A 60,948-nucleotide genomic window follows, 5' to 3' on the forward strand; every position below is an offset into this window, starting at 1 on the left:
CAGAACTGGCTGACGAAGGAACAGTCAGTTCCAAAAGCTCGTGGCATTTGCTACAATTAAACCTGTTGGACTTTAGCCTGGTATTGTGAGACTTCTTACTGGGTGTTTCAATATTACTCAGGAGTTGGATTGATTTTTTTCAGTCTGATTCTTTCAGAGTAATCCTTGGGTAAAACCATCAAAACCATCCAAAGTGAGCAATTTAAATCGCTTTGTAGGATTTTAATTGTTTTGTAGGATTTATATCGTTTTGTCCCAGCCCAGCACAATTGTCCACGGGAAGTTAGCACTTCTGGGCAATGACTGGATAAATCATTTTTGTTTTGATTTGATTTGATTTATTATTGTCACATGTATTTACAGTGAAAAGTATTGTTTCTTGTGTGCTATATAGACAAAGCATACTGTTCATAGAGAAGGAAAGGAGAGAGTGCAGAATGCAGTGTTACAGTTGGGGTGTAGAGAAAGATCAACTTAATGCAAGGTAGGTCCATTCAAAAGTCTGACAGCAGCAGGGAAGAAGCTGTTCTTGAGTCGGTTGGTACGTGACCTCAGACTTTTGTATCTTTTTTCCGAAAAATGTAGATGGAAGAGAGAATGTCTGGGCTGAGTGGGGTCCTTAATTATTGCTGGCTGTTTTGCTGTGGCAGAGGGAAGTGTAGACAGAGTCAATGGATGGGAGGCTGGTTTGCGTGTTAGATTGGGCTGCATTCACGACCTTTTGTAGTTTCTTGTGGTCTTGGCAGAGCAGGAGCCCATTCCGAGCTCTGATACAATCAGAAAGAATGCTTCCTATGGCACATCTGTGAAAGTTGGTGAGAGCCATAGCTGACATGCCAAATTTCCTTAGTCTCCTGAGAAAGTAGAGGCATTGGTGTCGGCAAGGGGGGATCATATTGGTTGGTGATCTGGACACCTAATAACTTGTAGCTTTCGACACTTTCTATTTCATCCCCATTGATGGAGACAGGGGCATGTTCTTCTCTAAGCTTCCTGAAGTTGATGACAATCTCCCTTGTTTTGTTGAAAGTGAGGGAGAGATTATTGTTGCTGCACCAGTTCACCAGATTCTGTACGATATTCCTGTGCTCTGTCCCGTCATTGTTTGACATCTGATCCACTACAGTGGTGTCGTCAGCAAACCTGAAAATCGAACTGGAATGGAATTTGGCTGCACAGTCATAGGTGTATAAGGAGTATAGTAGGGGGCTGAGAACTCTGCCTTGTGGGACACTGGTGTTGATGATGATCGTGGAGGAAGTTGCCTATCCTTACTGATTGTGGTCTGTGAATTAGGAAGTTCAGGATCTCGTCGCAGAGGGAGGTGCCGCAGCCCAGGCCATGGAATTTGGGGATGAGTTTCGTGGGAATAATAGTGTTGAAGGCTGAGCTGCAGTCAATAAATAGGAATCTGGCATAGGTGGCCCTGTTATCTAGGTGTTTAGTGCAGACCAAGGAAATGGCATCTGCTGTGGACCTGTTGCAGCAGTAGACAAACTGTAGTGGATCCAGGTAGTCCGGGAGCTGGATTTGATTCATGCCATAACTAACGTTTCGAAGCACTTCATAACGAAAGATGTTGGAGCCATCAGCCAATAGTCATTAAAGCAGGCTGCTTGGTTTTCTTAGGGACCGGGATGATGGTTGTCTTCTTGAAGCACATAGGGACCTCAGATTGTTGTAGAGAGGTTGAAGATACCTCCGCCAGCTGATCCGTGCTGGATCCGAGTGCACGTCCAGGTACCCTATCCAGGACAGTTGCTTTCAGGAAAGCTGTTTAAGTAGGAGTTTCCAAGAGGAATTGCCAGTAAAACATTGGAAAAACCCACAAATCTGACACTGGAGAACCCGGAAGTTATGGCTCAAATATAACCCGTAAAATGCATGTTTTATCCAAAATCACCTGATTGTCGCTCTGAGTAAGAAATCCTGACTCTAATTTGTACTAATGTAACAGTCCCACATTTAGCACTTCAATTTGGTCATTGAAGTTTATGACTCATTTTAATAACTAATCAGTAATTAAAGATATCCCAATACGAATGATATTTGTTTCTGCAGATTTATAAACTCAAGATGACAAATCACTGTGTAGCTACATTGTGTGTTTTTGTCACATCAGAATGAACATGTCCATTTTAGAGTCTTTTTTCCATCTCTTTTATTTTTTATCCGATTATGTAAAACTTAAAATTTAATATTTTATTCATAAATAGATTAGTAATCACGTGATTAACCCTTAAACCGCAGCCTACTTAGTTTATGGGATAATGAAGATTAAATGACAGAAGGGATGATGGAGGTGGGACAAAAGTAGAAATGAAAGATGGGTCGAGAGGAGGTGTAAATAGTTACAGAGGAAAAAGTTAATGTTTTTCGATGTGATTAAGAATGAGGAGAAATTTATGTGTATTTTTGCTACTTGACTTTCAATGCAGCAGCACTGCCCTCTCCTGGCGAACTCTGCACTGTGCACAGTTATTCATAGAGAACCAGTCATAGAGAGACTTTGCCATCTAGTGGCGAAAGCTCTGCCATGCAGCTGATCTCTATATGCAACAGTGAGGAAGACTCCAGGTTGGACCTACTCTGGCCATGTTCACATTGGGAGCTCCTACAACTGGGTGAAACTGGAGAAAAAGTCACTATCAGGGTCTGAAAAAAAAAGCAAAATACAGCGGATGTTGGAAATCTGAAATTGAAAAAGAAAATCCTGAATAAACTCAGCGAGTCTTGGCAGCATCTGTGGATAGAGAAACAGAGTTCAAATCTATCTTCACAGCACCAGGGACCCATATTCAGTTCCGGCCTCGGGTCACTATCTGTGTGGAGTCTGCACATTCTCCCTGTATCTGCGTGGGTTAGGCAGATTAACCATGCTCCTTAGCGTCAGGAGGACTAGCAGGGTACCTACATGGGGTACAGAGATAGGGCCTGGGGGGATTGTTGTCAGCGTAAGCTCGATAGGCCGAATGGCCTCCTTCTGTACAGTTGGGATTCTATCATTCTAAGACTCTTCCACAGATGATTAGAATAACATGTCTGGTTCACTAATGTCCTTTAGTGAAGAGAAGAAAACTTTGTCCTTATCCAATCTGGCCTATATGTGACTCTAGACCCATGGTAAAATGAACCTGACTCTTAATTGCCCTGTGAAATGGCCTAGCAAGCCCCTCAGTTGTAAATGGCTCATTATCTGCTCAAGAGCAATTCAGGACAGGTAATGAATGTTGGTCTTAGTAACAATGCTGATATCTCAAGAATGAATAACAAAAGTAACCCAATCCCCATGTTCCCAGATTACTCCATTCCTTCAGACAGCTAATGTAGTCCTCCAGGCTACTGGAGTTCGTTCCCACAGCCCCACAATCCTTTTTCAGCGGCCCCAAGCATGTTGGTTCCCTCTTTCTTTACGTGGCCTCATCCTTTTAAATTTTCCCATCTGGATTACTGGGAATTACTGTCACATCAGAGCTCCCTACCCCTGAGTTCATGGCCAGAGAGAACAGTCCATGGATCTCAATCAGTTGAGCTCACACACATGAGATCAGCCTTCCTTGCTGTGTATGCATCAGGCATTACGTTCCCCCATACAGGATGAGATAATCATTGACTAAAAATACATTGAATTTGCAAAAATATATTTGTCTAAAATAGAAGATTAAAAAGGCAATTATTATTAAGCTCCCTGACTGGCTGTCAGCTGATAATATTCTCATCTCTGAGTCACAAGGTTGTGTGTTCAAATCTTAATCCAGTGTTAGGGACAAGATCAAAAACTCCAAGGTATTTTATGAAATTAGTTTAGATCCCAATGTTATTTGATTTTGGCTTTTGTATGAGTATAAGATGATTCACTCAGATGTAATTCTATTGACCCATTAAGAAGTTTTTTATTAAAACAAACTTTATTTAACAATATAGTTAAAATAGAACAAAAAGACTTAACATAACTTTTACCAATTAAAATACTTAAACATGACAAAGTATTATTTTAACAGCTAACTATCTCTATAGTTCCAATCTAAGCAATATTCCCATAGACACAACATTCTTCAGAACCAATTAGCACCAAAAGCTGAGAGGCTCCGGTGGCTGCTAGGTTTCAAGCCTTTTAACCCCTATGGACTGTTATGTCTGCCGCACAGTCTGTTTTAACCCTGATACGATGGACAAAGAATTGCGAGTGGAAGTCTTTTTAGTTCAACCAACATTTATTTAAAGTACACAATCAATAATCACCCACCCAACCAACAATAAGTTATCTTATAGAAAATACTGAAGTTCAAGTTCAAAACGAGTCCTTGACTTAACTTTGTGTGACTGGTAAATACCCAAGCAGATATTGGCCTTTATCTGTGTGCTGGTCTCAGTCGTCCTCTGCGTAGTCTGGTCCTTTGGACTGGCCTGGATCTCTGGCTCTGGTCTTCCTTCCTGGGTATGGTGGCTCTCCTCGTGCTGGTTGTCGCTGGTGATGGTCACCGGTGTCGTAGCTCGTTTATGGGGTCAGAGAGAGAGAAATTCTTGGTTGCGCAGCACTCTTTATACCCGTTAGATTTTGCGCTCCTTTTGGCCAATCAATCGATCAGGACTTGATCACCCTGATTGATAAGGTCCAATCGGGTGCTGCCATACCAATCTCTGGGTGTGACCCCAAAGTAAGAAGTCTGACAACACCAGGTTAAAGTCCAATGAGTTTATTTGACAAACTTTCAGAACGCTGTTCCTTTGTCAGGTGAGTGGAAAGATCTGATCAGAAACAGGGCATATAAAGGCACACACAGTTTACAGAATACTGATTAGAATTGTGGTGTTTATAGAATCATCGAACCCTACATTGCAGAAAGAGGCCCTTCGGCCCATCGAGTCTGCACCGAACACAATCCCACCCAGGCCCTACCCCCATATCCCTATATCCCTCTAACATCTCAGGATACTAAGGGGCAATTTTAGCACGGCCAATCAACCTAATCTGCACATCTTTGGATTGTGGGAGGAAACCGGAGCACCCGGAGAAAACACGAGGAGAATGTGCAAACTCCACACAGACAGTGACCCGAGCCGGGAATCGAACCCAGGTCCCTGGAGCTGTGAAGCAGCAGTGCTAACCACTGCTACCGTGCCGCCCTATCAAATGATTACTATCAAATAAACCTGTTGGACTTTAACCTGGTGTTGCGAGACTTCTTACTGTGTTTACCCCAGTCCAACGCCGGCATCTCCACAATATGTCCCCAACAGCCATGTCTGTAGGTGCTGGGGGCATGTGGGACATACACCTCTCTCCCAAATAAGGGGTTATGGCGCCCCTATATCTGGGAAACAACCCAGTTTCACCAGGAAGTCCCTTTTGACCTGGAGATGTCTCATATCCTGTGTATTCAGTCGTCTGAGTCACAGCCTGTTTATCTCTGTCTTTTAGGTGCTGTTTTAGTTCTTGTCCAACTGTCCCAGAGTGCTTTACAAATCGCCATTTTAAGTGGCCAGTTTAGCCACAGGACATATACAGAAGGACACCAGGCTTCTGAATCCCATACAGCAGCTTCCAGAGAAACAGCAGGACTTAAAGTCTCCAAATCCAGAGAGAGAGGGGGAGGGACAGACGGAAAGCTATTTCTTCTCTCTAAAGCTCCAAAACAGCATCTGAACTGGGTTTCTCTCTCGCCCACATCATGTCACATGACTTCTGTTAAAACCCGAATCAAGCCCCACTCTGAAAAACCCGGGGGAAACACGAAAATAATAACCTTACATTGGTCCAGATTAAAACAAATATTTTAGCATTTAGGATCAATTATGCTGCTGCAGTAACAACAGGGGTTGCTGGGTACAGACAAAGCGGCACCGATAACAAAACAAACGGCAAAAACAAATCCTGCACAGAAATATGACACAAATTCATTTCTTAAAGGCACAGTATGGTCACACCAGTGATTTGAGCGCAAGAATCTGGGCTGATGCTCCAATACCGGACTCAGACTGCACTGTGCTATCGCCATCTTTTGGATGAGGTGTTAAATTGTCTTCTCAAGTCGAAGATCATGTGACACTATTTTGAAGAAGGGCAGGGGGGGTCATCGCTGATCTCTGAGCCAATATTTATCTGTCAACCAACATCACCAAAACCAGATTATCCAGTCGTGATCATATTGCTGTTTGTGGGATCTTGCTCTGTGCAAATTTACGGCCATGTTTCTCACATTATACCACAGTGACTGCACTTCAAAATATGCTTTAGGAAGTCCTGGGGTTGGGAAAGGCACTATATAAATGCAACTTCTTCTGATTGGAAGGATATTTAAGAAAGTTTGCTCATTTTGTTTTGTCTGCCCCCCCTCCTCCCCCACACCCCCCCCCCCACCGCCCCCCCTTTTCGCTGTAGGTCTAACTGTGAGGACATTACTCACTCCTCAGTCCCAGCCAGCCTTCCTACTCCCTCCCAATGAGACGGAGCTCCCACATTGCATCTTCATTCTGGTTTTGGGGATGGGAATTGTGGGAATTTCTTGCAGCTGACCCATAACTAAAAATCCAAATTCTGGGGGGGGTGGGGGGGGGGGAGGTGGGGGTGGCGGGGGGGGGGGGGGGGGGGTGGGTGGGGGAGGGGGGGGTGGGGGGTGGGGGGGGGGGGGTTTGGGGGGGGTGGGGGGGGGGGGGGGGCCAGGGGGGTGGGGGGGGGAACGTGGTGGAGGATGCGATCTTACAAGAATTAAGCAATGTGGAAAAGAGAGTGACGGTGCCAGTGTGATTTCTATCTGAATCTTAGCCTCATTAGTAAATATTTTTATGTCCATGAGAATCACGCTGCGCTCACGGTGAACTCCCTCTGATTCATCTGCCTCCTGCCACAACGTCACCGCACTAATCACTGGATCCCCACTGGAGATCTAGTAAGAAGTCTCACAACTCCAGGTTAAAGTCCACTAGCTTTCAGAGCGCTGTTCCTTCATCAGCTGAGTGGGGAGATCCACTCCCTGTTCTGATCTCCCTGTTCTCTCTGTTCCCTCAAACTGTTTGTGATCAGAACTCTCCACTCACCTGACGAAGGAACAGCGCTCCAAAAGCTTGTAGCGTTGACTACCAAGTAAACCTGTTGGTCTTTAACCTGGTGTTGTGAGACTTCTCATTGTGTTTACCCCAGTCCAACACCAACATCTCCACATCATGACCTCCAACTAAACAGCTCACCAGCACTCACTCCGTAGCGACTGTAGGGGGCAGCAGGCTCAGAGCCAGCCCCGCGATTCACAGAGGGGGCTCTGACTGGACTACTTGGTGCAGTGGCACAGAGGCGGGGAACGCTATACCCCTGCTCTAGGAGACAGCCGTCCAGCAGGGTGACCTGGGCCTGGGAGGCAGTGGCAGCCCTGGTCAGTGCAAGCTCACTATAGAAGAGAACAGAGCAGAAATGTTGAAAGGAGATGAATGACCTTCTTCACTCAGCCAGGGTTACGGAACCATCTCCAGTCTATATGGACGCCCTCACACACCCAAGCCCTTCTCACAGTCAGTCACCAACACCAGGCACCAGATCCCCTTCTCCCTCCCACTATCACCATGTTCCCCCAGTAGGTGCCGTGATCCTCACACTCCAGCTCCCACCCACACCCCATGCCTGTCACACCTCATCAACATATTAAATCTCCACAATCCCACCTACACTCTCCCTCTCTGTGTCATTTGAAGGACAAACTCAACCACAACAAGTGTGAGGGGGGCAGCCGGTTGGAGTCATGCCGGAGCTCTGAACCCTCAATCACTTTGAGGAGCAGATCTCGAGCAGGCCGGGATGAAGAGCAGTGCCTGTGCTGCTGGTGAAGTGGGGGCAGCAGAGAACCCTCCGGGCGTATGCTGTCATTCCTCGAGTCTCAGTGTGAGCAATCAATGTTCTCTCCGTATCCCCTGCAATGCACTGATACCACCTCCCTCCTCCTGCGGGCTGACCACTGAAGCAGGACAGGCCATTCTCCCATCCCCCTCCTCCAGACCCCCCTCTCTCTCCCCCCACCGCCCCAGACCCCCCCGGACACGAGCAGTTCAGAGGGGGATTTCTCCAACCCCACCATTGAAGAGGCGTCACTACTGTCACCCACACACGGCACCAACGCAGATACTCACACTGCGGTGGGATTACTAAGCAGGCTTCTGGGTCACCCACTGGTGAGCGCCTCTCAGCTGCAGGTCCACAGCAGGCAGAGGGAGGCATTTCCCAGGGAACCGGCACTCAGAGAGATGCCTGAGTCCAGGATTCTCCTGAGATCCTGGCCAATGGTGTGCTCCTGGGCCCAGTTGTTGCAGAGTTGATGGAAATAATAAGTACAGCACAGTGGCACAGTGGCATCAGGGACCCAGGTTCAATTCTGGGTGACTGTGTGAAGTCTGCACATTCTCCCCATGTCTGTGTGGGTTTCCTCCAGGTACTCCCACAGATCAAAGTTGTATGTGTCATGTGGATTGGTCATGATAAATCCACAGGATATTGGGGATAGGGTGGAGAGGAGGCTCTGGGTGGGATACTCTTTCTGACAGTCGGTGCAGACTCAATGGGCAGAATGGCCTCCTTCTGCACTCCAGGGATTCAATGGAAAAGCAGAGTATTGAGCATCAGGAAGGGATGGCAGCATCTGTCTCTGCAAGACCAACTGGAGGAGTCTCATCGTCTTCTATCTGAGGAGATGGTGGCATCACTGCAGCGCACGAGGCCAACACTGCGAGGTTGCTGTCCACTCTGAAGACCTTGGTGCCGGACATGGTGGCAATGTCCACTCCATGCTTCAGCCATGACCTCCATATCTGAGAGCGTGAGCTCCATGGTACAGGCACAGGTGACAATCCACAAGAGCACATCAGGGTGTCTGAATCTCACACCAACTGACCCTCCATCCCATGTAGGAGCACAGGCTCCCCCAGGAACCCAGAGAGTTGAGGATTGTCAGCCCAGAACCTTCCATCCCAAACACCCTGGGGGTGTCCAGCCCATCTGACTGCCCACTTCCTGGGAATAATACACCTCCTCAACACTGAGGACAGCAGCACCGCAACACCCAGGCTGCCTGAAAGCAGGGGCCAGGATCCCAGGCCCGCCAAGGTCACTGTGTATTTAGCTCTAGATATTCACTTTGTTCACCCACAGAGCCTCCAGTGTGCCATCTGATGCTGGAAATTTAGTGAACCCTGCACACACCCCGAGCTTCATCCCTGACTAGTGTGAGAATGGCTGTGCGATGTCTGCCCCATTGGCTAAGAGCAAACCAGGGGTGCAGCACCTTATCCTGTCAGCTTGGACCTAGTTTGTCTCTCTTGTGGGGACCTTGAATTGGATTCGATTTGAATTTGGTTTTTGGAAGAGGCAAGGAGATGGATTCAGGTTTGGTCGATTCTGAGCATTGAGTTTGTAACTTTCAAAATGTGAAAAAACGGAAATATAAACTATCAGTTACAGTTAGCTTCCCCCCACCCCCACTGAAACTCCGGAAACCCTTCCCATTCACTGAAGAGACTGCGTCTCCACCCCCAATCAGGGTGTAATGCTGACCCTGTGCTCCAAAGGCCGGGAGCTGTCACAGAGCTCACAGCCGTCCCACCTCGGGTGAATTGAGGAGCTGAGCCCTTACCCCAAAGGGGCTGCAGTACCTGGGGTTCTTCTTAAACCTAAAGGCCACCATAAGCCCGGTTATCGGCAGGACAACTTCAGCTCTCTGTCAGGCAGGAGTCAGACAAATGGCTGAGAATGAGAGGAGCTGCACTCTGTCCTCACAGCAAGTCATCAACACTCTCTGCAAAGTCCGGCCAATGGCTTCAGCACCCTGCTCGTGTAGAACATCATTATGGTTTGATGATGATATTTCAGCTGACACCCATGGGGGAGAGAGCGTAATGTGGGCTACTCCCACTCATCCCCAAAACAAGGTGTTATGAGGGCCACCCCTAGTCAGCGACCCATTCTGGTCCAGTCCATACCCTGGCCTTCTTCTTCCTTGTCTTCGACAAGCCCAATTCCCTCCACAAAATCCTCCTCATCCAAAGAGATCTGATGCTCGCCTCCAGGTCCAAGTGGTCTACTCTCTGAAACGCTATGTTGTGGAGAGCGCAGCAGACCATAATAATGTGGGAGACCCTCTGTGGACCTGTATTGTAGGGCACCCCTGATCAGTCCCACATCTCCAACAATCTGACCACCTGCTCCACCAGTACGTGTGTGAGCCTCATTGTATCGAGTCTCTGCTGATGTTTGTGATGTCTGCAATAGCCATCATGAGGCCACCTCCTGAGTGAGTGCCTCCTGTCCTCGAGGAGCCGTCCCTCCAGTCGGTGTTCCTAACTTCACATGTCCAAGCTTCAGTGCCAGAGAAGACAGCTGTGAACAGCCCAAGATGTAAGTGTCATGGACGCTCCCTGGGAAACGGGCACACACCTACATGACGTGCATTGTGTGGTCGCAGAAGAGTTGGACATTATGGGAGTGAAATCCCTTGTGCTTCCTGAATGGCTCCCCATGCTGCCATGCTGAGTTTAAAGCCACCTGGGTGCTGCCTATCAGACCTTGCACCTGGGGCATCTCTGCTAGGTGGGTGAAACCCCAGACATCCAGGCTCGCCTGGTCCCAGTCAAAGTCGATAAACATATCAGTCCTGGCATAAAGGGCATCTTTCACCTCCCTAATACATTGGTGTGTGGCAGACTGGGAGATGCCACCGTATCCCGGTGCTGCCCTGGAATGAACCCTTGGGATAAAGGTTCAGAGCAGCTGTCAGTTTAAGGGTCACAGGCATTGGGTGTTCTCCAGTTCCAGGGGGTGCCAGCTTGTGCAATATGTGGCAGAGGTGGTCCACTGTCCCTCAGGTCACACACAGTCTCCTCCAGGACTGCAGCTCCGACAACTGAAGATAAAAACATGTCTAAAAACACCTCTTCCTTTTTCACTCAATCTGCACAGTTTTGTTCAATATTGTGGGCGAGTGTAAAAATCTATGAGTAAAGTTCCACATCTATAACATACCAAAGAGATACTGATGCCAGTGATGTCCCTCACTCACTGTTAAACTGTTAACTTCCAGTAAATGGATCTTGTGATCTTCCTCTTTTACTCATTGCTAATTTAGTGAGAGGAAGATGGTTGGGTCAGAAACTGCAAGCCATCACTCTGACGCAAATTTAAAAGAATTCTGTCCTTGTGCCAAAGTATTTCACAAATATTTATTTCATTTATTCTCAAGCTGTGATGATGTGGCACACTGCTATTCACACTGGGAAAAGCATCGGGCTACAGACCCTCAGGACCATCAGTCAAAAGTCACAACTAACCTGACTGAGATTAGAAAGAGACAATGAAACCTTGGATTTCAGAATGGTTCATTTGGGCTTTTACTGAAGGAAATTTTGATTGGATTTGATTTATTATTGTCACATGTATTGGGCTGCAATGAAAAGTATTGTTTCTAGCACGTTATGCATTGAAAACATGCCATTCATAGAGTATACAGGGGAGAAGGAAAGGAGAGGGTGTGGAGCATAGCGTTACAGTTATAGCTAAAGTGTAGGGAAAGGTCAGCTTCATATATGGTAGATTCATTCAAAGGTCTGATGGCCACAGGGAAATCAGGAATGTGATGGAATATTCCTGGATGGGTGCAGCTCCAACAACACTCAAGAAGCTTGAAACCATCCAGGGCAAAGCAGCCCAGAACGTTCATTCCCTCCACCACCAACTCACAGTAGCAGCAGTGCTCCACCTACAAGAAGAAGTCTCACAACATCAGGTTTATCCCAGCCCAACGCTGGCATCTCCACATCCATTTACAAGTTGCGGTGCAGTCAAATCTCCTGACAGCATCAGCTAACCCCATGACCTCTGCCAGCTAAAAGGGCCAGGTCAGTAGATACCTGGGAATATTACCGCCTGCAGGTTCCCCTCCAAACTACGCACCATCCTCACTTGGAAATATATCGTTACTCTTCCATTGTTGCTTGACCAAAATCTTGGAATTCCCTTGCTAACAGCATCGTGGGTGTACCTACACCACATGAACTGCAGCAGCTCAAGAAGACAGTTCATCACCACCTTCTCAAGGCTGATTCCTCACACTGAATATTTCATAAAGTACGTGCCATGGTTATTTCTAAAATTATAAAAACTGCACAAAGACCTTTATTTATTTATTAATTAGTCACAAGTAAGGCTAACATTAACATTGCGGTGAAGTTATTGTGAAATTCCCCTAGTTGTCACACTTTGGGTCAATGCATCTAATCAGCACATCTTTCAGTCTGTGGGAGGAAACCGGAGCATCCTCACGCAGACACAGGGAGAATGTGCCAACTCCACACAGACAGTGACCCGAGCCAGGAATCGAACAATGGTCCTTGGCACTATGAGGTAGCAGTGCTAACCAATGTACCCCTTTGCTGCCCCTTTGAAAATGGCTGAAGTTCGGTCAATCTGTGAGCCTCGAACCAAAGGCACTACCACGGCAGTATCACAGAAACTTGTGCCTTGTTATCTCTGGAGAAACCCTAACCACCCCTTTTGGGTTGCAGAGACAAAATTCAAAGAGAACTATTCAAAGACCATCGAAATTTAATAAGCTAAGATGGTCAGCCAGAGTCTATCTATCTGCTAAGCAAAGAATCGAGCAACCTTTCTTCCCAGTCTTAATGAAGGTTTAACAATCTCAGGGTCCCAGGCAAAGGGATATGTCCCATTTGTCAAAACCAGAGTGAAGAGGCTGAGCTCATAGTGCAATGTGTAACTGCAAAGATCAACCTGTCATTTACCATCGACAGGCAACCTCACAGGAAAGGGGTTCCACCCAGATTGAATACCTGGCTCCATCCACACTGTTTCTACTGGAATCCCTGTACCACCGCCTACAACACTGATCCACCACTGAGTGCTCATATCATGGTCAACTCCACTGGAAAAGTGAATTATACAGCATCGTTATTCAACCTGTTGGCTTCCGCGAAGGAATATCTCATTGGACTTTGATTCCAGACTCTGGGCTCATGTGAAACAATAATTATTTGCTCTGTGGTCTTTGCCCTCCCTTTCTCTATTCTTCTTTTACTGTATGAGTGCACAGGCAGCTACATTTTGACCCTTTCTCGTGTTTTGAGTGTGTGCAGATAAACTAACCCTTTGAGTTTATCCACTTTGCTGTGGGGTTATTAATAGGAAATTGGACCACACCATAACCGGGGGGTGGAGGCGCAAGAGTTGGGAAATATGCCACCATTCATGAAGGGGGAAGTAAATCAAAAACTACTTGTTTACAGATGGATGGTGAGAGGAGAAATAATCACTGTTTAAATTAACCCACTCCTGTCTCGCAGACTTTCCTGGGACAAGTAACTAGTCCATGGCCAGAGGATATAACTTGAGGGGGTGCCGTTCTGCATTAAGCATGCCTGACCATGCTCTCCTGCTCTTATTGCCAGTTGAAGGTCAATTGGAAGGATTTACAGATGATAATCCTCCTTTTTGGCCAAGTTATGCGCACGCCTCCCACTGCCATCAGGCCCTGGAGCGGGATTCGAACCCAGAACCTCTGGTTCAGGTAGCGGTCACTATGCACTGCACCACAAGTCCTCCCAACACCAATTAGGGATGGACAATAAAAATGCTGATGTCACTAGATCCCATAAATTAATTTTTAAAAATACAAAATCCAACCCCCCCAGGGTGCATCTCAATAAAACTCACAGCAGTAAGTGATGAGGGTCTTTCAAAGAACAAAGAACAAAGTACAGTACAGCACAGGAAACAGGCCCTTCGGACCTCCAAGCCTGCGCCGCTCATTGATCCAACTAGACCATTCGTTTATATCCCTCCATTCCCAGTCTGTTCATGTGACTATCCAGGTAAGTCTTAAACAATGTCCACCTCCACCACCCTGTTTGGCAGCGCATTCCAGGCCCCCACCACCCTCTGCATAAAAAAGGTCCCTCTGATATCGGAGTTATACCTCGCCCCTCTCACCTTGAGCCCGTGACCCCTTGTGATCGTCACCTCCGACCTGGGAAAAGGCTTCCCATTATTCACCCTTTTTTATATCCTTCATAATTTTGTACACCTCTATCAGGTCTCCCCTCTTTCTCCATCTTTCCAGGGAGAACAACCCCAGTTTACCCAATCTCTCCTCATAGCTAAGACCCTCCGTACCAGGCAACATCCTGGTAAACCTTTTCTGCACTCTCTCTAAAGCCTCCATGTCCTTCTGGTAGTGCGGCGACCAAAACTGGACACAGTACGCCAAATGTGGCCTAACCAGCGTTCTATACAGCTGCAACATCAGACCCCAGCTTTTATACCCTGTCCTATAAAGGCAAGCAAACCATATGCCTTCTTCACCACCTTCTCCACCTGTGCTGCCACCTTCAGGGATTTGCGGACTTGCACACCCAGGTCCCTCTGTGTTTCTGTACTCTTGATGGTCCTACCATTTATTGTATAACTCCCTCCTACATTAGGTCTTTCACTGAGTAAAGCTACCCACTGCACCCAGTCAGATGCAAATGGTTCAGTCAACCAAAGCTACAATGAAATCTTCTGCATCTCATCAATGTACAAAGACATCAGCTGAGCATGATCGCTTTAAGCGTCATCGCATGAGAAAATTGTTGTTTCCTCAAAGGAATTTGAAGTTACCTCAGCAAATCCTGATCTCCCAGAATACTGGAGTAGAAGGTACAAAAAGTAATCAAAAAGAAGGATGGAGTACTGGCCTCTATCTCAAAGTGACTGCAGCAATGATGTTTCAGTCCTCTGAAGCTTTGGTTAGATCAAATCTGGAGTAACAGGGTCCAGTTCTGGGCACTGATCTCAGGAAGGATGTATTGACCGTGGGAGTTGCAGTGGAGATTGTCCAGACTGATACTGGGGCGAAAAGGGTTAAATTATAAGAGCAGGTTATAGAAACTGGCATCCCCTTGAGTTCAGACAGTTTGTGGTGAACTCAAGCTGAGCTCTTTAAAACGATGAAGCAATTTGATTGGGTAGTTACAGGGAGGGCTTAATGTTATCCAGGAGTGAAATTTGAGAACAATTTTTCACAATAAGGGAGGCAAAAATCAGAAATTATCTGCCCCAAAAGGCTATGGTTTTACAATCAATCCATGAAGTCTTAGACTGAGAGTTTGGGGGCGGATTTTTCACATTATTCACAGTACAAAGCAAAGTTCCTCAAAAAGAGAGCTTGGCAGGAACCGCCCCCAGTAACTGGTCAAACCTCTCATCTAAACTGGGTCAATCTCTCTAATGTTGCCAGTTAACTCACTGCTGGAAGGGGAACTGTTCTTTCCCCAGTGACGCTGCTTAACCAGGCGATTAGGATGGAGAGAATCGTGTTCAGTTCCAGCCTGAGGTGATTTCTCAGGCTGTGAAAAGATGCTGACGTGAGTGGATCTGTGGGTGTGGATTCCTCCTGTCACTGATCTCTCTTTGATGGGAAGGTAACTCTGGAATCCCACGCTCCAGTTAACTTCCTGGAACGCCTTTCACAGAGAAACCAGTTTCTTTAGTCACAGAGTGAAGGAGGGAGTTTCGGGAACACAGATATAATGGATTACATCCTGGGGATTCACTGATGGGAAATTACAGGTCTTTTAGTCTATTTTTCTCTCAGAGATATGTCACATCAGCTCTTTTCCCTTTTCTACTCCCATTTCCTCCCCTCCCAAAAATGGTGATGATATCTGAGATTCCACAGACACCAGACTTGTTAAGAAATAGCGAGAAAAGTTGACCATTTGGTCCTTTGACCCACTTTGCCATTTATTATGATCATGGCTATTCACATCCCCCTATATCCTTTGATCCCTTTAGCCCCAAGTGCTCTATCTAATTCCTTCTGGAAAACATACAATGTTTTGGCCTCATTTGCATTCTGCAGTAATCATAGAGTCCCTACAGTGCAGAAGGAGGCCATTCTGCTCCAGAAGATCATCTTACCCAGGCCCATCTTCCCCCTTCAGTCCCCATTACCATGGCTAATCCAGCTAACCTACACATCTTTGGACACCAAGGGACAATTTAACACTGCCAATCCACCTTACCTGCACATCTTTGGGCAATGGGAGGAAACTGGAGTACCTTAATAAAACCCATGCAGACACGGGGAGGACGTGCAAACTCCACACGGACGGTCACCCAAAGCCAGAATCGAACCTGGGTCCCTGGCGCTGTGGGGTAGCAGTGCCAACCACTGAGCTGCCATGGTAGAAAGTTTCATAGACTCACCACACTGGGTGAAGAAATTTCTTCTCATCTTTGCCTTCAATGGTTTACCCTTATACTGTGACCCCTGGTTCTGAACATCCTTGCTGTGTTTACCCTGCCCAGTCCTGTTAAAATCTTACAGGTTTCTATGAATCCCTGCTGAGATCCAGCAAATTCAATTCTAACCAACCCAATCTCTCCTCATATGTCAGTCCCACCATCCCAGGAATCAGCCTGGTAAACCTCCTCTTCAGCAAGAACATCCTTCCTTAGATAAGGAGACCAGAACTGCAATATTCCAGGTCTGGCCTCACCAGGATCCTTTATAACTGCAGCAAGACATCCCTCCTCCTGGACTCTAGTGATCTCGCTGCGAAGGCCAATATACCATTTATCTGCTGCACACACACATACTTACCTTCAGCAACTGGTGTGCGAGGACACCCAGGTCTCTTTGCACATTCGCCTCCCTTAATTTATAGCTATTCAGATAATAATCTGTCTTTCTGTTTTTGTTACCAAAGTGGATAGCCTCACGCTTATCCACATTATATCCCATCTACCATGCGTTTACCCACTCACTCAATCTGTCCAAATCACACTGAACCGTCTCCGCATCCTCCTCACAGCCACCCCCCCCCCCGAGTTTTGTGTCACCTATAAGTTTGGAGATATTATATTTAGTTCCCTCATAAGTCATTAACATATATTGTGAGTAGTGGTCCCAGCACTGATCCCCGCGGTACCCCACTGGTCGGAAAATTCCAACTCTTTATTCCGACTCTTTGTTTCCTGTCTGTCCACCAGTTTCCTTTCCATCCCAATCCATTAACCCCGATCCCCGTGCACTTTAATTTTGCACACTAATCTCTTATGTGAGACTGTGTCGAAAGCCTCTGAAAGTCCACATCCACTGGCTCCCCCTCATCAACTTTACGAGCTGTATCCTCAAAGAATTCCAGTAGATTTGTCAAGCATGATTCTCCTTTCATAAATCCATACTGACTATGTCTGATTGTGCCACTGTTTTGCGATAAAATCTTTGATAATGAGTTCTGGAATTCTCCCCACTACCATCGTCAGGCTTACTGAATTCCCTATTTTTTCCTCTACTCTCTTTTTAAATAGCGGGGCTACATTAGCTATCCTCCAATCCATAGGAACTGCTCCGAAGTCTATGGAATACTGGAAGATGACCATCAATGCATCCACTATTTCTTGGGCCTCTTCCTTCAGTGGCTGAACCTGGTACATGAAGCCAGACAGAAAGGTTGATTTATTGAGCCTCCCTCTTCCCCTGCTGGTCTAGAGAAGGCCTGTATCTAAAACGCTGGGGCTATTAGGTGGTCTCAGACACATCGGCACCCTAGCTCTGAGAAAAAGGAGAGTCAAGCTGCAAACTCTATGGCCGAACGCCTGAGGTTTAAGAAAAACCTGCACATTTTAAGGCCCACTTACTCCAGGCCTGTCTTCACCTCACTGCTGTGATCTGAGGAGGCCTCCCAATCTGGCCTCCGATGTAAAACCCAAGAGGTGGAACGTTCTCATGTTTTGATAACACCCCAGCTCAGTCAGGAAAAGCGCCGAGTAGCCCCCGGCTGCAACACCAGCTTTTCCCGCTGTTTTTTTGACATATGTTCAAACTAAATCAAGGAGGCAGGTCTCATAATGTCGCGCTGTGTCTCCATGCCACACTGATGGGGGAGGGCAGCAACCTCAGCTCTTGGTAAAGGGCGTCCCGATGGCAAAAAGATAATAAACACCCAAACCACAGAATCCCTCCCAAACACAGAACCTCACCCCACCCTCCCTCCTCCCCCCGCCATGGACACCATTCTCCCTACCTCCCCCCGCCACCTCCCCAGGGAAGACCCAATAGCTCCCCCCTGGCATTGCCCACCAGTGGTCAGCGCCAGCGCAGTTTCAGAGTACTGTGTTCCACTCTGCGGAGTAGCGCCTGAATTCAGAAATGGATACCTTACCATCTGATAAAATAAATGCAAGAAATGAAATCAAAGTTCTCTTCACCTGATTTGTTTGTTTTATTTGTAAGTATAAAATATAAGACACTGCACCAATCGAGGAAGACTTCTTCATAATTATTCCCTTTTATTACCCCTATGTTAAGAATTTGGCACTTATTGGTTGACTTACATTGAGAATATCTGTTTGACATTCTCGATGTGGAGGTGCCAGCGTTGGACTGGGGTAAACACAGTCAGCAGTCTGACAACACCGGCTTTAAGTCCAACTGATTTATTTGATTCTCAACAGCAGAACTAAGTGCTAGTGGCCTGCAAGTTAACCTGGCCTCACTCTTCTGTCTTTGGAACAAGATTTCAAACGAGGACAGAGAATGAAGTCTGAGCCAGCAGGACAGTGTCCTGGGTTTGAAATAAGTCGATCAGAGTCTATGATTAACAAGCACCATTCAGCATACCAATATCAATCAACTAAAGCATGTTAAATCGCTCAAACTATTTATCAATATAAGTGCAGTCCCAGGATGAAACAATTTACATTAATATCAACAAAGGAAGTGATGAGTAGCGATTTCTTGGAAAGGCAGTAGTGCAAAGCAGCAGTAATAACACATGCACCAGGAAAGGCACGACCTCAGAAGTCTTCACGTTCTCGGACTCTGTTCAAAAAATCTTCAAACCTCTGGATAGACGGCATGTGTTGCAATTCCGCAGTTGTTTTGCCTGCCTCTGGACATTAAAATGTAGCCCTTATCTCCCCATCCAACACCATAGCTGGAAAAGATTTAAAAAGAAACCATTAATTGTGTGATAAACTACTAAAGGTTGTGAACGTAGCCCAGTGCGTCACGCAAACCAGTCACTGACTCCGTCTACACTTCCCGCTGCCTCCGAAAATCAGCCAGCATAATCAAGGGCCTCACGCTCTTCTCCACCTTCTTCCATCAGGAAAAATTCGGAAAATACTTACCAACCGACTCAAGAACAACTTCTTCCCTGCTGCCATCAGACTTTTGAATGCGCCTATCTTATATTGAGCTAATCTTTCTCTATACCCTATCTGTCACTGCAACACTATATTCTGCAGCCTCTCCTTTCCTTCTCCCCGATGTACTCTATGTCTGTATAGCGCGCAAGAAACAACAGTTTTCACTGTATCCCAATACAATAATAAATGTGACAATAATAAATTAAATCAAATATTTGTGACTGAAATGATTGAAGTAAATGCTGCTAAGGTCAGTGCATCATTTGTGTCTTACTCCCCCTAAGCTTCACCTTATCAGCACTGTCCCATTTACCCTCACGGTTTATCATTCTGGCTGGCAACTCTGGTTGAGAGAATTCCCAAAGTTCTTTGCCTCTAATCCAAACAGTCCCTTTCCCATCTCTAAATGTTCTCTGGATGAAAGAATTCAAAAACAGTTTTATAAAACTCACACGCACACAATGAATGTCATGCCTCCATTAATTTTATGTCAAGTATACAGTAGAAGTCGCTGATATATAAAGGGGCTGCAGATGGCACTAGGTGTTGGTGGAGAATTATATGTGGAGCTGGATCAACATAAGAAATAGGAGCAGGATTGGGCCATCTAGCCCCTTGAGCCCTTCAGCCTGCCCCTATCAAGGAAATAAACATAGTTTATGAAGAAGTTGTCTTGTCTCCTTTACTGAACTGCAACCTAGAGGCTCAAACACTCACCTCGCTCTATCCCTGTAACCACCCCCACCCCCGCACATCTACCATGGCTAATCCGTTTACCTACACGTTTTGGACTGTGGGAGGAAGTCCACGCAGATGCGGGGAGAATGTGCAAACTCCACACAGACAGCCACCCGAGGCCAGAATCGAATCCAGATCCCTGACACTGTAAGGCAGCTGTGCTAACCACTGCGCTGCCAAAATTATAATCGTGGAATTTTTCACAACAAGTGTGCTTTTGGGTGATCTGAGTAAATTAGAGGCAGTTTTGTGACCTTTTGGCTAAGATCAAGAGTCAGTTCATATCCAAGATGGGGTGGAATGTTTTATCTTGTCAGCTTGGACCTTGTAAATCCCACCTGTGGGGACCTTGAACTGGATGCAATTGGAATTTAAATTTAGTTTTTGGAGCAAGTGAGGAATGGATTCGGATTTTGCCCGGTCCACTCTGAGCCTTGGCTTTGTAACTTTAAGGAGAGAGTACAACTTTTTATATAAAAAGGCAGTTTTGTGAATTTAAGATCACCTAGGGAGGTAAGCTGGTCACAGTCAGTGCAGTCATCACTGTGACGTGGTGTTCCATCTCTCCTCATCTTCCTCAAGGACCGGCCCCTCCAAGATCTGTCCTCTGCCGATCATCACCATGGCAACACAGTTCTATGGGCTATACCAGTGTCTCTCCCACAGTGGATTTGCTGGCATGCCTACTGGGTGCCTTGGGGGGGAAGGATATAACTGGAGCACAAAAATATCAGCATGTCACCAAGAGATCTCTTCAGAGTGATGAGAATGTGGAATTCGTTACCTCAACAAGTGGTTAAAATATCTAGTGTTTAAGGGGAAACTAATCAATCCTATGAGGGGAAAGGAAATAGAGGATTACAATGGCAGATGTGACAAGGAAAGATGGAAGGAGACTCGAGTGGAGCATGAACCCTGCATAGATTAGTTTCTGTGTCATATATCCCATGTTTCATTGTTGGTTTGAAAGGCTCCTTTACCTGGTTACTCTTTTTCCTCATCTACACACTACCTCTTCATGATGGACCTAGCTTCCATCTGATTGCTGATGGTGCTGAACTTTATCGGCACCATTTTGCTGTCAGATTGATTATCTAGGCTGAAGTAATGGATGAGTAAGCACTTTCTCCAACGTAACACCAAGACAGAAGAACCTCAATGATCCTGTTTCTCAGTTACATTGATTCTCAGCAATCTCCCATTGGTGTGTCTTCCCTAAACATCTTATCCCATGGTCTGGTCTTGGTCTACAGTTCTTTAAAGGCCTCAAATCTCCCTCCCTCTGTGCCCCCACCAATCTCCCTCCCTCTATGTCCTCCTCCAACTCTCCTTCCCCTTCTGTCCTCCTCCCCTCTGTCCTGCTCCCACTCTCCCTCCTTCTATCCTCCTCCCACTCTCCCTTCGTCTGTCCTCTCACTCTCCCTCCCTCTGTTGTCCTCTCTCTCTGTACTCTCCCCGCTCTCTGTACCTCTCTGTCCTCCCGAGTTCTCCATCCCTCTCTGTCATCTGCACTCTTCCTCTCTCTGTATCCTCCCCACTCTCTGTCCCTCCATGATCTCACCTGTTCTCTCTCCCTCTGTGTCCTCTCCATTCTCCCTCCCTCTCTATCTCCCTCAGTGGTTTATGCTGTCAAATACCCACCGTGTTTGAATCTGCCCCCTTTACAACCCTCTCTTCTCTGCTCCACTTTCAGCTTAAACATCTTAGCCTCACATGCTGGAACACTCTCCAAATCTTCTTCCAATGTCGTAACTCTGCCAATGTCCTGGAAGGCAACTGATTTCATCATTTCTCCAGTTTCTTTTTCTACATCTTCTGCAATTTTACTTCTGTCAGGCATTCGCCACATTAAGGAAGTGAAACGAATGCCAATTTCACAAGTCCTGCACCCACTTACATCAGAGATTTTCAAGTGCGTGTCTCTGGGCTGAATTCAAAGGCCTAGAGGTGAACGGGCTTTGTGGCATTCAGAACCAGACAATTCTAATCTTCTCTTTCACTTCCACATTCCAGTGAGGTACTGTGTGAGTGTATAAACCCATCAAGCTGAAAGATATCTGCCTCCAGATCCTTGTTACCTTGCATCCAACATTAAACATTCCTGATCAAATGTAGCACTTGTCAGATACAGAGTCAAACTCTGTCCACACTCTCCCAACTTCACCCTCGAACAATAAGCCTGAAAGTCATTCATAGAACACCCCTGTAAGTATCCATCTCCCATACCAGCTGCCTTCTCTCTGAGGCAAACAATTAATGTTTCCTGAGAGGGAGCAATACTGACCTCGTGTTTCACACAGACAAGAGATGTTAAAGCCTATATAATTAAATATGTGATGTGGGCAACATACCTGTTTTTAACAATCCAGTAGTTTGAGCCAGATGTACTTCCATATCCAACGACCAACACTGCATGACTCATAATATAAGGTAGGCAATTGGGTTCGTAGTAAATACCTGCGGAACAATACAATGCTATCCTCAATAAAACATCAGAGATCAGAACCCTTCAATCCTAGTATCAACTGAAATTTACCAAATAAAGTTTGTAAAAAAAGTTTTTTTGCTACGGATACATTTTTAAAAGGTCCGTCTCAATGCATCACATGTTCATCGTGGCTTAGCTGGTGATACGCTCGCCTCAAAGTCCAAAAGTGTGTGCTCAAGTCCCATGCCAGAGACTCAAGCACGTGATCCGGAGTAATGTCTCAGCACAGGATCAAGGGGTGCACTGCACTGCCATTTTCTTTTGAATGATGGATATACTGTGGGGAAATTGTGAACTTGTCCATTTTGGCAGGAAGAATAGAAAAACAGTGGAAATATGGAGAGAGAGAAGTTTGTGGTACAGAAGGATCTGGATGTCCTGGTGCACAAATCAAAAAAAAGTTCATTATAGAGCAAATGATTAGAAAGGCAAATGGAATGCTGGAGTTTATTTCAAGGGAAACAGAGTATGGAAATTTCACTGCAGCTGTACAGGGCCTTGGAGAGACCACATCTGGAATACTGTGAACAGTTTTTGTCTCCTTACTTGAAAAAATATAAAATTGCTTTAGAAACACTTCAGAGAAGTTCAGTCAGCTCATTCCTGGGATGAAGGGCTTACCTTCTACAGAAAGATTGAGCAAGTTAAACCTCTACCCACTGGAGTTTGGAAGAATGAGAGGTGATCTTATTGAAATATGTAAGATCCATGGGGTTTGATAGGGTAAGAGACTAGAACCAGGGGACACAGTTTTAGAATGAGACCGAGATGAGGAGAAGTTTTATCTCCCGAAGGGTCATTAGTCTGGAATTCATTTCCCCAGACAGCAGTGGAGGTGACTAGTGGAGTTTGTGCTGGGCCAAATCAACTATAGTTCTTCAATCTTTCTGTCTCACTTTCTGTGGAGTATTACATCAACAGCAGCAGCTGGAACCAGTAGCAACGCTCACCCAGAAAATTAGCAGCCAAGCATTGGCCGCTTTGGCTTTAGGAAAGATCTTGTCTGATATCTGGGCCTCTGGTCTTTGGATCAATGCGTGGTTTTGTATAGAAGATGACAACGTGTTTACGGAAAAACACGCAACATCAATGTGACATCTAAACAGCAATAAGGTCTCCGGAGGTAATGACTCAACGTAATAGAGAGTCGTGTACTCAAGTTTGATGATAGCACAAAGAGTGGCAGCACTGTGAGCGATGTAAAACGGAGCATCAAGTTACAATGAGACATTTCTGGACTAACTGAGTGGGAGGAACTGTGAAGGGCAGTTTTCAACTCCAGTGTGTGTAAGGTCCCACGTTCGGTCTCCAGCCATTGTCACCTACTCCATCTGGCTGAACTCGTTTTCACAACAACTCCACTCATTTCTTTTGGATAAAAGGTTGTTTCTATGGGAACCCAAATGTGTTCTAGCTAGTTCTGCCTTTTAATGGGCATGGGGAACATTTTACTTTGGCCCCCTCACTTCTTTCTTCAGGTCAGTGATGACTTTATCAGTTCCATTTCCTGCTCTCACACCAAACTGGAAATCATAGAAACATAGAAGCTAAGATTAAGAGGCCATTCGGCCCTTTTGAGCCTGTTCTGCCATTCATCATGATCACGCCGATCGACCAACTCAATAGCCTAATCCTGCTTTCACCCCATTATCGTTGATCCCATTCGCCCCTATATCCAGCCTCCTCTTGAATATGTTCAATGTTTTGGCATCAACTACTTCTTATGGTAATGAATTCCACAGGCTCATCACTCTTTGGGTGAAGAAATGTCTCCTCATCTCCATCCTAAATGGTCTACCCCGAATCCTCAGACTGTGACCCCTGGTTCTGGACCCCACCCACCATCAGGAACATCTTTCCTGCATCTACCCTGTCTCGTCCTGTTAGAATTTTATACGTTTCTAAATCTTTGTGCAACTTCCTCCCAATTTCCACTCTTCCCTTCAACTTCTCTGTCTCCTTTTCAGGGGATAGGCAATCGACCAATCTTCACAACAACTGATTCCTAAAGCTAGCGTGTCCACACTGGGAATGCTCCAGAGTATCTCAGATATCGTGGAAGCGTGTGGGACTGGAGCAGATCACGGAGGAAAGAAAATGGGAAGGATTTGAAAACAAAGATGGGAACTCTAAAATCAAAATCAAATCAAAAGGCATTGTTTAGCTGAGAGCTAATATAGGCCAATGAAAACAGGTGAATGTGACTTGGAGCCAACAGGGAATGTGTTGGAATAATCAAGTCTAGTGATAATAAAGGCAGGAATGAGGGTTTCAGCAGGAGATGAGGGAAAATGAGGCAGAGTCCATTGAGCTATAGAATCCCTACAGTGCAGAAAGAGGCCATTCGGCCCACTGGGTCTTCTCCGACTATCCCACCCAGACCCTCCCCTCTGTCCTATCCCCATAACCCTGCACATTTACCATAGCCAACCACCCTAAGGAGCACTCAGAGGAAACATACACAGACATGGGGAGAACGTGCAAACTTCACGCAGGCAGTGACCCAAGCCGAGAGTTGAACCTGGGCCCCTTGCGCTGTGAGGCAATAATGCGAACCAAAGTGCCACCGCCCTGCAAGGGAAAGAGTTCTGCAATGTTTCAGAAATAGAAAGAAGGAGTCTTATTGGGGTTGATGTGAAGATCGTGTCAGGGTCAAACCTGACATCAAAGTGGTGAACAGTCTGACTCAGTCTCAGAACCAAGATTGTGGCCGGAACATTTCAGACTGCCAATATTCAGCTGCTATACTCAGCACAGGATGTTAAACAGCCTGATAATTACAAGACTGTGCAGGGTTCAGTAGAGAGAGAGAGAGGGTGAGTTAGAACTGGGTGTTGTCAACATACATGTGGAAACTGACAACGTGCTTTAGGATGATGTTGTGGAAAGGCAGCACGGAGCTGAGACGAAGGAAGGAGTCAAGGAAAGATGATTGGAGGATTGAAGGTACAGAGAGGTTATTGATGGCAATCATTTGACGCTGATTAGTGTGCGGCACTCCTGGGTGAATGACGGTTAATGAGGAACAAAGAACAGCACAGGAAACAGGCCCTTTGGCCCTACAAGCCCACGCTGCCCATTTTAACTCAGTGAGTGCCTCATTCAAGTCTTTCGTCGACCGACGACGCTTTTGTCTACCTCTCGTGGACCCCACAATAAAGGGGTGCAAATTTAGGGAATTATATGTGCGCCAGATTAAGGGAGGCAATTTATTGACACCAATCAGCCTAAAAAGCACGTTTTCAGGATATGGGAGGAAACCGGAGCACCCAGAAAAAACCCACGCAAGCACGGGGAGAATGTGCAAACTCCCACAGACATTGATCCAAGCCGGAGATCCGACCCGGGTCCCTGTAACTGCACAGCCGACAGTGATAGTCACTGAGCTGTTGTGTTGCCCGTCAATTGGTCCAGTTTAAGCGTACACTAACGACGTGAAGCACTAGGCAACTCTCACAGCAACGTCCTTGTCGAGGTTATAGACAGGTGGAGAAGAATGAGAGGGGATAACTTACCTTTGTTGCGGTTCACATTTGTGTCAGTAATGTGGTAGGACCTAATTGGAGGGATTTAAATGGTTCCAGGAAGGATGGTGAGAGATTTGGGAGGCTTCGCTGAGAGGGGGATTGATAATCACAGCGAGGTGCATCGATGGGAAACAAGGCCGAGGGAAGAGTGGGAAAGAATTTTTTGACCGGAGGGGAAAGGTCAGCAATCAGGAAGAGGGAAATCGGAGGCTCTCCTGCTCCTCTTGACCCACAAGGAGTGCTGGAAAAGGCAGTTACCCAGTAGGCCAACAGCTCCCGCCTCCCTTTCACTGAACAGTTTCTCCATCCCAAATAAACACACACAAGAATCAATGAATTTAATTCAGGCTCCCAGACACACAATTTAAATATGTTGAGGAAGTCAGAGAGTTATTGCAGCTCCGAATCTCCATGCCAACTCTTTGTACAACAGCCAATTATTCCCATAGCTCTACAAGTTTAATTCCCTCAAGGAGTTCTCCAATTAAGATCATTAATCATCTCTTCTTCCGCCACTATCCTGATTCCAGATCATTCGCACTATGTGCAAAATGGTTTGTGGATGATATGAAAATTGGTAGGGTGTTAAATAGTGAGGAGGATTGCCTTAGGTTATAGGGAGATATAGACGGGCTGGTCAGATAGGCTGATCAGTGGCAAATGGAATTCAGTCCGAATCAGTGTGATGTGATGCATTTGGACAGGACAAAGAAGTAAAGGGAATACCTGATGAACTGCAGGACCCTGGGAAGCACCAAGGGTCAGAGGGATCTTTGTGTGCATGCACAGCGGTCCCTTAAGGTAGCAGGACAGGTGAATAAAGTGGTTAAGAAAGCATCCTTGCCTTTATTAGCTGAAGTGCAGTGTTTAAGAGCAGGGAGGTTATGCTGGAACTATATAAAATGTTGGCTAGGCCACAGCTAGAGCATTGTGTGCAGTTCTGGAATCCACATTATAGGAGTGATGTGATAGCATTGGAAAGGGTGCAGATTTACCAGGATATTGCCTGAGCTGGAGAGTTTGAGTTATGGTGAGTGGGTGAACTGGGTTATTTTCCTTGAGCGCAGGGGGCTGAGGGGGGACATGATTAAGATGTATAAAATTATGAGGGAAATCGCTAGAGTAGACAAGAAGAAACCTTTCCCCACCCCCACTGGAGGGATCAATGTCGAGGGGGCAGAGATTTAAGGTAAGGGGCGGGAGGTTTAGAGGAGATGTGAGGAAAACCTTGTTCACCCAGAGGGAGTCTGGAACTCACTGTCTGAACGGGTGGTGGAGGCAGAGACCCTCATAACATTAAAGAAGTATTTAGATGTGCACTTGTGATGCCAAGGCATACAAGGCTATAGACCAAGTGCTGGAAAATAGGATTAGAATAGTCAGGATGTTTGTCTTTGACTGGTCCAGATGTGTTGGGCTGAAGGGCCTTTCTCTGTGCTGTATACCTCAATGGGGTATGGCGGGGTGGGGCTGCTAATATGGAGTAATTGAAACACTCTGATCCCATACCCCACAATGAGGTCAGAGCAGAGTCAACATAGTGCATTATATTTAGTACTTGGAACATAATCACATCAGGCACAGTTGGTTAAATCACTTCCTTCCGTGCTACATCATTCAATAAATCTCCAACAGCCTCCTCACTCACTTTGGTCACAAGTCTCTGGGTAGACCATAAATTCCCAGAAGTGCACAGGGATAAGCCATTCATCCGGATATAGAAACCTCCCTCTGTGAATTCTGCCGTGTGTGAATTACCTGAATGGTAGAACTGAAATGATTGATGACTGGCATCGATAGCGACAGATACGGGTCCAATCTTGGCAACTGCTCGAGCCAAAGCCTTTTCACTGCCTTTAGTAACGAAAAAGTAATTGATGCAGTTGGTGGCTTTGTACTGAGCCTTATAATTACAGGGATCATCCTGTTTAAAAACAAAACATGAACCTTAATGTCGTCAATATCCCATCAAAAAGAAATGCCAGTTAACTTATTCTACAAACTCAGTAATTCACAACAGAACTTACATGCAATTAAATTCAAATGGCAAAGTGAACTATTCCAGTTTAATTTCCCTCTGGACTGTACACCTGTCCAGGGCAATCTCACACTCACCAGAACACTGATAGCATCAGTGTTAAGAACAAATTAGATGCCAGGGTGGCACGGTGGCACTGCTGACTCACAGCGCCAGGGACCCGGGTTCAGTTCTGGTCTAGCGTGTCTGTCTGTGTGGAGTTTGCACATTCTTATCGTGCCTGCATGGGTTTCCTCTGGGTGCTCTGGTTTCCTCCCAGAGTCCAAAGATGTGTGGGTTAGGTTGATTGGCCATGCTAAGAGATTGCCCCTTAGTGTCCAGGGATGCATAGGTTAGAGGGATTAGTGGGTATAATATGTAGGGATGTGGGGGTAGGGCCTGGGTGGGATAGTGGTCAGTGCAGACTCGATGGGCCGAAGGGCCTCTTTCTGTGCTGTATGGTTCTATGTGCAGGTTAGATGGGTTGGCCATGCTAAATTGCCCCTTAGTATCCCAAGGTGTGTAGGTTAGAGGGATTAGCAGGGATAAACCCTGGGCAAAGGTGCTCTGTCGGAGAATTAGTGCTGACTTGATCGGCCAAATGGCCTTTTTCAGCACTGTCGGGATTGTATGAATTCGATGAAAAGTTAGGGCAGTTTCTGTAATATTGCCTGCTAGACAAACCAAATGGATATTACAAGATCAGGGCCACATTTCTATTCTTGCAATCTTTTTGAGAAAACATCAATGAAGCTCACTGAGTTTATAAATCACATATACCCGGGAAGGTGTAACCTGTCTATCCAAGCTGATTGCAGTTGCAAGGTTGAAGCAGGATTGCAGTTCCACCAATTGTTCATGGACATTGAGCTAATTTGCCAACTCGTGGCTATAAAACTGGTCGCAAAGCACTTTGGATGCACTATTCCAAGATCCCGGTCCTTCTCTTTCCTCTCACAAACCCTTAATATGATACATTAGAGAGACTGTCACATTGTCAGGGCTAGATTTAAAAATAGGCGACAGGACTGACCGAGTGACTGATTAAACCTTTTCCCTCATCAGGAACAGGACACGACCAGTACACTGGCTCGACTGGGTTTGACCAATGGTCACAGGGGTTAAAGGGCAGCACCTGACCACAGCAACACCAAGATTCTTACAGAGATTTGCTGGAAATACTGACAATGTACAACATGGGAGTATCATTGGAAGAATATCCTGATTAATCTACCAAAGACAAATAGAAATAAGTTACTGACGTTGCCAGTGTAGGGATACCCAGCCTCGGAATCAATCCCATCGTTATCATGTACGTACAGGAAGGCATTTTCCATCCACCCGCCACCACAGCCCTCATTTCCCTGCGGTCCCGAACAATCCACCAAATTCTGTTCGCTCAGTGAGATGAGTTTTCCCGTCTTTTTGAAGGTCTGTCCCTCCAGCGCTCCAGTTGAACTGAAGGCCCAACATGAGCCGCAGGAGCCCTGAAAACACACAATCACAGTCCCAGGACATACATCGAAAACAGAAAGCGGAGTCGGCCATTCAGCACTTCCAACCATTCATTTTGATCATGGCTGATCATCAAATTCAATATCCTGATCACCCTTTCCCCCCCTCATATCCCTTGACCCAAAAGCTATATATAATCTCTTCTTGAAATCACACAAGGTTTTGGTCTCAACTACTTCCTGTGGTAGTGAACTCCACCCTCTGGGTGAAGAAATTTCTCCTCACCTCAATCCTAAAAGCTTTACTCCTTATCTTCAAACTATGACCCCTAGTTCTGGACTCCCCCCACCATTGGGATCATTCTTTCTGAATCTACCCTGTAAAAATTCTATAAGTTTCTATGAGATCCCCTCTCATTCTTCTAATCTCCAGTGAATCTAAACCTAATCAACTTAGTCTCTCCCCGTATGACAGACCTGTCATGCCAGGAGCTAAACGATTTGGATGTTTCAGTTTTATTCCAAAATCTGCAAAGTTTAAATATCATTTGACTGATACTGCTGAAACCCGCTTTGAAACTCTCAATATTAGGAGTTAAGGCCTCCGTATTGGGAGATTCCTAAGAAGAAAATGGCATTTGCCACTGGGGACAATTTCATATGAGGATAACATCTTGGACACATAACCTATATGTTTTTTTGTTCCTTAAACTCTAAACTCTCCTGTTAAACAAAAGACAATAAGCAATTGTGAAGAGAAGGTTTAGTTAATCCTTTCAAAGATTATAGTCCAGATCTTCACCAATTTGAGCCGAGAAGGGAGATCTTTGAAAACGGTGGGCAGGACCCAAATCTGGGATTCACATATCCATTTCTGATCCCAACATTTTTTTGCTGACATGAGAGCCAGCCCACGTGTCACACTCCCGCCCCCTACTGGCTCCGTTTCAAGGGTGGACAAACCCCTGCGTATCTCTGATGGAGTCGGAAGCATTGCATTAGGAGTTGTGGTTTACAGCACCTCAGAGGAGTCACGAAGCAGGGGTGAACCCTGATCCCAAATGGGGAACCAAAAGAAAACATTTACTCACTCCTGGAATTCATTTGCTTTGAAATTTGAAAACAAATTCTATTCTTTCAGTTTCCATTTCAGTTTTTTGACAGCTGACGCCATTATGAATGCTTGACTGAATTTCAAAAGCTAGAAACCACCCACATCAGCAGCAGCTGGCATATAAAGTTGATTGACATTCATAAGAGATCATTAAAGGATTATTTGTCTTAGATGTGGATACTGAATAGATGATTGTTCTTAACAAATGTATAACCACTTAAGGGTTTATAGTTGTTTTCAATGGCTCTGGGGTATGAAGTTTATTTGTCTGACGGTTCTATTAGATTGTTAGAGGTTTACTTTTTTGCTTATCTTTCCACATTATGTTCCTGAGGTCTATCCATCGTGGAGAGTGGTTTAGCTGTAGAAGTACATAGTGGAGCATGGAGGGAATGTGATGATTATGAAGGGGTTAGAAGTTTTTGGACATGGAATATGAGGGAGCATGAAAAGGGCATGTGTTACATTGGGGATGGGTGAGGGGGTAAGGGGGACTGAGGCATGGAGAACCTCACAGTTATAGTTCCAACAGGGTCCCAGCAAAGGGAGGTGGGCCTTACAGCCTGCCAACCTCACCATCTGCCAATCTCTGTTGGTGCCTCGAGCCTGCTCCCTGGGCAATGAGCCCAACTTCATCCCACCCCTGCCCACCCAGAATTTGCTGAACAACAGCCTCCTCAATGCTTCTTCCCAACTTCTTCCCAAGAATCCGGCCCCAACTGTGAGATCTTGGGCAACAAAAGCCAATGTGTTTGTGATCGGAATTTATTCATTAAATACCGTAAGCCCTTTCCAGCCTCTCTGCTGCTGAAGCTGCTTTGACAAGGAATCTGTTCTCCCTCTTACTCCTCAGAAGAAATTCTTTTACCTGGTACTTCACCGGTGTAACATATCCCTCGTTGCGCCAATCAACATGCTGTGGAATCTCAACCGATTCCGGAATCCGAGCTAGCTGCTCGGATGAGTTCCTGGGCTTTAAAAGGCGGAATCCGTTCATCTGCTCATTGAACTCCTCCAAGGTCTGAAAGGTGACGAGAGTTTGAGTGAGGAGTAAACATCAGAATGGTACCTGGCAATTTCAATCTATGCTACAAAGCTCATTTATCTTATTTTGTATACTGTGAAACACAAGGCCCCCAGTCTTGTCATCTTGCAGGACAAATACTGAGACTAAGAAACATTGAACAACATGACTGTAATGTAAATTCCAGTCTTCAGGATTAAATTCAGAATAATTTTTTCCCAGAAATTAAACAGTCACTCTCATTATAACACTTGGTCCTTTCACCAAATATAGAATACTAATTAGGGGTGGTCTATAATTTGAACAAATTAACATTTTGTGCGATACCCATGATTATACAATCCCAAAATTCATTCTAAGTGCCTCAACTCAAACTCGAATCTTCAAGTTCATTAGGGAGATCTGGTAGAATCATAGAACCCTACAGTGCAGAAAGAGGCCCTTCGGCCCATCGAGTCTGCACCGAACACAATCCCACCCAGGCCCTACCCCCATATCCCTACATAATCATACCCACTAATCCCTCTAACCTACACATCCCTGGATACTAAGGGGCAATTTCTTAGCACGGCCAATCAACCAAACCCGCACATCTTTAGACTGTGGGAGGAAACCAGAGCACCCGGAGGAAACCCACACAGACACAAGGAGAATGTGCAAACTCCGCACAGACAGTGGCCCGAGCCAGGAATTGAACCCAGGACCCTGGAGCTGTGAAGCAGCAGCGCTAACCACTGTGCTACTGTGCCACCCCTGTTATATTGACTCACACTCAGGGATTAAGGTAACGTCACTTTAATATTTCATGGATACCCTCACTCACTTAATTACTCTTAGAATTCTTACATTGGTAACCAAATAAAGTAATTTCTGGATTCTTCTACAGAGATAAGAACTAGTCATCTATTCTTTATGGGATTTATTTAGCTTTATGTACTACACTCGTTGTATAACCACTAGCACACATGTTTTCTTCTTGTAATAAATTTGCGTGTTTACTTAAAACTTAAGTTGTTTTATCTAAACTCCTGTATCGGTCACTCAGTGAACCCAACTCCTATTCCCTTGATGATGAGGGAATGTATACCGAGGAGAAAACCCTAACCCTTATCATATTGGGGTGTATTACTATCTGGCTAAAATATTAATGAGATTTAGACAATCAGGAGGAAGGTATCTTCAATCTTGGATTGGGATCTCCAAACACAGGAGGGAAGGGTTCTGTCTCCCTCATTCACCGTATGAAGGATCCTGAGTCTGTACTCGGAGTTCAGAAGGATGAGAGCGGATCTTATTGAAACTGGACAGAGTGGACATGGAGAGGATGTTTCCACTAGTAGGAAAAACTCGAACCAGAGGGCACAACCTCAGGCTAAAGGGACGATCTTTCGAAACAGAGATGAGGTGAAATTTCCTCAGCCAGAGACTGGGGAATCTGTGGAACTCTTTGCCACAAAAGGCTGTGGGGGCCAGGTCATTTAAGACAGAGATAGATAGGTTATTGATTAATTAGGGGATCAGGGGTTATGGGGAAAAGGCAGGAGAATGGGGATGAGAAAAAATATCAGCCATGATTGAATGGCGGAACAGAATCGGTGGGCCGAGTGGCCTAATTCTGCTCCTAAGTCTTATGGTTTTAAAAAGTGGGAATCCTCTTGACCCACAAGCACTGCTGTAAAGGTCAAATAAATTTTACATAAAGCACTTTTCCCCTCTCTTTAACTGCCAGGTTTCCCAAAGTCCGGCAATTCCAAAGCCAGGGTTAAATTTGGAAGACAGATTAAATCTGAGGCATGTATCTCAACCTCATTATATTTTTTAACTGACTGACCCATCTCCTGGGTGTGAGCTGTTTGCTCACCCCTGCCTGTTCTACCCTCTGGTAAACTCAGCATTAGGTACGTTGGGGGTCAGGTTTGAGATTTCTTACATTTTCACAATTCACCCCATCCAAACAGTAGGGCGGCATGGTACCACAGTGGTTAGCGCTGCTGCTTCACAGCTCCAGGGTCCTGGATTCGATTCCTGGCTCGGATCACAGTCTGTGTGGAGTTTGCACATTCTCCTCGTGTCTGCGTGGGTTTCCTCCGGGGACTCCGGTTTCCTCCCACAGTCCAAAGATGTGCGGGTTAGGTTAATTGCCCGTACTAAGAAATTGCCCCTTAGTGTTCAGGGATGTGTAGGTTAGAGGGATTAGTGGGTATAATATGTAGGGATATGGGAGTAGGGCCTGGGTGGGATTGTGGTCAGCGCAGACTCGATGGGCCGAAGGGCCTCTTTCTGCACTGTAGGGTTCTATGTGCAAACATGGGGCTTGGTTCATACCAATATTCTGATGATATATTTTATTTAAGCTAAAACGCTTTAATATTAAGCAATAAGCTCAGTGCACAATATTCGTTTGTTGCTCCCAGTGCCTGCTGCAGAATTGTTACCACAAGTTCTCTACCTTAACATTTCAAAATGTCTGATCAAAGTCCTTCCCCGTCTCAGTACGTACCATGTCTCCAAACTGGTTCATCTTTAGACTGTAGGTGTGTTTGCCCATCGAATGCTCCAGATTGTGATATTCAATAAACCTGAGGTTTTTCTCCCACACCATTCTCCGAACACGTTCTTCAGTCTGAAGGGAAGTTAGAAAATCAGAGAATTGAGACAGCGTTTTTTTTCTTCAGCGCAATATTATAATTGTGGAAATAAAGTGGAGTCAGTCACTTTCGCAGAGATTCTTTGTGAAAACCATTACACTCTCATCATCGAAAGCTTGTTCGATGGAGAAAACTAACCTTTCCGTCCGAAAGATGAGTCATGAAAAGAGTAATGAAATTCTTGAACTTCAATCCAATCTGAAGAACATGAAAGTTGAGCTGCCCAGTCTGGAAGACCAAATCCAGACTTTGAAAGCAGAAAATCAAGGAAACAGATTGAGGATCTAATAAGTAAATTGGAAAACGCTAAGGAGCGATCAGTGACTATGGAAGAAAGACCCTGAAAAGAACTGATACGGTGACACAGTGGCTAGCACTGGTGCCCCAGGGAGCCAGGTTCAATTCCTGGCTTGGGTCACTGTCTGTGCGGAGTTTGCACATTCTCCCCATGTCTGCGTGGGTTTCCTCTGGATGTTCCCACAATGACATGCTGATTAGGTGCACTGGCTAAAGTCTCCCTCAGTGTAAGCGAACAGGCGCCGGAGTGTGGCGCCTGGGGAATTTTCATTGCAGTGTTAATGCAAGCCTACTAATAAATAACCTTTAACAGAATGACTCAGATAATGTTTTTATGCTGATGTAAGAGTTTGACAGATAACTGTAAAACAAAGATAACTGAAGCCACCAAGAGTATTTGCTGAGCTAAATGGGAAGATGCATTGCGCAGGGGTAGCAGGTTCCTTCCCTGAAGGAAATGAATGAGTGAAGCAGTTGAACACTTTTACCCTCCCTCCCCCAATAAAATGTAAAACCTACAAATTCCTACATGGAGCGAATTCAATTTCCTAACCTGTAATGATGGGATTTGAGCTCATGATGATTCCTCGAGTGCCATAACCTTTCGCAATCAACTCAAAGCGACAAATTATTTGGTCAGACGAGTCCTACCCAGCATTTCATTCCACCCCTTTCAGCACCAACCTGCACTAGAGTGGCAACCAGCTGTGGTTCTGGGCTGTGGGGTTAAACTGGGAGAGAAGGTTCCTGGTGGTTGTTCGCGGACGGGTGTTAGCAGATACGTGGGGGCTGTGTGCCTGGGTCACTGGCTGGGGAGCGCTAAGGGACAGAGGGGGAAGAGTGGGTCCAAGTGTTGCGGGAGTAATTACTATTTGAGCTGGGACCATTCATTATTTAGTTATGGTACACAGGAAGAAAGAGATTGCACATTTTACAGAACTGAATCAGATACAAAACCTCTTTCCTGCTGTACAGCTGCAAGCTGGCCAATAGTTTCCTGCTTGAATCAGTTACTGTTGCGACTAACAGTCAGACTGCTCACAGAGTTTGTACAAAAGTTCCAAATATGGGATCTGAGCATCACTGAAAGGTCAGTTGCCCTTGAACTGAGTGATTTATAACGCCTTCTTGAAGGGCAGTTATGTGCCAACCACATTATTGTAGATCTGAACAGTGGCTGCCGTTTGAACCATCTACACGATTCACCACGGCGACTCACCAAAGCTCCTGAGGCAGCACTTTCCAAACCCACGATCTAGAAGGACAAGGGCAGCAAACACATGGGAACTCCACCAACTGGAGTTTCCCCTCCAAGCCACTCGCCATCCTGACTTGGAAATGCATTCTTTATTCACTGTCACTGAATCAAAATCCTGGAACTCCTTCCCTAGCAGCACTCTGGGTGTACCTACACCACGTGGACTGCAGCAGTTCAAGAAGGCAACTCACCATGTTCTCAGGGGCAATTAGGGATGGGCAATAAACGCTGGTCCAGCCAGTGACCCCTCCACATCCAATAGAGGAATTTTTTAAAAGTCAAACGCAGGCCAGATTTCTTTCCCTTGGGGCATTATTGAATCAGTTAAATTTTTATAACAATTGGGTTGATGCAGTTTCCATAATCCCTGAAGATTGCAAACACTCACTTTATTATAACATATTTAGTTATGAGAGAACTCCCATAGCTTCATTTTTTATCCATTTACAGGATTTGGGCATCACTGAGCCACTATTTATTTATTATTTTGTTATTTATTAGTTACTATTATTGTCACAAGTAGGCTTACATTAATACTGCGATGAAGTTACTGTGAAAATCCCCTAGTCGCCACACTCTGGCGCCTGTTCCGGTACACTGAGGAAGAATTTAGCACGGCCAATGCACCTAACCAGCCCGTCTTTCGGACTATGGGAGGAAGCTGGAGCACCCGGAGGAAACCCACACAGACACAAGAGAATGGGCAGACCCAAGCCGGGGATTAAACCTGGCTCCCTGGCGCTGTGAGGCAGCAGCACTAATCACTGTGCCACCCATCCCTTCCTAACTGCCCTTGAGAAGACAATGGTGAGCTGTCTTCTTGAACCACTGCAGTCAATGGGACGAGAAGGGTCAGTTGGTCATCGAGTTATTACAGGACATAGATACTGCATTGCCTCAAAGCACTTTGAGAGATCCTGAAGTCGAGAAAAGTGCTATATAAATTCAAGCTGTTTTTGCCACTCTTTTAAATGAATTAATCTACAGACATATCCTCAGGCAGCTTGCTGCTTTCTTCCCTCACCTCTGAGTACTGTTTCTGGTGATGTGCCTTCCAGTTCTCCCAGTCTTCAGTCAGCAGTGGATCAAACAACAGTGAGGCAGTGACAGTCAGAACCATGATCTGGAAAGTGCTGAGAAACAGGAGGAGTTTCATGGTGACTTAGCTGAAAAGACAAAAACACATCAGGGAGACTTTTGTTTGTAACATAGTTTCCTTATTCTGTAAACGGCACTTCACATGAGAAGCAGCTGATATCTCACAGCCATCGTGTTGCTCGCAATCGATAAAGAGGGACTTTATTGCAAGGAGTTTGGAGTACAAGAACTCTTGCTACAGTTGTACAGAGCTTTGGAGAGACTATACCGGGCAAATCGTGCAAAGTTTTGGTCTTGCATTGGAGATGGTGCAGTAAAGATTCACTAGATTGGTTCCTGACTGAGAGAATTGTCCTTTGATGAGAGGTTGAGTATATTGAGTTAATACTCTCTTGAGTTCAGAAGAATGAGAGCCAACTCACTGAAATATTCAGGATTCTGAAAGGTGTGGGGGATTGTTTCCCATTGCTGGGCAAAATGTCAGGATAAAGAACCAATCATTTAGCAACAAGTTGAGGAGACATTTCTTCACTCAGAGGATTGTGAATCTTTGGAATTACACAGCATTGTGGATGCTCCATCATCGAGTTTATTCGAGGCTGGAATCGACAAATTTTTGGTTTTTAAATTGAAATTACAATTTTAAGATTGAGAAGGCGAGATGTTGGGGGCAATCTGACAAAAAAATTCAAAGTCGAGGATGGGCGTGAAAATGGGAGAATTTCTGATCTTTTTTTGGGGGGCGAGTCCAAATCTGCAATCTTATCCACTTCGAGAAAAGAAACAGTAAAAACCGTTTCCCACCTGTAGGGGGAGGAGACAGAATCGCCCAGAAACCAGCAGCTCGGATTGGGGGCCCGAACTGCGCACGTGCGCAGGAAGCAGCTAAACAGCAGCTCTCCTTCTGCAGGCACAACCTCCACCTACCCTCCACAGACATCAGAGACCCTCCCCCATGTTACTGACCACACCCACGGACCCTCACAGGCATATTGTCCCTTTCATGCCCCCCTCCCCCTGACTGTGGACTGACCCTTTCCTCATGTGTCCCCGATTGCAGTCAGGCATTCCCCCCGCTCCATGACCCCCCCCAACACCATCAAAACCCTTGCATGTTGTTGCCTTGCCTTCCCCCTCAGTACAACAAGGCAATCTAATCTTGCTGGTTTTATCTCTTATTGGTTCCTTCACCACCTGCTGCAACATTGAAGTCCATTGCCCTGGGTATGTTCTGTGCCCTTGCCAACCTCACTGCTTCCTCCAGTGGTGTTCAACATGGTAATCAGTGAAAGGAGCCCTAATTTGCTCTCCCAATAACACAGTCTATCTTCCCTTTATATTACCATCAGAGCCTTTGAGAGCCCTTCACATTGCCAGTGCCATTAACACTTCCTTTGTCTTATATTTTGCACATCTTTGCGCAATCTCCCCATCTTTCACTGACCTTCCACTTTGCTCCATCTATCCCACCCCTTCTTAGACACAAAACACCATCACAATTCTCCATTTCTGCAGAAGACTCATACAGGCTCAGAATGTTAACACAATTTCTAACTCCACAGATTCTACCAAACCTTCTGGGTATTTGCAGAATTCTTCTGCTTTTATTACAGGCATTAGGACGTCTTGCTGCAATTGTATAAAGCCTCGGTGAGATTGCACCTGGAGTATTGGGTACCATCTGATCTCCTTATCCAAGGAAGGATGTACTTGTCGTAGAGGGAGTACAACAGAGATTCATCTGACTAATCCCGAGGGTTAGTGGGACAGAACAGCGGCACAGTGGTTGGCACTCACAGCGCCAAGGACACAGGTTCAATTCTGCCCTCGGGTGTGGAGTTTGCACATTCTCCCCGTGTCTGCGTGGGTTTCCTCCGGGTGCTCCGGTTTCCTCCCACATTCCAAAGGTGTGAGAGTTAAGTTGATTGGCCACGCTAAATTGGCACTAATATTAGGGGATCAGAGAAATAAAAATCATAGAAACTCCACAGTACAGAGAGAGGCCATTCAGCCCATCAAGTCTGCACTGACCACAATCCCATCCAGGTCCCACCTCCATATCAGTACATATTTTACCCACTAATCCCTCTAACCTACACATATCAGGACACTAAGGGCAATTTTAGCACAGCCAATCAACCTAACCTGCACATCTTTGGGGTGTGGGAGGAAACCGGAGCACCCGGAGGAAACCCACGCAGACACGGGGAGAATGTGCAAACTCCACACAGACAGTGACCCGAGCTGGGAATCGAACCCAGGACCCTGGAGCTGTGAAGCAGCAGTGCTAACCACTGTGCTACCATGCCGCCCATTGGCAGGGTAAATATGTAGTGTTGTGGGAATAAGGCCTGGGTGGGATTGTGGTCGGTGTGGGCACGATGGGCAGAATGGCCTCCTTCTGCACTGTAGAGATTCTATGAATTTTATAGTGAGATTGTTTTATGAGGAGAGATTGAGGAAATGGGGCCTGTATTCTCTAAAGTTTCAAAGAATGTGCGGTAATCTCATTGAAACTTTAAATTTTTTACAGAGCGTGACAGGGTAGATGTGGATAGGATGTTCCCCCCTTGCTGGGGAGCGCGGGAGAGGTGGGTCTATAACCAGGATAAGGGGAGGGCCATTTAGGAACGTCTTTACCCAGAAGGTTGTGAATGTTTGGAATTCTGTTCCCCAGAGGGCCGTGGAAGTTCAGGCATTGAGCATGTGGCATGGTGGCCCAGTGCTTAGCACGGCCTTGGGTGACTGTCTGTGTGGAGTCTGCACGTTCTCCCTGTGTCTACATGAGTTTCCTCCAGGTGTTCCACTTTCCTCCCACAGTCCAAAGATGTGCAGGTTAGGTGGACTAGCCATGCAAAATTACCCCTTTGTGTCTCAAGATGTGTAGGTTAGGGGGATTAGTGGGGTAAACACGTGGGCTTACGGGGATAAGGCCTGGGGAAGATGCTCTCTCAAAGAGTCCGTGCAGACTTGATGGGCCAAATGGTCTCCTTCTGCCCTGTAGGGAATCTATGACTCAGTGTTCAAGACAGAAACTGATTGAATTTTGTACGCCAATGACGTCAAGGGAAATGGCGTGTGTGATAACTTGCCCACAAAAAGACAGTTGAATGCATTGTGAAATTCAATCTCTTTACTACAAAATTATTGAAATACGATAATTTGGGGCACAGTGGGTTAGCACTGCTGCTTCACAGCTCCAGGGACCTGGGTTCGATTCCCGGCTCGGGACACTGTCTGTGTGGAGTTTGCACATTCTCCTCGTGTCTGCGTGGGTTTCCTCCGGGTACTCTGGTTTCCTCCTACAGTCCAAAGATGTGCGGGTTAGGTTGATTGGCCATGTTAAAATTGCCCCTTAGTTTCCTGAGATGCATAGGTTAGAGGGATTAGCGGGTAAAATATGTAGGGGTTTGGGGGTAGGGCCTGGGTGGGATTGTGGCCACTGCAGAGTCGATGGGCCAAATGGCCTCTTTCTGTCCTGTAGGGTTTACAAAGAACAACAAAGAACAAAGAACAACACAGCACGGGAAACAGGCCCTTCGGCCCAACGAGCCCACGCCGCCATCTTAACAATGCTTTTTTCCTACACCTCCCTTGACCCATGTCTATGTTTATGGTACCCCCATTGGAAACCAGATTCAGGGGAGAATAATTTAGGGACAATTTGTTACCAATCAGCCTAAGAGCACATCTTTGGGGTGTGGGAGGAAACCGGAGCACCCGGAGAAAACCCACGCAACCACAGGGAGAATGCGCAAACTCCCACAGACACTGGCCCAAATCCATGTATCTGCACAGCTAGCAGTGATAGTCACTGAGCTGTCGTGGTGCCCTTCTGCTGGTCCAGTTTTAAGCGTACACTAACAGCGCGAAGTACTAGGCTACTCTCGAAACATCCAAGAGCAGCCCACGCACGACCCACCGTGTGCATGCCCCTCGTTTGACAACAAGATGGACCGACACACCTCGGAGTAAAGGGGACAAAACATCAACACACGTAGCATTAGATTTCCAGGACCCTTATTTAAAACCGTCTCTTATAACCCTCCATCCCTGTGTCGCTCATGTGCCTATCTAAGTAAACCTTAAACAAGTCCAGTGTGCCTCCTTCCACCACCTTACTTGGTAGTGCATTCCATACCCCCACGACCCTCTGTGTGAAAAACCTCCCTCTAGCATCCAAATTATACCTCTCCCCCCTCACCCTTAGCTTGTGGCCCCTCGTGATATTTGTCTCTATGTTTCTACAACACAGCGCGGACTCAGAACTGGAGGCAACTAGTTACACAGGTCCCCTGTGGTAAGAGCTGCGATTGCCCACACGACCAATGACTGTACTCACACATGTTCATACCCACTAAAGACTTTCCACACTTCCCCACTCTCCAATAGTGAGGAAAAATGGTATCGAGGTTAATGATTAGCCATGATCTCTTCGAATGGAGTGCTCTGAATGGCCTATTCCTGCTCCTATTTCCTGTGCTCCTACTACTCCACATGAATATGCTGACAACACCCACATCTGGGAGCAGTCAGAGGTTTATATTGCCTCTGATATTCACCTAGGCTCACAGGGAACAACATTGGGCATCAGCCCAGTGCCACCCTTAGTAGAATGTCACCCAAGGGCAAAGCTCAATTAAATCAGTCAGCTATTTGCACTTAGACTCACAGAATCCCTACAGTGCAGAAACCAGACTTCCCATTGAGCCCGTGCCAATAACAATCCTACCCAGGCTCAATCCCTATTACCCCGTGTAATTACCCTGCTAACTAGCAGGTTCAATACTGGAGTTATGGGGATAGGGCCTGGGTGGGATTGCTGTTATTGCAGGCTCGATGGGCTGAATGGCCTCCTTCTGCACTGCAGGGATTCTATGAAAATGATTCTTTGATTTGATTTTAATCCCCCTGACACTACGGCCAATTCAGCGTGGCCAATCCACCTACCCTGCACATTTTTGGAGTGTGGGAGGAAACTGGAGCGTCTGGAGTAGACCCACGCAGACACGAGGAGAACATGCAACACCCAATAACCCAAGGCCAGAATTGAACCTGGGTCCCTGGTGCTGTGAGGCAGCAATGCTAACACTGTGCCACCGTGCCATCCCTTATTAGAACATAGAACATAGAAAAACTACAGCACAAACAGGCCCTTCGGTCCACAAGTTGCGCCGATCATATCTCTATCTACTAGGCTTTCCTATAACCCTCAATTCTATTAAGTCCCATGTACTCATCCAGAAATCTCTTAAAAGACCCTATCGAATTTGCCTCCACCACCACCGACGGCAGCCGATTCCACTCACCCACCACCCTCTGAGTGAAAAACTTATCCCTGACATCTCCTCTGTACCTACTCCCCAGCACCCTAAACCTGTGTTCTCCCGTAGCGACCATTTCAGCCCTGGGAAAAAGCCTCTGAGAATCCACTCGATCAATACCTCTCAACATCTTATACACCTCTATCAGGTCACCCCTCACCCTTTGTCTCTCCAGGGAGAAAAGACCGAGTTCCCTCAACCTATCCTCATTAGGCATGCCTCCCAATTCAGGCAACATCCTTGTAAATCTCCTCTGCACCCTTTCAATAGCTTCCACGTCCCTCCTGTAATGAGGCGACCAGAACTGCGCACAGTACTCCAAGTGGGATCTGACTAGGGTCTTATAAAGTTGCAGCATTACCTCCCGACTCTTAAACTCAATACCTCGATTAATGAAGGCCAGTACACCATTCACCTTCTTGACCACATCCTCCACCTGCGAGGCTGACTTAAGAGTCCTATTGACCCGGACCCCTACCTTATTATCATTACTTACTTGTTTGTCCTATTTGGAACTGTGTCGTATTGGAGGTTTGACAAGTGCTGTCTGTGTCACTTGGTTCACTGATGAATAAATTGAACGGTGTGTATCTATCCAGCCCAGCAAAGATCAGGCCCAGTACTGATGTCCGACACCATTCACGATCAACAGATGCAGAAAGCCAAGCAAACAGAAAGTCTTTTTAAACTCATCTCCAAGGTTCAAATACACTAGCTCCTTAGAGTAGAGAAGGTTAAGAAGAGGTTAATGAAGAACTTTGACACAGCAAATCTGGAGAAACTGTGGCGGTAACGAGAGCGCACGGTGTCAAAGTGATTGGAATGGGAAGTGAAACCCAGAAACGTTTTTTACATCACTGATTGTCACATTCTGAGATCCATTTGCTGAAAAAGTGGTGCACACAGGCTCAATAATAACTTTCAAAAGGGAACTCTATAAAAAGAAAGTGCTGGATGTGGGGGAAGGACAGAGCGGGAATAAATGGAAGATGCTATTAAAGAGCTAGCATGGGGAACAAAGGGCCAAATAGCCTCACGCAGAGCGGTAACATTCTATGATTCTATCTAATTGTTTGAATTCCTCCTTCATTAAAAGCAAAATGCCCTCCGTGCTACAAAGTATTTGATTAAATTGTTGTTAAACTATCTCAAGAGACGGTAGCTTCCAGTCTGATATCCCTCCATTGTTAAAAGAGTTAAACATCTTCACAAAATATGACAACAATGACGAGACAGAGTACAGGAATGAGAGAATTGTGACAATAATCTCTCCCTCAATGGCAAGAAAATGAAGGAGGTAGCCATCGACTTCAGGAAGTGTGGAGGAGAACATGTCCCGGTCTCCATCAATGGGGACCAAGTAGAAAAGAGAGCTTCATGTTTTTAGGTGTCCAGATCACCAACAACCTGTCCTGGTCCCCCCATGCTGACACTATAATTAAGAAAGCTCACCAACTTCTCTACTTTCTCAGAAGAGTAAGGAAATTTGGCATGTTAGCTACGACACTCACCAACTTTTACAGATGCACCATAGAAAGCATTCTTTCTGGTTGTATCACAGCTCGGTATGGGCTCCTGCTCTGCCCAAGACCGCGAAAAACTACAAAAGTTCGTGAATGCAACCCAATCCATCACGCCAACCAGCCTCCCATCTACTGACTCTGCCTACACTTCCCGCTGCCTTGGCAAAGCAGCCAGCATAATTAAGGACCCCACGCATCCCGGTCATTCTCTATTGGTACAAAAGTCTGAGGTCACGTACAAACTGACTCAAGAACAGTTTCTTCCCTGCTGCCATCAGACACTTGAATGGACCTACCTTACATTAAGTTGATCTTTCTCTACACCCTAACTATGACTGTAACACTACATTCTGCACCCCCATATTTCCTTCTCTATGAACAGAATGTTTTGTCTGTACAGCACTCAAGAAACAATACTTTTCACTATATGTTAATATATGTGACAATAATAAATCAAATCAATCTGTCGCAAAAGTTAGAGTCAGAGAGGTTTTGAGCATGGAAACAGGCCCTTTGGCCCAACTTGTCCATGCCACCCTTTTTTTAAGCCCCTAAGCTAGTCCCAGTTGCCCACATTTGGCCCACATCCCTCTATACCCATCTTACCCACGTAACTGCCTAAATGCTTTTTAAAAGATAAAATTGTACCCACCTCCACTACTACCTCTGGCAGCTCGTTCCAGACACTCACCACCCTCTGTGTGAAAAAATTGCCCCTCTGGATTCTTTCGTATCTCTCCCCTCTCACCTTAAACCTATGCCCCCTAGTTTTAGACTCCCCTACCTTTGGGAAAAGATATTAACTATCGAACTGATCGATGCCCTCGTGATTTTATAGAACTCTATAAGATCACCCCTCAGCCTCCTACGCTCCAGACAGAGAAGTCCCAGTGTATCCAGCCTCTCCTTATAACTCAATCTATCAAGTCCCCGTAGCATCCGAGTAAATCACCTCTGCACTCTTGCTAGTTTAGCCTTTTAAATTGTAGCCTTTAAAAGGGAGAAACATATTTAAACACAAACAGTTGACTCAGCTGGGTTAAAAGAAGTTTGGAAACACACTTCCTTGAAGAGATGAAAAAGAAAGCATCTGCAGTTTCTTTTCAGTTAGAAGCTTGATCTCGAGCTTCATTTTTCGAAGCTAGTTCTGCCTTGTTCTCATTTCTTGTTCCCAAAAATTTTAGTCCCATGTTTCAAAACACAAATTTCAAATTTTACATTCTCTTAAACTGTACATTTCAGGAATTGTCACGTCTCAAAATATTTGTCACCTTTCCTGTTTAATTCTCAAACACCCCGTCAGGTCACAGGAAATGCGAACTTCTGCCCAAACGCTGGGAGATTCAACACAGTCGCTCCACCAGCACAGAGTCCCACACTCACTCCATCCAGACCCTGGCACAAGCCACACTCTCTCAAGGATTTTGATGATTCCACCAGATTTCCCAACTCTGTGCCTCATGGGGAGTCAGGCAGGTGAAAGTATAAATGGAAAAGCAATTTCCAGAACGCTGGATGACGTCTCTCCCAGAAACCGAAATATGAAACAACTTTAAAGTAAACGTTTATTTATAGTGTGACTACTGGGTTTACATTAACACTGCAATGAAGTCACTGCAAAAATCCCCTAGTTGCCACACTCTAACACTTGTTCGGGTACAGTGAATCATAGAACCCTACAGTGCAGGAAGAGGCCCTTCGGCCCATCAAGTCTGCACCAAGCACAAACCCACCCAGGCCCTACCCCTGTATCCCTACATATTATACCCACTAATCCCTCTAACCTACACATCCCTGGACACTAAAGGGCAATTTCTCAGCATGGCCAATGAACCTAACCCACACATTTTTGGACTGTGGGAGGAAACCGGAGCACCCAGAGGAAACCCACGCAGACACGAGGAGAATGTGCAAACTCCACACAGACAGTGACACAAGCTGGGAATCGAACCCAGGACCCTGGAGCTGTGAGGCTGCAATGCTAACCACCGTGCCACTTTTTACTGTTATTATTTGCTTGGTTGTCCTATTTGGAACTGTGTTGTACTGGAGGTTTGACAAGTGCTTGGTTCACTGGTTCACTGATGAATAAATTGAACGGTGTGTATCTATCCAGCCCAGCAAAGATCAGGCCCAGTACTGATGTCCGACACCATTCACGTTCAACAGATGCAGAAAGCCAAGCAAACAGAAAGTCTTTTTAAACTCATCTCCAAGGTTCAAATACACTAGCTCCTTAGAGTAGAGAAGGTTAAGAGGAGGTTAATGAAGAACTTTGACACAGCAAATCTGGAGAAACTGTGGCGGTAACGAGAGCGCACTGTGTCAAAGTGATTGGAATGGGAAGTGAAACCCAGAAACGTTTTTTACATCACTGATTGTCACATTCTGAGATCCATTTGCTGAAAAAGTGGTGCACACAGGCTCAATAATAACTTTCAAAAGGGAATTTTATAAAAAGAAAGTGCTGGATGTGGGGGAAGAACAGAGCGGGGATAAATGGAAGATGCTATTAAAGAGCTAGCATGGGGAACAGCCCTAACCCTGTGCCACCATTATTTGCTTGGTTGTCCCATTTGGAACTGTGTCACACTGGAGGTTTGACAAGTGCTAATTCACCTAACCAGCACAACGTTTGGATGTGGGAGGAAACCAGAGCGCCAGGAGGAAACCCACGCAGACACGGGGAGAACGCACAAACTCCACACAGACAGTGAACCAATGCTGGAATCGAACTGGGGTCCCTGGCATTGTGAGGCAGTAGTGCTAACCACTGTGCCGCCATTCATTTCCAGTTTCAGATCCAAACGTTGGGATCAGTTCTTGCCGGTCTGAAGCTAATTATGCGCAGGATCGAACCATGGGCACAAATCCCGTAACGGCCACTAAATCTCGCAAGAGGCCATAAACATGATTTACACTGGTGTGATTTCAGAACACGCTCTTCCCCACCCTCCCCCTGATGATACAATCCAGTTCATGCCCAGGAGAGGCACAAACCTGATTTACACGCATTTGTATACAATATTTAACAAGCTTAACATCGCTTCTTCCACCCTCAATAAATCTTGCCATTTGTATACAACATTTAACAAGCTTAACATCGCTTCTTCCACCCTCAATAAATCTTGCCACCCACCAGCCCCTCCAATGCAAATCATTACTGCTCTTCGAAAACAAGCACCAGGCGCCATGTCCTCCGAGAGGGAGGTAGGGCCAAGGGGACAGAGGGCACTTGGCAGTTCCAGGGGCTTTGTGAGAAATAGAACGTCAGCTGTCGGGCATCTGGAGCTTGACTGATTGGCGGGCTGAGGGGTTCCCAATATTGGTCTCAGTTATTTTGGGATCAGCTCTCAATGCTGTAAGATTCAGCTCAGTGTGGTATGAGAGTCTAGGGTGGGGGTGTCTGGTGCCAGGGCTGGTGTTGGCACTAGTGAGTATGATGTACTGAGAGCCATGTAGCTTGGCCAAATGGGCAGGAAGGATGAGACCCCCAAAGACAATCCAAATCAGTGCCCACTCGGCAGGGTTCACCTCAGGATGAGAGATCCTGTAGGCCCAAATATGGAGGGGTGACACCACGCCAAGCTCTCTGAATTCTCCGGCCTCACCAAGCAGGGTGTCCATTAGCACTGCTTCTCCCCGAGGGAAAGAGCAGCTCGAATCCTCAGCTTCATACGGCTGAGACAACTGGCCCTCAGGGGTTAATCCTCAATCCTCACAGCCTCAAAGACAAGGCTGGGATTCAGCTTCAGGTATCAGTGGTGACAGGAGAATAAGGAGCAACCGGGGAGGGGGGACATTTCCCAGGCTTCCCAATGGCTGTAGGTCAGGCTCCTTCAGTCCACCCGCTCTGACCGCCACCTTTATTCAAAGGTGGACCTCACCATCCAGATGGCGATGACTAAACACATCTCTGTCCTGAAAGACTCCCCGGTGGGCTTGGGTTTGAGGGAGGCCGGATGTGAGTCTCAGTGGGTGAGGGGATATACAAGGGGCAGCCTTGTTCTGGAAACGGGAGGGCACAGGAGCTGTAAGCGTCCAATCACTAGCAGCGATGCTCTCGGGCTGGCTGTTCCCAGGTTAGGATGGTCAATGTGTTAGGGAATGTTAATGATCACTTTCTGTAACACCAAACTGTGCCTCTCTCATCCCTCACCAGATGCTGTTCAAATTCTCAATGGTGGCAGTACCTGTCCATCTTACTGATCACAGCACTGGACAAGGACAGACTCCAGCAGCAATGCACAGCGATATTCAGGAGAGAGCATCCAGACCAGCGGGTCACAGGCCAGGATCGGGGTCGGAGGCCACACTAGCCTTGCAGGGAGCACAGAAGCTCTGGAGTCACCTCAGGATATACCAGACTCATGGAGCTCTCAGACACCACGTGCCAACAAAGACTCGGGCTGAAGGAGGAGACAGTGCAGCACCTGCATCATGTTCTGGTGGACTTATCGCCACGTGGCGCTGGATGACACCCCCTCCCTGTGGCCAACAAGGTCACGACGGTCCTAAACTTCTTGGCCATTGGGCTCTTCCAGGGCTCCACCAGGACGTCTGTGGAATCTCTCAGGCGTCTGCCTCCATCCATGACACCACTGTGTGCACGGGCGGGTGAATGTGTCATTTTGGTCAGGACCAGGCCAGGGCAAGAGGTCAACGGGGTTCGGGCAGAAACCACGTCTGCCACAGATGCAGGGACAGGTAGACTGCATCAGTGTGGTTCTCCATGCCCCATGGCACCAGGGTGTCCCCCTGATAAACCAGAAAGGATTCCACTCCCTTAATGTCCAGCTGGTGTGTGACCAGCAGATGCGGGTCATGTTAGTGTACGCCCGTTTCCCAGCGAGCTTGCATGACAGCCAAATCCTCGGCCAGTCCCAGATCCCTGGGCTTTTCAAAGGACACCACAGGCTACAGGGATGGCTCCAAGAGGTCATGGGTTAACCCCTCAGGTTGTGGCTGATGGCCCCAGATCGCTGTGGAGACTCGATACAATGAGGCTCACTCCGTTATCGAGCAGTGCATCAGCCTGTTAAAGATGTGTTTCCACTGCCTTGACAAGTCTGGTGGAGCCCTGCAGTACAGCCCCCCGAGGGTCTCCCGCACTGTTGTTGTCTGCTGGGCCTTCCACAACCTCATTCTGCAGCGGGGTGAAGAGCTTCCAGGTGTCCTCGAATGAGGAGGTCATGCAGGAGGGTACCAGGGATGAGGAGGCTGAGGAAGCTGAGGACGGAGGCCAGGCCGAGACGAGGTTGCACATAGGCAGGAGGGGAGGAGGCCCTCATGGCCTCTTGGTTCCTGGAGGAGAACTTGTTCGATGGACAACAGGATGCTCCCAATCATCCCCCCCATCACCTCCCCAACCCTCCCACACCCCCCAAGGCTGAAACTGACAGCCAAGTTCTGGGAAGATTCGGCCCACTATATCTCATCTCAGCCGGCGTTTTCCCATCCAATGCTTTGCGGGTGTGACAACCCCACCACGGAGTGGCGGTGAGATCTCTGGGTCCTGCCATTGCCAACGGGGTTTCCCGCTGAATGCACGCCTTGCCACCGGAGATCCATGGTGGGGTACACTGTAAAAAGTCTCACAACACCGGGTTAAAGTCCAACCAGACTTTGCATCTTTGTAAAAACTTGATGTCTGTGTCAATCTTCTTGGAAATCCTCTCCACTTGGATCTGGCAGTTTGCGGTGTCGATGTGGAGATGCCGGCGTTGGACTGGGCAATCAATAAAGTCCAACCAGGACTGGTTGGACTTTAACCTGGTGTTGTGAGGCTTTTTACTGTGTTTACCCCAGTCCAACGCCGGCATCTCCACATCAGGGGTACACTGTCAGCAGGACCAGAGAATCCCACTGGAACATTCCAGCTCCCATTGTGAATTTTAGTCTTATTTTGTTTAACTTTCACCATTATTTTTTGTGGAAATTATAATAAAGTTGTTTTTCTTACTCACTTTCATTCACAGCCATATCAGTTCCTGCTTGTAGTCTTCATTTCATTAGATATATAAAGGTTTAAAGTTAATTATTTTTCATGATTTATATTTTGCACCTTTTTGGATTCAAAAATTCAGAGGTCAAACATTCAGAAGTTGCATGTTTCTTTAGACTGCACTGGGCTTTTAACTCTTTTTAATTAATTTTTGACATGAAGCATTGATTGCCAAAACCATTACTGCCCCATTGAGGGGCTAAGTGGGGTTGCTGGGTGGGTTGCTAAGTGGGGTTGTTTGGTAGGGTTGCCACCTCTGATTTTAGATCTTCCTGGAGGATTGATCATGTGGTAGCTGATCACATGACATTTAATCATATGATACCATATGGTATGAATCATATGATGCTCAATCACATGGTGTTGGTTCACATGGCAATTGTCCAAATGTTACTTAATTTGCTTCAGTTGAGTATCTTAGTGGTTCTGAAACTAGAGTCCGCAAACTAAACCACCTCCCTTACAAGTTCCATGTGAAATTTATTGAAATAAGTTTCTAATTGGTGATCACTTCATTAATGATAAATGAAATAATAGCATTGAATGGCACAGTGGTTAGCACTGCTGCCTCGCAGCGCCAGGGTCCCAGGTTCAATTCCAGCCTCTGATGTCTGTATGGGGTTTGCACATTCTCCCCATGTCTGTGTGGGTTTCCTGCCACAATCCAAAGAAGTGCAGGTTGTCAACTGGCCAAGCTAAATTGCCCTTAATTCAGGGGATTAGCTGGGTAAATATGTGGGGTTACAGGGATAGGGTCTCGGGGGAATTGTCATCAGTGTAGGCATGATGGGCTGAATGCCTCCCTCTGCATTGTAGGGATTCTATGAACTATAACTGTCCCTGATCACATTAAGCTCTGTCCCTCTGCTACAGTCAGGTCGAGAAAGCAATGAGTGAAAGTTGGTCTTTGTTGGATTTCATTTGGATCGGAGTCGTTTCAATACTGTGGCAGCAGTGGAAATCTGATTGGAGGGATTTAAATAAAGAGTTTCAGGAGAGCTGGGACAGATTGGGGAGGTGACAACGCGTCTAAAACTCAGTATATAGCGGTGACGATAACAGGCATTAAACTCACTGTGTGGGGTTACGGGGATAGGAGGGGGAGAGGGCACGGCATGGGTAAGATACTCTGTCAGAGAATCATAGAATCGTAGAACCCTACAGTGCAGAAAGAGGCCCTTCGGCCCATCGAGTCTGCACCAAGCACAATCCCACCCAGGCCCTACCCCCATATCCCTACATATTATACCCACTAATCCCTCTAACCTACACATCCCCAGGGTAGACACTAAGGGGCAATTTCTCAGCCTGGCCAATCAACCTAACCTGCACATCTTTGGACTGTCGGTGCAGTCTCGATGGGCCAAATGGCCTTTTCTATGATGAACACATTCCGGGAGAAGGGAAGTTGGAGTTGGCAGTTTGCAAGGACGGTGGATATTGGGTTATTTTGTAGAGATGGGTGATGATCATATGTTATTTCTGTGGTCTGCGATTGAGACTAATAATAAACCACGAGGTGAGTGGTTGTAAACTAACATGTCTTAATCCTAGCACAGTCAGCACAAGACTGACCAGGCAAGTTCCACCCCAGGTCGAGCTTACGTTCCGGGTCACCTGACCCATTCTTTTAAAGGGACAAGCCCCCAACACACATAACATCACAGAGCCATAGAACCCGTACAATGCAGAAGGAGCCATTCAGACTATTGAGCCTGCATCAACGCTCCGAAATAACATCTTATCCAGGCCCACTCCCACTCCTATCCCCGTAATCCTGAGTATTTATTGTGGCTTATCCACCCAACAGGCACATCTTTGGACGACAGGTTTGAATGAGAGAGGGACAACACTCAGAACAGGGAATTACTGTGAGCAATGTCAGCTCACAGAGGTGGTCAGCAGTTTCGTGGGAATTGGATCGATCGGGTAGGAAGTGGGTCTCTACTTTCCAGTTTGTGTTTCTGCGCCAACCCAATCTGTGCTGAAGCTAGGGGGGATGGTTGAGATTATGCGGAAGGAGTGGAGAGGATAAAAGAGAGGAAACCAAGGGAGAGGAATTCAACAGCAGGACAGCAATTCACAGAGAAAAACCCAGAGGTAGAAGGAAGTTTGATTCCATTAGTAACATTAGAATCTGACTGAGTAGGGTCCCATTCGTAGACATGCAGGGTAGAATAGGTGTAGGGTGATGCGGCGGCGCGGGCTCGTTGGGCCGAAGGGCCTGTTTCCCGTGCTGGGTTGTTCTTTCTTTCTTTCTTTAATGACAAATTATTGAAATTACATTGAGAATTAATAGTAACCAAGGGGATAGAGGAAGGGAATTTCCCTCGTGACCAAGAGTAATACAATAGCTCATAGTCTGTATATAACTGGTAGGAATAATCTCCAATGTCTTACTTGTGACTAATAGTAATCCTATAACATCTTGATATTCACACTGAAATCACAAACCTGATATCTCCCCACTGCACGGACAAGCTACAATCAGGGAGCCCTGATGATGCCACTGAGCTGATTCAATCTCTCTCGGAACTTCCTTGGATTCTGCTCTGGGCTCAGGTTCTGTGTAAATGTGATTCATAGAAATCATAGAAACCCTACAGCATAGAAAGAGGCCATTTGGCCCATCAAGTCTGCACTGACCACAATCCCCCCCCCCACAGGCCCTACCTCCATATCTTATTGAATGGCGGGGCAGGCTCGAAGGGCTAGATGGCCTACTCCTGCTCCTATTTCTTATGTTCTTATGTTCTTATATTTACCCACTAATCCCTCCAACCTTCGCATCTCAGGACACTAAGGAGCAATTTTTTAGCATGGCCAGTCAACCTAACCCGCTCATCTTTGGACTGTGGGAGGAAACCGGAGCACCCAGAGGAAACCCACGCAGACACGGGGAGAACGTGCAAACTCCACACAGACAGTGACCCACACAGACACTGACTCTCAAACCCAGGTCCCTGGAGCTGTGAAGCAGCAGTGCTAACCACTGTGCTACCGTGCTGCCCTAAAAAGCACCTTTGCGATGGCCAGGAATCGAACCCGGGTCAACTGCTTTGAAGGCAGCTATGCTCACCACTATACCACCATCGCAGTGATTCCTCCAAACTGGGAGTGTCAGTCAGAGCTGTTCTGTACTTGAAGGAAGGCTAATTACAACAATATTAGGCAGGAACTGAAGAACGTAGATTGGGGCAGATGTTCGAGGGCAAATCAACATCTGGCATATGGGAGGTTGTCAAGTGTACGTTGATAAGGATCCAGGACCAGCACATTCCTGTAAGGATGAAGGATAGGTATGGCAAGTTTTGGGAACCCTGGATAACGAGAGATATTGTGAGCCTAGACAAAGAGATAAAGGAAGCATTTGTGAAAGCTAAGAGGCTGGGAACACATGAAGCAAGTGTGGAATACAAGGAAAGTAGAAAGAAACTGAAGCAAGGATTAAGGATGGCTAAAAGGGGTCATGAAAAGTCATTGGCCAGCAGGATTAAGGGAAATCCCAAGGCTTTTTATACATATATAAAGAGCAAGAGGGTAGCCAGGGAGAGGGTTGGAAGTACTGGATGACAAAGGGTACTCTGTCCACCTTGTCCCATGTTTGTCTTCTGAGGAGAGTACCCTTCGCTGTCCAGTACTTCCCCGGAGTGGAGAAGCTACGACATCTTCTCCAGAGTCTTCAACATATCATTGATGAAGACGAACATCTCGCCAGGGCCATCCCCACACCCCCGCTTCTTGCCTTCAAACAACTGCACAGCCACAAACAGACCATTGTTCACAGCAAACTACCCAGACTTCAGGAGAACAGTGACCACTACACCACACAACCCTGCCACAGCAACCTCTGCAAGACATACCAGATCATCGACACGGATGCTATCACCTCATGTGAGAACACCATCCACCAGGTACATACACTTGCAACTCAGCCAACGTTGTCTACCTGATACGCTGCAGGAAAGGATGTCCCGAAGCATGGTACACTGGGGAGACCATGCAGACGCTACGACAACGGATGAATGAACATCGCTCGACAATCACCAGCCAAGACTGTTCCCTTCCTGTTGGCGAACACTTTAGCGGTCACGGACATTCGGCCTCTGACCTTCAGGTAAGCGTTCTCCGAGGCGGCCTTCACGACACACGACAGCGCAGAGTCGCTGAGCAGAGACTGATAGCCAAGTTCCGCACACATGAGGACGGCCTCAACCGGGATCTTGGGTTCATGTCGCGCTATCTGTAACCCCCGTGACTTGCCTGGGTTTGCAAAATCTCACTTACTGTCCTGTCTGGAGACAATACACATCTCTTTAATCTGTGCCTAAAGCTTTCTCCACTCACATTGTCTGCATCTTTAAGACATGAATAGCAGGTTAGCTGGAAAGATTTGCATTCTAATCAGTAATCTGTAAACTGTGTCTGCCTTTATATGTCCTTCTCTGATCAGAACCCTCCACAAACCTGACGAAGGAACAGCATTTCCGAAAGCTAGTGGGTTTACTATCAAATAAACCTGTTGAACTTTAACCTGGTGTTGTCAGACTTCTTACAGGGAAAGTCCCAGAGGATTGGAGAATAGCCAATGTTGTTCCATTATTTAAGAAGGGTAGCAAGAATAATCCAAGTAATTACAGGCCGCTCAACCTGACATCGGTGGTAGGGAAATTATTGGAGAGGATTCTTTCAGACAGGATTTACTCCCACTTGGAAATAATTGGATGTCTTAGCGAGAGGCAACATGGCTTTGTGAAGGGGAGATCATGTCTTGCTAACTTGGTCGAATTTTTCGAGTAAGTGACAAGATGATTGATGAGGGTAGGACAGTGGATGTTGTCTATATGGACTTCAGTAAGGCCTTTGACAAGGTCAATCAGGGCAGACTGGTGCAGAAGATGAAGTCACATGGGATCAAAAGTGAGCTTGCAAGGAGGACACAGAGCTGGCTCGGTCAGAGAAGGCAGAGGGTAGCAATGGAAGAGTGTGTTTCTGAATGGAGGGCTGTGACAAGTGGCATTTCTCAGGGATCAGTGCTGGGACATTTGCTATTTGTAACATATATAAATGATTTGGAGGAAAATGTAACTGGTTTGATTTGTAAGTTTGTGGACGACACAAAGGTTGGTGGATTTGCAGATAGCAATGAGGACCATCAGAGGATACAGGAGGATATAAATCGGTTGGAGAACTTGAACAGAGAGATGGCAGATGGAGTTTAATCCAGACAAATACATTTTGGAAGGTCTAATACAGATAGGAAGTATACAGTAAGTGGCAGAACCCTTAAGAGTATTGATAGGCAGGAGGATCTGGGTGTACAGGGACACAGGTCACTGAAAGTGACAACACAGGAGGAGAAGGTAGTCAAGAAGGCGTATAGCACACTTGCCTTCATCGGCCGGGGCATTGAGTTTAAAAATTGGCAAATCATATTGCAGCTTTATAGAACCTTAGTTAGGCCGCACTTGGAATATAGTCTTCAATTTTGGTCACCACACTACCAGAAGGATGAGGAAGTCTTGGAGAGGGTACAGAAAAGATTTACCAGGATGTTCCCTGGTATGGAGGGCATTAGCAATGAGGAGAGGTTGGAGAAACTTGGTTTGTTCTCACTGGAATGACGGAGGTTGAGGGGAGACCTGATAGAAGTTTACAAGATTATGAGGGGCATGGAGAGAGTGGATAGTCAGAAGCTTTTTCCCAGGATGGAAGAGTCAATTACAAGGGGGCATCGGTTTAGGTGCGAGGGGCAAGGTTTAAAGGAGATGTACGAGGCAAGTTTTATACACAGAGGGTGGTGGGTACCTGGAACTCACTGCTGTGGGAGTTAGTGGAAGCAGATACGATAATGACTTTTAAGAGGCATCTGGACAAATACATGAATAGGATGGGAATAGAGGGATATTTTCCCTGGAAGGGTAGGGGGCTTTAGTTCAATCGGGCAGCATGATCGTCACAGGCTTGGAGGGCCAAAGGGCCTGGTCCTGTGCAGTAATTTTCTTTGCACATCAACACCAGCCAGTCGAAACCACTCAGAACCAGACTAAAAATAGCTCACTGTTTGGGGAACTTCTCACATCATGCTAAACTCTGCTTAACACCAACATTTCCAAATGACTCACTGCTCTCAGGCTCAGTAAAGGAGAGTTTCCATCAACGTATTGAAAAATTTAGCTTTGGAGGAGGCCATGAAACCTCCAGAACTGCCTCTGTTTTCTATACTCATATTTCCTCCACGTCTTTGCATATTCCATTTAATCCTTGCTTTTTAAATTTCTTTTTAGTTTATGCTTCAATTGCCACATGATGAAGGTTGAATAGCTGACAGTTCCATCTCTCATCTCCATTCTTCCAGTCAGAATCCTCAGTCTCCTGTTCTCCCCTTGCCCACCAATAAGAAGTTGTTCACTATTTGGTCCTCTTTCATAGATCGATCCCCAGGTTTGATCTGAAGGAAGTCTGCCGTCCTTATTTGGTTTGGTATACGTGTGACTCCAGACCCACGGCAACTGCTCTCTGAAGTGGCCGACCGACCAAGCTACTTTGCTTCATTGAATGATCACAGGAAATAAAATACTAGAGTATATCGACACTGTGTGGAGCACAGCTGTTCAAGGCAATGGCTCAAGATCACTTTTTCAAGGGCAAGTAGACTTGGGCAATAAATGCTGGTCTAACCAGTGACGCTGCATCTCAGAAACAAATAAAACACAGCTCCCATTCACCACTGTCACACTCAGCTCTGTGGATAATGCCAGTGCCCTCACTGTTCCTCCTCACCTTGCCCTGCCTGAGCCCCAAATTCCCCACCTTCATTCCCGTCACTCGCATGTTCCCCGACTCCTCCATTTTCCTGAGCAGCTATTCTCCGCCTCCCTCCCGAAGCCTCTATTCCCTGTCTTCCCCTTTTCCCTTTCTCTGACACCAGCCCAATTCCTAAGCCATTTCCTGCCTCCAATTCCAGATCCATGACCCCTCCCCCGACTGTTCACCACCAAAATTCTGTGTGGAGTTTGCACATTCTCCTCGTGTCTGCGTGGGTTTCTTCCGGGTGCTCCGGTTTCCTCCCACAGTCCAAAGATGTGCGGGTTAGGTTGATTGGCCATGCTAAAAACAAATTGCCCCTTAGTGTCCAGGGATGTGTAGGTTAGAGGGATTAGTGGGTAAATGTGTAGGGATATGGGGATAAGGCATGGGTGGGATTGTGGTCGGTGCAGACTCGATGGGCCGAAGGGCCTCTTTCTGCACTGTAGGGTTCTATATTCTATGTAATCGCAACTCTGAGGCCATGGTTCCCTGGGCAGGGGGCAGCGACGTTGTAGAACAGGGTGAGAGGCACTGCCGTGAGAAATTAAAAGCATTGACATCCCTCACTGTTCGAGGCAGCATTCAGGAGAGAAATCTCACGTTCCGGGAACGTACTGCCAAAATTCCCAGACCTAACGTGAACTGAGTTACAAGGATTACACTCTGATGCAGAGCCGAGAGACTGCCACATTGTTGGAGGTGTCCTTTTTCAGATAGGATGCAAATCTGATGCCCTCTTAGATGGATATAACTGACCCCACGGATCTGAGTAGAGCAGGGGGATTATCCCTGAAGTTCTAACCTATTTGTTTATATCAACATTGCTAAAACGTATCCAATCATTATCACACTGCCATTCCTGGGAGCTTTCTGTGCACAGATTGGTAACCGCATTTACCATTGCCATGACGATGTGCCGGGTGTGATGTGGAATATTAATCTTTAATTTCAATAGCTGGTCAGGACTTTTGCCAAAGACACACTAACTTCAGAATGGCTGCACAGGTCACCTAACCCTACAAATGGGCCAAGTCTAAAAAACTCAATGTGGATTTGTGTGGAGAGATGGCTCATAGGAAGGTCCGCTAATGAACTTCACAACTGCTATTGTCTAAAACTATCTACAAAACATCAGGACAATGGACCATTAGACTTTCTGATGCCAGAAACTACCTGGAGCAATGAAGGACTAACAAAACTCATTGTACAAGGAGGATGGTAAGGGCCCCTAAGTGTTTTGATGGCACCTTGGTAACTTTGACACAATGGGAGATCAAAGCCCTTCATCAACATGGATTGCCCTCCACTTTATGCCAATTACAGCTATCACATGACCAAAACCCCACCTGCAAAACATTCTGATGAGAAGCGTGACTGTTAGTTACTGAAACAGGCCAGAAGGAATGGACCATTGATACCAACTCTCTCCCTGATGTTCAAACCATAGAACAGTGGCACAGTGGTTAGTGCTGCTGCCTCACACTCCAGTTCAATTCCCGGCTTGGGTTACTGTCTGTGTGGAGTTTGCACATTCTCCCCGTGTCTGCGTGGGTTTCCTCCGGGTGCTCCAGTTTGCTCCCACAGTCCAAAGATGTGCAGGTTAGGTTGGCTGGCCATGGTAAATTGCCCCTTACTGTTTTGGGATGTGCAGGTTAAAGGGATTAGTGGGGTAAATAAATGGGATTATGGGAATAGTGCCTGGGTGGGATTATTATTGGTCCCGACTCAATGGGACAAATGGCCTCCTTCTCCACTGTAGGGATTCTATGAAATGTTACAGTGCAGAGAGAGGCCATTCAGTCCATTGTGTCTGCACCAGCCAAAGAGAAAGGGAAACTAATGAATCACTTTAATTCCCAGTTTGTATCCTTGTAGGTTGCGGCACTTCAGACACATCCAGGGACCTTTTAAATAAGTTAAACACTCCAACCTCAACTTCCAATTCCGCAGTGAATCCCAGACATCCACCACCCTCTGGGTGAAAATGGATTTCCTCTTGTCCCCTTCTACCAATCACCTTAATCACTGGTTTTATTTACAATGCTCCTTGCATTTACACATACGTTTTTAGCAAATTCCTGTGCTGTTCACTTTTTAACCTGTCCTGCCCCTGCAGTACAGCTCCTTATCCATCTCCTGTTCCCTGCTCTGAAGCATAACCTAAGAAGAAGAATCATAGAACGGTGCAGAAAGAGGCCCTTCAGCCCATCGAGTCTGCACCGAACACAATCCCACCCAGGCCCTACCCCCATATTATACCCACTAATCCCTCTAACCTACTCATCTCTGGACACTAAGGGGCAATTTCTTAGCATGGCCAATCAACCTAACCTGCGCATCTTTGGACTGTGGGAGGGAACCAGAGTACCCGGAGGAACATAAGAACATAAGAAATAGGAGCAGGAGAAGGCCATCTAGCCCTTCGAGCCTGCCCTGCCATTCAATAAGATCATGGCTGATCTGTCGTGGCTCAGTTCCACTTTCCCGCTTTCTCCCCATAACCCTTAATCCCCTCTCTTATCAAAAACCCATCAACCCGCATCTTAAAAATATTTAGCAAGGCAGCCTCCACCACTTCAACGGGCAGAGAATTCCAGAGATTCACCACCCTTTGAGTGAAGAAGTTCCTCCTCAACTCCATTCTAAACGTCCCCCCCTTTATCTTGAGGCTGTGCCCTCTAGTCCTATTATCCTTTCTGAGCGGGAAGAATCTCTCCACCTCTATCCTATCCATCCCATTCTTCATCTTATATGTCTCAATGAGATCTCCCCCACGCAGACGATGTGCAAACTCCACACAGACAATAACCCAAGCCAGGGATCGAACCCAGGACCCTGGAGCCGTGAAGCAGCAGTGCTAACCACTGTGCTACTGTGCCACCCCTGTTTTAGTAACCAATTCCCCTCACAACAAACAATACCATTCTATTAGTTTTCCTAATTAATTGCTGTACTTGAACCCGTTTGAGATCCATGCATCGGAACTCCCAGGGATATGGGGAAGAGGCAGGAGAATGGCACTAAGGGGCTAGTTTGGAGAGCCGGTGCCCAGACAATGGGCCAAATGGCCTCCTTGTGGCTTTAACAACACTGTGATTCTGTGATGTATCACCAGGTTTGGGCGGGGGGCATGAGGATAGTGTCCCCTGTCCTGATTTCCCGACAATGTAGCAATCAGTTTTACTCTTAGACTCAAAGCCTGCAAACCCAGTTCGCCAGCAAAAGTTGTTCAGTTTCTGTTTAAAACGGAGAAAGGCTGGATTTGGATTTGCAAAGAAAGGGCAAATTCCCGAGCCTTTTCTAGCAAGTTGTATACGGTGCCCAAGGAGGAGCTGCCAGTAACTCTGTCTGGCTTCAGGGAATCACACTAATGCCAACTCAGACCTACCTTGTCGCCGCCTCCTGTGGTGTTGCCCTTCTTAACCCGAGTGTGGCGTTAACACAAGTGACCAGATTAGATCAATGCCTCTCCAGAACAAAGGAAAACACAACTTCCTCCTGTCGAACTCATGTGACTGGGAAATTCCAAACTTTCCAATGGTGTCCCGCAGCGAATGTGTAAACTGGTTAAAAGTGCGTGCAGGGAATGTCTGCATAGACTCTACACACAGCCCCTTATGGTCACACAAATGCACAGGGAATAGACATCGCTCGCAGCTGTCCTGCTGCTGACAAAAGTGAAAATAAATTCCGGTAACTCGCTGAGGGGGGCTTCCAGAACACTTATTAGCAAACTACACTCTGCTACAGAGTGTTACTGATCTACAGATTGTTAAACACAGACAGAAACTGGCCCAACTAGTCCATTCTGGTATAAACACTGCACTTCAGCCTCACTCCCATCCTTCCTCATTCTAAGTCCACCCTCAGTAACGTTCCCTCTTGCCAAACTTCTCCTTACCCACATCAACATGGCTGAGTTCAAACACTCCCTATGGTTGGGTAAAGAAGTTTCCTCTGAATTCCCTGTTTGATGTCTTGGTGACTTCAGGTGAGTGAAGTGCAGAGGGACCTGGGTGTTCCAGTGCATGAATTACAAAAAGCTAGCAGGCAGGTCCCACAATCCTATCACACATTAAATTGATCTTTCTCTTCACCCTCTCAGTAACCGTAACACTTGGGCAGGATTTTACAGCCTCGCTCACCCCAAAACTGTAAAATCCATAGAAACCCTACAGTTCTATTTTGACCGCAATTTAGTCGAGGTGTGAAAATCAATTTGGCCGATTTACCATGTAGGAACAGATCGAACACTATGTGGGCAGGTTGGTCCAAGGCAAAACCTTTGACCTGTCCTCAATCAGCCTCGACTGGGCAGTGCCTGGGGCAATGCCATTGAACTGGCATTGGGGCTGAGTGGACGCAGGTAGAGAAAATCAGCCAGTGTCTAAATAGCTAACCATCATCCGCTGGCCCTCTCAGGAACACGGGGGGGGGG

At 46.4% G+C, this 60,948-nt stretch overlaps 1 protein-coding gene across 2 annotated transcripts; it reads right to left on the minus strand.

The window, feature by feature from the left end:
- Positions 1–18,234: 18,234 nt before the first annotated feature.
- Positions 18,235–60,259, minus strand: LOC145358471 (procathepsin L-like). 2 transcript variants are annotated; one of them, XM_080212552.1, is made up of 9 exons: positions 59,899–60,259; positions 49,663–49,697; positions 36,776–36,917; positions 34,049–34,171; positions 31,393–31,545; positions 29,219–29,443; positions 27,698–27,863; positions 22,276–22,381; positions 18,235–18,972 (listed from the first exon to the last, which is right to left on the minus strand). In XM_080212552.1, the coding sequence occupies exons 3-9, from the start codon at positions 36,905–36,907 to the stop codon at positions 18,873–18,875; spliced, it is 1,005 nt and encodes a 334-aa protein (XP_080068678.1). In that variant the 5' UTR covers positions 36,908–36,917; positions 49,663–49,697; positions 59,899–60,259; the 3' UTR covers positions 18,235–18,872. The 2 variants fall into 2 exon arrangements, with proteins under 2 accessions (XP_080068678.1, XP_080068677.1); XM_080212551.1 differs by lacking the exon at positions 49,663–49,697 and having other exon boundaries at positions 59,899–60,258.
- Positions 60,260–60,948: the final 689 nt, after the last annotated feature.

Source organism: Carcharhinus amblyrhynchos, chromosome 26, assembly GCF_965287045.1.
Source record: "Carcharhinus amblyrhynchos chromosome 26, sCarAmb.v2.hapA, whole genome shotgun sequence".
In the NCBI taxonomy this organism is placed as follows: Eukaryota; Metazoa; Chordata; class Chondrichthyes; order Carcharhiniformes; family Carcharhinidae; genus Carcharhinus; species Carcharhinus amblyrhynchos.

Excerpts from the sequence above, each read along its gene's own strand:
- LOC145358471 (XM_080212552.1), bottom strand. The coding sequence starts at position 36,907 with ATGAAACTCCTCCTGTTTCTCAGCACTTTCCAGATCATGGTTCTGACT. Across the intron at positions 27,864-29,218 it reads GGTATCCCTACACTGGCAAC|GATGATCCCTGTAATTATAA; the intron begins GTCAGTAACTTA and ends GTTTTTAAACAG. Across the intron at positions 18,973-22,275 it reads TACTGGATTGTTAAAAACAG|CTATGGTGTTGGATGGGGAG; the intron begins GTATGTTGCCCA and ends AATCTTTTCCAG.